A 72,089-nucleotide genomic window follows, 5' to 3' on the forward strand; every position below is an offset into this window, starting at 1 on the left:
CTAGGGACTCTCAGCTGACACAGCAAGGGAGTAAATATGTGTTTACTAACAGGTGTATATAAATTTACTACAAACATTTCTGTGTGTAACAGTGTGTATACAGTTGACCCTTGAACAAGATGGATTTTACTGCACAGGTCCACTTAAATAGATTTTTTTTTTCAATGAATGCAGTAAGCTCTTTGTATCCCACAGTTTTGCACCTGCAGATTCAATCAACCCAGTTCAAAAACAGTATTTTGGATTCCCAAGCATGATATTCCAATTGCAGATTCTCAACCTTGGATCAAAAATACTGCTTTTGATTTGGCATTGGTTGAATCTATGATGCTAATAGCCGACTGTAGTTAAGATTTGGGGAAGTCAAAAGTTATACATGGATTTGTCGACTGCACAGCAAATCGGTCCCCTAACCACTGTGTTGTTCAAGGATCTACTGTATATCTTATGCTAAACATGAGTGTGTTATGATTAGATTAGTATCCAACATATGGATACTAATCCAGTAACATATGGATTTTGTAGTCTATACTTTGCTTAGTTGTAAACTGCCACTCTAACATTGTAAAACCTGCAACATTGTAACATTTCCACCATCCACCCTCCATTGTCCATCCATCCATTCACTTTGTTGTTCAGTTCCGGTATTCATGTACGGCAGTATTTGTGCTAAGCATGGCGCTGCAGGAAACACATTATCACTAGAGTATAGTACACATGTACAGTTTCTTTAGCTTTAGTCTTACAGGCCACTCAATTCCACAGCTACTTAGTTCAGCACCTTACCCCCATCCCTTCAGCTAAGTTATTTCACAAATTTATAATTCAGTTAGATTTTCTTGTCACAGCCTCCATCACTTCTTGAATATAATGGCATCTTAAATGACTTTTAAAAGTTTACATACATTAAGGTTCACTCTGATTTCTATGGTTCTGTGGGTTTTTGACAAGAGCACAATATCATGTAGCCACCATTAACATAAGAGGAGTTTCACCACCTTAAAAATTCTCCTGTTCTTCACATAATCAAACAATTACTCCTATCACCTCACTGTGGCAATCACTGATCTTTCTACTGTGTCTTATATATTTGTCTTTTTCCAGAATGTCATAAAATTCTAATGGTATAGGATATAGCCTTCTCAGACTAGCTTCTTTCACTTTGCAATACGCACTTAAGATTTATTCATGTCTTTAGAGAACATCTATTTTTCCTGTGTGAGTTTTTGGTAGATTGTCAAGGAATTTGTCCATTTTATCTAAGTTATCCAGTTTGTGGTCCTAGACTTGTTTATCGTGCTCCTTCATTTTCATTTTAATGTCCATGGGATCCAAAGTGGATACTGAAGGTCAAAATGGCTAGACTGTCGTGGGTGTCTTCTCTTGTATAAGCCATCCTCTATGGACTCCCCTGTGCCTCTTGACTGGGAGGGAGAGAGGAGCTTAAACTAAGAGTATTTCTCTTTTGGCTCCCTTCCTGCAGATGACTTCAGTGCGACTGTCCTGTGTCCAAAAGTCAATGATTCTGACAAGGCAGCTGCATTTGTTCTCCATTGCTGTGGAACAAAAGACCACACATTTAGTGACTTAAAATTAAACACACATATTTGTTATCTCTCAGGATCCATAGGTCAGCAGGTGGGTCCAGCACAGTTGGGTCCTCTGCAATGGAACTCACAAGCCTGAAACAAGGTGTTGGCTGCATTATGTTTTATTCAAAGCTCAACTGGGAAAGATTCACTTAAAAGTTCATGTGGTTTTTGGCAGAATTCATTTTCTTGGGGTTGTAGAACTCGTAGCATCTTTCTTCTTTGAGGCTATCAGTAGTTAAACTCTCTGACCTCAAAGAAAGTGCAGTCTCTCATTTTGGACCTTCATCTGATTAAGTCAGAGCCATACAAGATAACCTCCTTTTTATTAACTCAAAAGCAATAAAATTAGAACCTCAATTACATCTGCAAAAGACTTTCATCATTACCATGCACCATCACTTAATCAGTGGTTGACATCTCACTGCATTTGCCACATGCTACTGGTTAAAAGGAAATCACAGGCCCCACCTGCACTCACCGGTTGGGGAGAATGTGAAGGTGTGGGCATGAAGCATTGGGGGGGACCACTGTGGGTCACTGTAGGTTCTGTCTTGCCACAGCAGCCACCTTGGCAAACTCCCTTTGATGTTCAGGTAATCGTCCCCTCTCTCAATTAATTCTGTTTTGAATGAGCCATCCTGCCTGGGGGACATCAACTTCCCATAGATACTAAAGTAAACTTTAGTAATAATTGGCTATCTTTAAAGTTATAAAAATAAATGCTAAAACTCATAAATGAAACTCTGCACTGTTGTTTTCCAGTAAACACTCTGCTTCTTGGAGAAGAAATAAACCATTCTTCAACCCATGCTTATCTCTTTGATTAAGTAGATAAGAAAATGACTTATGTATAGTGCCAGGTAGGTGCTAGGCTAAGCGGGGGATCACTTCATAAATTATGTAAATGTCTAACCACTATGCTGTACACCTGAAACTTATAAAACAATATTGACTGTCAACTGTAATTGAAAATAAATAAAAAGAAACCTAGTCATTAAATTAGGGTCATTATTTTTTTTATCTTTGATTGACTATTTCAACTTATTGTAGGCCCTACACCCATTATTTAGAGCATGATTCAAACCAATTAATTATTAATAGGGGCTTTTATGCTCATGCTTCTTGCCTGTCATGACCATGGTTACATGATTTGTAATTATGGGATGTAACACACTAAAACAAGAGGTAGATGGATAAAGAGGTTGGCAATATAGATATTATGGCAGATGCTTTTTTCCTAGTAGCTCTCATTTTGTTTGTGAATTAAAGCTGTGTAGCTTCACAGGGAGCAGAGGGGAGGTGGGAGGCCCTCTGCTGTTTATTTGCTGTTATTGTCCGGTTGCAGTGAGTGTTCCAGTGGAAGGCAGCAAAGAACAAACACACACCCACAATGGGGTTGAAGTGGAATGGAGCAGGTGAAGTCACTGTTTACCATCAGTTCTGAGTCCCTCATCAACTTCTTGTGACTTTTGAAGAAGTAATGTAAATAAAGCACTTCATAACGTAGTAGGGCAAGTAAACCTTCCCTGGGTGGGGGCTTTCATCGTTATTATTTTCCTCCATGCTCCTTCTCTCCTTCTCCCTGTAACGAGGGCATGAACGGGCTCTCCTCCCAGAGGACGCTCATTTCCCAGGTGTGAGCTGGGGAAGTGCCTCCCGTCCCCCTTCATCTTTACTCCTTCCCTGTTTCTCACACCCTTGGCATCAGCACTTAGACATACTCCAGTGTCATGGCTTGGGAGTCCCTTGTTCAGTTACTGCTTCATTCGTCCATTCAAACGTATGTTATGACTCACGTGATGCCCACCAGACCTGGAGAGGAGGCGTCAGCAAGGCTCTGCCTTCGTGGGAGTTCACGCTTCGGAGGGACCTCGTTTTCTTTCTGACTGGGAAAAACTATTTTTATTGGGAATAATAACTTCTAGCAGTTTTTCTTCTGTTGTAATTTAGTTTTAAATTTTTCTTTCTTTTTGTTATTTGACTTAAAATGTGAATTAGGTCATATCTACCAATCCTTTTCTTTACTCTGCACATTCTACTAACTCCATTATTCCTCTTTTAATTATGCTCTTAGAAGACTTCATCCTCAACACCCTCAACTAACAGTTTTCTTAAGAAAAAAAAAAATCTCTTGGGACAGGGCTCATCCCCTGTCCATCGCTAACTCTGGCCTGCTTTACAGTTCTCTGCCTTCTCAGACAAGCACCTTAAAATGGAGGAGTGGTCTCATTTTGTCTCTTTTTTTAAAATTATTATTAGTCTCAGGTGCACAAGACAAAGTAATACTTAGACGTTTATCTTTTACATCCCTCACACTGTGTGAACCCCCCTCCCCCCATCCACTATCCCTCTGACATCGCACAGAGCCATTACATTTCCACTGTCTCTATTCCTAATGCTGTACTCCGCTTCTTGTAAGTATATATATATATATATATATATATATATATATATATATATATATATATATATAATTATAGTTGACATTCATTATTGTTCAGCTTCAGGTGTACAGTGCAGTGATCAGGCATCTACACCATCCCTGAGATGGTCTCCCAAATGGGACACGTGTCCATCGGATACCCTACAAAATCTTTACAACATTATTGATTACATTCCCCAAATTAACTTTCAAAACCCCGTGGCCATCTTGTGGTTACTGATTGTTTTCTAATCCCCTCACCTTCCCCTTTACCCCCACCCCCCCGCCCATCTAGCAACCCTCAGTTTTTCCTCTTTGTCTCCAAAACTGTTTCTGATTAGTTCATTCATTTATTCTTTTCTTTAGAGTCCACATATAAGTGAGATCATATGGTATTTGTCTTCCTCTGTCTGACTTATTTCACTTAACATAATGTTCTCTAGGTCCATCCATGTTGTTGCAAATGGTAAGATTTCTTTCTTCTTTATGGCTGCAAAATACTCCATTGTATAAATGTACCACAGTTTCTTAATCCAGTCATCTACTGATGGGAATTTCAGTTGTTTCCATGTCTTGGTTATTGTGTATCGTGCTGCAAGCTGCAATAAACATAGGAGTACATAAAGATTTTTGAATTGGAATTTTGGATTTCTCCAGATAGATACCTAGGAGTGGAATTGCTGGATCATAAGGTAGTTCCATTTTCAGATTTTTGAGATAACTCCATCCTGTTTTCCATAGTGGCTGCACCAATCTGCAATCCCACCAACAGTGCACAAGCGTTCCCTTTTCTCCACATCCGCGCCAGCACTTGTTGTTTGTTGATTTATTGATGATAGCCATTTTGACTGGGGTGAGGTGGTATCTCACTGTGGTTTTTATTTTCATTTCTCTGATGGTTAGTGCGGTTGAGCATTTCTTCATATGTCTGTTTGCCATCTGTATGTCCTTTTTAGATCATCTTGTCTCTTATTAACTCTTTGGCACTGAGAAATCTGTCTCCTTCTCCTAACACTGTCCTGAGCATGCTTTGACAGAGGTTTTCAATGCTCTTGGGATTGTCACGTCCGATCTACTGAATATTTTGCAGCTCCCTTTCTTGACTCTCTGGCATGGATACTTCTTCCTTTTGGAAATTGTCACATAGTCTCTCTCTGTACCTCCTCCCCCCACCATTAGCTCTTTTGTGTCAGCTGACCAGTATTTGTTTCCTTCCTCGGCTTCATTCCCTGAAATAATTCTATCATCCTGATGGTTTTAACCACTTTTTAAAAGCAATTCCCAAATAAACATCTGTCATAGATTTTATATGAATTTCAGATTGTTTTGTAGAAAAGACTATCTCCAAAGGGAGCTCCAACTTGACATGTTGAAATCAAAAGTTAGAGTTTGCAACCTGAATATAGACACCTGGCCTCAAATACGAGGTCGACAATTAAGTTCACGAACTCATCCTAGCAAGAGTGCTACCTACCTCATTGCTGAATATCACTACGTCACCTGCAAAGCACTCCCCTTGGGAAGCTATGCACTGATGCCAGCACCGAGTCCACCCTTCAAAGCAATTTTGGAACTCATTTTCTGGAATGGCCATCAGAGCTATCGTTCAATGTCATCAAAATGTCTTCCTTTCAATATTTCCTTTATCTTCAGGTAAAGAAAGAAGTCATTGGGGGCCAGATCAGGTGAGTAGGGAGGGTGTTACAAGTTATTTGTTTACTGGCTAAAAGCTCCCTCACAGACAGTGCTGTGTGAGCTGGTGCATTGTCGTGATGCAGGAGCCATGAATTGTTAGTGAAAAGTTCAAGTCGTTTTTGTCTTTTTCATGCAGCCTTCGCAGTACTTCCAAATAGTAAACTTGGTTAACTGTTTGTCCAGTTGGTACAAATTCATAATGAACAATCCCTCTCATATCAAGAAAAGATTAGCAACATTGTTGCAACAAGTTCACCAACTTAATTGTCAGACCTCGTATACGTCATGTGCCTCCTTCATCACATCTGTAGTAACCTCACTTATTTATATTGTATATCTGTATGTGTTTAATTGCCCCAAATTGAAAGGACCTTAACAGTTATATTTATTGCTGTAACTCTAGTGTCTGAAAGAGTGGCTGGCACATGGTAGGTGCTCACCATAGTGATGAGTGTATCACTATGAATGAGGCAGTTGTGGTTCCCTTGGCAACACCTACCACAGAAGTGAAGTTTGGTGATTGGTCTAATAGGTGAGAATCAATTGAGTAGGACTGTCCAGGTGGCAGGATGGTGTGGTATAAAACATACTTGACACAACTTCCTGGTTCATGCCTCATGAGTACATATATTTACCCGTGTGTGTGTGTGTGTGTGTGTGTGTGTGTGTGTGTGTGTGTGTAGAGTATATGAAAAACCATAGGTCATGGATTAATAGATAGGTATGTACAAACATTTTAGGTAGAGAAAATTTAAATAATTCTATGTAAATTATTCCATATGAGATAAATTAGGATTTGATATAACATTAGAGTCGGTGAAAACCTTCAGAGGGAGAAGCCCACACTCATGCATGGGGAGGAAAGTGAGACAAAGATCAGAGGTGACACATTTTATCTCCATATCTGACTCTCTAACTTTGTGAGCAATAGAGTGCCTGCTGTAATGGTTTTTCCTTTTGGAAATCTTCCACAATAAAGAGATTTGGTCTCTTAGGATACTTAGAAGGTCTGTAGTCTGAATTTTCTGTAAAGACTATTTATTTATTTGTTGGCAGTTGTATATTTTGTGCCAGATGTGATAATCTCACTGGTGATATCACCCTCAAGGGGGCAAAAAAGAAAGTGGTTCCAGGAGGTTAGAAAAATTTTAACTATTGCAATAGTTTACACCCTCCAAAGGGTATGGTACATAAACAGATAGACAATATATTATATCTGCGGTATTAAAATTTCATGGGAGGAGGAGGGATCAGGAAAAAAAGGGTTCAAAAAGGCTTTTTTTAGGGGCAATAATGATTAAAAAATAAGTTGACAAACACCACACTTGAGAATTCAGCAACTAAGGAAAGTACAAACTGTTGTACGTGACAAAGATTTATTAATTTCCACAATTTTCCATATACTGAGGAATATGTAGAGGATTCAGTGGAAAGTATTGAGGGTGGGTGGTGTTAAAAACAAGACAAAGGCCCCAAATGGAGTCGCTTATGCAAAGCCCCATGTCACCAAGATGAGATTTAATTACAGTTTTGGTTCTCCCAGAAATGGAATCTTAAACCAATAAAAAATTTTATGATCAGGATTTGTTAGGTAATCTGACTCACAGACCTGCCATCCCCTATAAGGAAAGCAAACTTGCAATAACCAATCCAATTTTTGCTTAGGGCAACTTCCTCATGTCTGCTCCCTCTGAATATAAAATCTCTTACTTCATACAGCTCTGCAGAGCTGCTTTCTGTCTGCTAGACTGGAGGCTGCCTGATTCATGAATCCTTGAATAAAGCCAATAAGATCTTTAGAATTTATTTAGTTGAATTTTGCTTTTTAACAGAAGAGGGGACATTGTTAGGTTAAAAAACAAACAAAACAAAACAAAAACTAATACCCTTGCTAGGAGGAGAAATACTCTAATTCTTTTCCATCCTGATATCTGCAGGATTTACTAGGACCTGGCCTTGTAGGAGAGGAAAAAGCTTTCCTGGGCTCTGTTAGAGTCCCTGGCTGGGTCTGAAAATTAAATGGTCAAAGACAGATTAGCAGGAGAAAATCACATACATTTATTTAATATAAGTTTTACATGACAGAAGAGCCTTCCTAAGGAAATGAAGACCCAAAAAAACAGTAAGATCTGAGTATTTTTTACTAGGGTTGATGAAGAGCAGACAAACATGGAGGGATGACTGGCAGGGAGCAGGGCAGTATAGTAAGTGGGAAGACTTAGCATGGCCGTTTGTTAGGATTCCTTTGGGCGTCTCCTCATCTTTGCAGACAGGGATGCTCCTTTGCTCCACGTACAAGAAGAACACCTCTCACATGGACGTTTATGACCTGTTTTAGGGGAGAAGGACAAGGGGAAGGTCAGCATGATCTTCCTGCGTCTGCCATTCTCTCAAACTCCTTCAGCTTAAAATGCCCAACACGTCAAAGTGCCATATTCTGGAGAAGCATATCCTGAACCTCATTAGTCTGAGCAAGGTGTCATACAAATAATATAGCAGAGTGTCTGTGCCACTGATCTCACTCTCCCAGGCACTGGAGATTAAAATCTCTGAGCCCCGACTTTCTCATTTGTAATATAGATGTGGGGTCACCCACCTCTCTGTCCTAATTGAGGATTTAATGAGCAAACACAGGTAAAACCCTAGGAGGTAGTCACATACTGAAGACCCTAAAAGTGCTAACTATTAATACTAATATAGAAAAAAGTTGTATTTCAATAGAAAACTATGCACTGTGTATGGCACACTCTCTGGCAATCGGATTCTTTCTTTGGGTTTGAGCTATTTGGCACTTTCTCGTAAGTCAGAGGCAACTAATGGAAGTACACGTGATGCCATGTCTAGTAGCGTCGTGTGCACTTCCATTAGTTTCCCTTCCCCGCAAAGGAAAACCATTTGTGCTTTGTTTGTAACTCAGCTGACCATCCCTTTACTCAGTAAATTTATACTGGCTTGACTATCCCAGGGAGCTAGTTACAGCATCTGCCTGATTTCTTCAGATCCTATGATTAAAAGAAATTATTTAATATGAGTTCATTTTTATATTGTAGAAGCCAAGTTTTACTGGAAGTTATATTTTCACAGTATACATGTAGAAGTGGTGTTACCGTGTTTCCCCGAAAATAAGACCTAACAGGAAAATAAGCACTAGTATGATTTTTCAGGATGTTTGCAATATAAAATAAGCCCTAATGTGACTTTTGGAGCAAAAATTAATAAAAGACAGGATCTTATTTTGGGGGAAATATGGTAGGGCTTATTTTATATTACGAGCATCCTGAAAAATCATCTTAGGGCTTATTTTCCGGTTAGGTCTTATTTTCGGGGAAACATGGTAGTAGAAAAGGGAGACATGGCTAAAGTTAAAAAAAAAAAAAGAATTGACTAAACAGAAGTCTGTCAAGAGGAATTTGAAAAATAAGGGAAAAGAGAGATGAGGCAAGGAATACAATGTAGTGTCTGTTTGAGGGAGAGGGACAAGCAGAGATTTCAGAGAAACGGGAGCATCTGAGGAAGGAAGAGGGGGAGTCAGCAGGCAATGACTGGGACAGAAAACCACTCACCAGAAGGATGAGGGCAGAGTGAAGCAGGAGATGTGTAAAATGGAGTCACTTTAAGCTAACAGTAGTAACACAATGAAGGTTGAGGCATGAGGAAAGACTCCATTCTCACTCTAACCAGCATAGGAACTTAACCATTTTTGAACTGTTCAGTCCTGAGTCATTGCCTGGATATACATCTGTACTTCCAGGTAAATCTCTAATTAAGCCCCTAGGGATTCCATACCCAGACCACCTGATTACTCTCCAAAGAACTTGGCTATACACCACCTGAGATTCATCATCCATCCACCGTCTTGACCAGACCTCTCAGCAGCTGACTGCCTGACATCTGACTGATGACCCTCCTGGACCAATTGAAGGGCTGAGAATGTAGAATTGGTGATTCTTAAGAATGCACTTTTTACTGTCAGAACTTTTCTTTCTTCTTCAAATCACTCCTGGGTTTTTTCCTGGCTGTATTCCCAGTGTGCAAACTCTAAGATCCTTGAATAAATATTATTTCTAGCCAAAGCCTCCAGACTCTTTTTGAATTCATTCAACAAGGAAAAGACAATTGTATTCCATTCTGTTCCACCTCAAATTTTGACATTTATTTTTAATCTTAATGTTTTAACGTGATATAGGAAAAAAAAACAATTGTGAAACAAAACATGCTGGACAATTAAGGAGATGACTTTTTCCTGGCTATTGCCATAGAGAGAAGATTTCTTAATGAGTGTCAAATGACAAAAAAATGAAACAAATCGGTAACACATTTTATGTCCTTTAGGAAACAACCTGAGGATCGGGGTGTGCAGAGCTTCTGGACGGTGGAGCGCTCTTCCCCAGAGATATCTGGGCAAGAATGACTTTCAGAGTGTTAGAAGCAGCAATGTGGAAACAGCACGGCAAGTGGGCTTGCATATCTGAACTTATTTAAAAAGAACAAGGAACAAGAAAACACTACAGAGGCCAGAGCTGTCTTGGCATTTAGGGTTGGCTGACTGGATGTACTGCATTGCTGGTTGTGGTGGAGAAACTGTTCCTGAAGTGACCAATGTCTGTCCCGCGAGCTGGACATAGGTCAGAACAGAGGATGCTTTCCAAAAAGCCCCCTTAGTGACTCTGATTGTAATTCATGTTCATTCTGTCATCAGTCAGCACCTCTTCCCTGCCTCCTGTCTGGTGCTGGTTCCTGGAGCTGTTGTACTGACCTGGTTGAGCGTGCAATTTCCCGTACCTGGTGGCATCCAGGTGCTGGTAACAGGGACTGTCCCCCCTTTACCCCATATGATTCTTCGCAGCCTGCTAGATGCATGGGGATCCATTTTGTCTTGTAGGTAACCAAGACATGGTTCATAATAAACTCTGTTAATTGCCAGACTAGAGAGGCCAGCCTCTCTCTTTGGTCTCCCCCTGCACTCCTATGGAGCTGTTTTCAGTCCTGGAGTCTTTCCCTGGGTCGGCGTGTGTGGACACTGGTCAAGCAGGTCACTCAGGGGAACACGACAGTCCAGTTTGCAGACATCACACCCCAGGCAGGAATTTATTTCAGCGTGAGGAATGTCTTCTAGGAAAGGAAGGGACTTGGGGATTTACTAAGCAGCTAAACAAGGGGGTCCTGTGTCTGAGAAAGAGGAGACTGGGGCTTATCTGAGTCATTTGGAGAGGAGCTATTCTTGGCAGTTAGCCCTTTCCCAGAGTACAAAGGAGGAGAGGTGGATTTCTTACCTGTAGCTGTTTTCTGGGAGCACAGGCTCAGGTAAAGTCAACTTTGCTGTCTTAGGCCCAGTGAGGTGAGTCTCCAACACAAAGCCAAAGCAACTATCTATAATGTTGACCAAGGGCATAAGATAATCAGGGGTGCTCAAGACAAGAGGCCCCAAACGGAGTCACTTATGCTAAGCTGAAACTCATGTCACCAAACTGAGACAACTTGATTTCAGTTTCAGCTCTCTCAGAAATAGAATCTTAGACCAGCCTGTCAGGAATCTCCTGCCTAGCTCTAGTGAGGTAACTGCATGAGAAACCCCTGCCATCCTCTGAAGGAAAGCAACCTTGCAATACCCACCCACTTTGCCTAGAGTGACTCTGACTTCCTGTTTCTGCTCCCTCTGCCTAGAAAAGGCTTTTATTTTGAACAGCGTTAAACAAAAAGCTTAACTTTCTTTTTTAAAAGAAAGGCTTTGTTGAGTCATATGCTGGCCAGAAATGGACCAGGTCCCAGGTCATGATGGCTAAAACCATCAGGAACAGGGTTAGATGGAGAAGACCACTTGTCTGGCATCCTGGATTTGATGGGCAGTTTTACAAGTTATATCTTGGGGAAGAAAGATGGAAGTTGTTTTGAAATGACATTCACTACTTCTGATCACTTATAGGCAACAGTTCTGAAAGTTCACATGCAGGACATGGTGGCCTCTGCCGGTCACTAGAGAAGGTCACTCAAAGCTCCAACATACACTTATGGATGCGAGCTGTCTTTTATCTGCTGACCTCCAGATGTTAACAGAATAACTTCTCTATGCCTTTCATTCTCTGCTCACCGTAATTTAATTTAGAGCATCTCAGAATTTTTTTCCTGTCATTTTGTTCTCTCCATTGCATTTTTCCAGAGGCAGGAACACAGGTAACTTCAGAGCTCCCGGGACTGCTACTTGGGTCCATTCAAGACATCCAGTGCATTCTCTCCAAAGAGAATGGATCTCCCCACTTCATCAGCTGGGTACCAAGGCCTACCGAGGCCACAGACATTGTGGAGTTTATAACTCAAGGGAGGAAACTCTAACTGCCACACCGGTGACTCTCATTCTCTATCTGCCATCAGCCCATCAACATCACTGCCTCTTTAACACAGCAGCTTTGAATATTCAGACCTGGGTCCCCGTGAAGCACAGAACTCCTCCTTCCCCCTTCCGTGAGTCCTGGTTTGTCCACAGTTAAATGACGCCAGTGGGGCTGGTCCCCTTTGAGATGAAGTGAGGTGAGGGAGTGAGGAGGTGATACAGGGAGGGTGGAAATACAGGCCCATCTTGGGGGAGAGGCTGTGAAGCTGAGGGGACTGAGGCAGAAGTGATGGCACCCCCTCAGCCAGGATCTTCTCATCCCCTCAGCCTAGGAATCCTGTCGCAGCTTTCTCCAGGTGTGTGTGCCCTCAGATGCTTCCGAGGGTGGTGGCTGTCTTACCTGCCTCCTTAAGGTGTGGTCTGAGGACCAGCTAGGGGAATGGGGGCCCCCCAGGATGCATGCAGAAATGCAGATTCTAAGACCTACAGGATCAGAGTCTGCATTTTAACAAGAGTCCAGGTAATGAATTTGCATGTTAAGTGGGAGAAGCTCTGGCCTGGGTTTAGGGCATACCACCTCAAAATATGGCACTTTGGTGAATAGAATAGTTCAGGGTGAAGGTATTTGTGAAGTGGAGGGGGCAGGCATAGATGCTCATGTGAGAGAGGCCCTCTCTGTTCCTGGGGGAAAGGAATATCCTTATTTCTAAGGTAGAGACAGAGAGGAATCTGAACACACAGGCCTTGTAAAGCTTTCCCGTTTGTTACATTTAGTTCAGATCCCCTTTGTTCTATTATATTTCTCTACCACTGTCCACTCTTCATTGGATGTGGCATGAAACCCATTTCTTCAGGACTTCATTTCCTCCATAAAACTCCATAAAGTCACGTGAAACTTTTATTAAATACATGTGTAGGCTTTTCTCCTAATCATCTTTCTCAGTTTACTTTTCAGACCCAGACAGGGACCCTACAACGGTCCAGGAAAACTATTTTCTGCCCTACAGTCTGGTCTGTATTTTGCAAAGAATGAAAGCAAATGATGCTTTTTAGTCCTAAAGGGTCTTTGACACTAGTTTTTAAATGTTTAAGGATTTTTGCTCTTTGAAAATTCATGTAGCAATATAAACAACAGGATATGGGAGTGAGACATAACTTGGAGTAAAGCTCTGGGTAGATTTGGAACAAAAATTTACCTCAGAAAATGATTTAACTTCAGAGTTTCAAGAATGACATGGGTAGAAGAGAGATAATGAAAACCATGTTGACCTCCAACAAGTGTAGAGAATATTAGATGAGTTAAGAGCATTTAACTCAGAGCAGGAGCTTAATAAACATCAGGTCCTCGTCACTAATAAAATGGAAAACATACCTGAGGAATAACGACGCTCTAAGACTTCAGTGACCGATGTATCATTGTTGTACGTTAACTTCTTGGTTAATCCAGAATCTTACAACAGACTTTGGGGAAAACGTCGAAGGCTGGGCACCAAAGGTAGAAAAGAAGCACATAGTCCTATGAAGGGCTTTTGATAGGAATGTGGGAAATGAAAAACACCCCGCTTGCCCAATTCCCCTGTTTGAAGGCTGTCAGCTAAGAAAAATGGTCAAATTGTGATCATTCTGACTATAATAGGCAGAAAGTTGTTAAAGAATTAAAAACAAAAAAGAACACAAACAAAACTCCGGCTTACAAAGGGAGTATCTTTTGTACTTGGCACTCTAGCATAAGCTGTGGAGACTCATGTTTGTAACTGCTCCCCTCACGCTGGTCTTTGGGCCTGCTTTCCCGGCCATGCACAGGGGCTGTTTGGATGATATGTGTTGTGCAGTTCACTTACCAGAACATGTCATGTGGGACTGAAACAGTCTTAGGGAAGTGCAGGAAAAGACACACAGTGGGAGGCACGGGCGAAGACCGGATCTGACTGAAGAGTCCCCGATTCCCCCGCGGCCCCTGATGGACAGGAAGCCAGGCTGGACATGCTCCTCGCTGCCATCGCCCTCACTCCCACCCCCCCCCCCCCACCCCCACCCCCCCCCACCCCCCCCCCCGTCACTGAGCAGCAAGCAGCCTCCTCAGTGCCCCCTTCACGTCCTTGTTTCTGAGTGTGTAGATCAGGGGGTTCAGGAGCGGGGTGACAATGTTGTAGAAGAGGGTGAGGAACTTGCCCTGGTCCTGGGCAGAGCTGTTCCCGGGCTGCATGTACATGTAGATGATGTTCCCGTAGAACAGGGCGACCACGGTGAGGTGGGAGCTGCAGGTGCTGGCGGCCTTGTGCCGCCCTGCGGCTGACTGGATTTGTAACACCGCCCTCACGATGTAGCCGTAGGAGACGAGGATAAAGCCCAGGGGTAACAGCACGATGCCCACGGCCAGGACAAAGACAGTGCCCTCAACGGCAGCTGTGTCCACACAGGCCATCCGAATCAGGGCGGGCATCTCACACAGGAAGTGGTCCACACGGCGGCGCCCACAGCGGGGTAAGTGCAGGGTGACTGGGGACATGGCCATGGAGTTGGCCACTCCGCAACCCCAGGCGACCGACAGCAAGCCCACGCAGAGGCGCGGATTCATGATCACCGTGTAGTGCAGGGGCTTGCACACCGCCACAAACCGGTCATAGGCCATGACGGCCAGGAGCAGGCACTCTACGCCACCCAGAGCCAGGAACAGGAAGAGCTGGATGGCGCACCCTGTGTAGCTGATGGTCTTGTCACGTCCACTCAGGTTATAGAGCAGCTGGGGGATGGAGCTGGTGGTGAAACACAGGTCCAGGACAGAGAGGTGGGTGAGGAAGAAGTACATGGGGGAGTGGAGGTGGGTGTCCAGCCAGCACACCAGGATGATGGTGGTGTTGCCCACAAGGGTCAGGAGATAGGCAATCAGGATGACCACAAAGAGGCTCCTCTCCAGATGGGGGCGGCCAGAAAACCCCCAAAGGATGAAGTTTTCCTGGGCGCTCTCATTGGCTCCATCCATCCGGACTGCACCTGAGAAGGAATATTGATACTAATAATGGTAGTAGCCCACATAAGGCGGCACCTACTATGAGCCAGGCGTTCTTCTACGATTTTTACATTTAGTTACTCATTTAACCCCAACAACAGTGACATGGAGTTGACAGTCTTATTGTCCTGGACTTACAGAAAGGGAAACTGAGGCAGGCATATCTTAAGCAAATGATCATATTGTAGAAAAGGCAGAGCTGACTTTGAACTGAAGACATAGGCTCAGAGTCCTCATCCCTCACTGCCTCTTATTCCAATGGCAAAAACATAAACCCTGCTGTGGCCCAGTCACTGATTGTCCCCAGACATGAGTTCCTGAGCTCCTGCAAAAACCTCAAAGACCCCAAGTGCAATCTCAGAATAATCAATTAATAGTATTTAGGAACTATCCACTAGACACAGAAAACTTTATTTACTCTCTAACCCAAAGACACATCTCATTCCTTTTTATCATTATTCTTGAGGTAATTTTAAAGTACCTGAATAAATAAAATAAATAATATATCAGACAATTGAATATTACTAAAGCAACATACACATGAAATTACTCTCTCTCTCTCTCTCTCTCTCTCTCTCAATTGAGTCTGGTTTTAAAGAAACAGTATTTTTTTCTTCCAAAGTACTATAGCTGCTTGAGAAAAAGAAAATCACAAAATTTGAGCAGATTATTCAACTTTAATGCAATAATTTATATAGATGTGCAGAAACCTCTGTCAAATTGCAGTCCCAATAGTTCATCAGATTCAAACAAAGCAGACCTGAGGACACAGAACCACTCTTACAGACAGATAGAGGAGTCAGCTTCACACCCTCGGGCTGCTGCCCCAGTCTCCCTGCTGCCTTATTACAATCCCTTAGCCAGCAAGATACCATTTCCAAGATCTTGGAAAGCTCTCTACCTTTTCATTGTTTACTCGTCTCAATGGAAGTCATCAAACTACCTTACTTATTTTATAGCTATGTTTTGATATTTTAATATGAAAGAAAATTGGTAAATATGAAAGGTGTATGTATGTTACATGAAGCTATGTGTCACACACAAAGGGAGTGGGAAATTAAGCCCATGCAACAAGGCAGAGAAATTCTGACCCAAAAAACAAGTCTAATGAGGAGAAACCATCCTTAGCATGTATCCAAACATACTTCGAAAATAATAATTAACAATTGGTGAGGCATTCGGGGTTGGGGAGTGTGGCTCACTCATTCACTCCTTTCACCAAAACAAATTACAAATGAAATATTTAAACACTCAATAAGTAAACTGTTATAAGAAAGCGTGGGAGTTGTTCTCTTTGTTTTTTTCCTGATCATGTTGGATTTACATAGATCTCACTAGGCAAGTTGCAATTCTCAAAACCTATAAAACAAAATACAAATAAGTTTGCATATTTTAATAAATCTCTGATATAAGAAACACTGCTAATAAAGTATAAAGAATAATTAAAATACTAGAGAAATTCAACATGACAATTGAAAGGCTACCTTGTCTAATAATTTTTTTCAAGAAATTGGCAAGAAAACCTGGAACAAAATAAAAATAGGTAGTGACTTGAAGTAGTAGTTCACAAGAAAAGTAATGTAAAAAATGGCTTATAAACATTAGAATTCCTCTCACTGATAATTAAAGATATAAAATTAAAATATAGGTGTAAATATATGTGCTTTTTAGACAGGTAAATATTTTGAAATGTGGTATATACAGAACTGGGAAAAGTGCAAGGGAATAAGCCCATTCTCTTGAACTTGTGATAGGTATTGAAATTGGAATAGAATGTTTGGAGGGATCTTAGAAAAAGATCGTTGATTAAAGTGCCCAATACTCAGAAACGATGCATATGTTTAAAGTTGTAGAAATGAGTTAATAAATAACAACTTTATGAGCTAGAAACAAACAGCTACTAAATGGAAATAAGCATATGTATGTGACTTCACCTGGATATTTTTTCCAAAACTCATGTTAATCTCACACAAATGGAAAGCAAAATCTAGCACACCATGAGATTATACATAGCGTGATGCCACTTTCTGGTCACAAACTCTATATATATTTACATTAAAATAGATACAATATCTAAATGTATTCAGTGAATTATTAAAGTGATTTACTTCTAGAGTGTGGGATGGAGTTTAAGGGAGACCTTCATTTATACATGACTCCTTCTTCATTAAATCATAATTTATAATCATGAATTATTATGAAATTAAAAATAATATGTATACATGTATGTTTATAGTACAAAAAATTCAGAAAATTTTTCTATGTTTGGTGTTTTTTCTAAATCTGTTAATATATCATTTTAACTTTATCGCTCCTTTACAGACATCATTGCCCCATCCCGCTTAATAAATCATTTAAAACAAAAGAAACTGAAAAAGGAAAATAAGTCAAAAGAAATGCAGGATGTTTAGGAAGGAAAAAAGACTGAACCAAATTTTGTCACCACAATAAAGCCAGTGTTTTAAAACAAACTGCTGCACAATTTTGTGATCCAAAAATTGTGAATTCTGTGAAATAAGAGAAAAATAGACCACAGAGGTGAAAAAGAGTGGGACGCAGTGACAGGAGTGAGCTTTCTTGTCAGGGCAGCACGTGAGTCCCCATCTCCTGAGTGTTTTCTGCACTTGGATGTGGGGACCAAGGGACTCGCAGGGACATCTGAGGCAACTGGAAAAGAACGTTCATTCGAATCCCTTGCATCTGGCCAGCTCTGAACCAACAGCCACCTCCTCTCTCCTCTGGGAAACAGACAGGCTGGTATTGGCCTGGGGCTTTGAGAGGGAGGGAGGGTCCCCAGCCCTGCTGGTAGCACACAGCCTGCTAGGGTAGACACAGGTCCCTCACACAGAGGACACCAGGCCTTCACTTCCTGAACGGTTCTGGGAAGGGGCAGGTATGGTCTCCCCTTACATTCTAACTTTAGAAGGCACATGTTCATTGTTCTTTCTTGTGCTACAGGTCCTCTCAGCCAGCCTCGCCACCTCCCACCCATAGCTTACACTTTACAGGTAACTTCTACAACCACTGTGAGCATCTCTACATTTAACCTGATTGTGCACCTGTGCTCGCTTGCACATAGTGAATTTTGTCACCCATGTCCCGGTGAAAGGAGCGATGGAAAACACCCATCTTTTATACATGGACACAGAGCTGAAGCTCCAGGAGTGAATAATCAATTGCTTCACGTGGCAGTTCAAGTCCTCCCTACAGTGGAAACATTCACTGTTCATGGGTCAAAGCTAGAGAAACGTGAAGGCCGGATGAGTGATACACTGGAGAGCCGTGAGCTCTCCCACCTCCGCGGGGCCACTCGCGGAAATGTACGGGCAGCGAGTCCAGTGACTGAGGCCTGCTGCTTGTGCACAGCTTTGCGTGGGACTGCAGGCATCAGTGGCTCAGCTGCACGAAGGGATGATTGCTTTGCAAACGTTTGCTTACTTGGGAGTGTTGGCGGCCGAGGATCAGAGGTAAAAGACATTCTCCCTCTGGGTGCTGGCCAAGCAGTGTGAACACTAGCCCCAAATGCAGTGTCCCACCTCAGAAATGCCCACACTCAAACCCCAAGGTCATAGAAATGTATTTTTCAGCTCCTGGAGGGCAAGCAGTCATACGATTAGAGACTTCAGTCTATTTCCAAAGCATTTTTAATCTTGAAGATTAAAGAATTTTAAATTCACCAAAATGTGGCTACCATGACAGATGGCAGAAAATGGGACCTGTGTTTTCAGAGCAGGGGAAGGGCTACACCTTCTCTGCCAAGAGTGACACTTGCGTCCCTCATTGGTCCCCATGAGGCTGATAATCCCTTTTTCCATACTATGCTTTTCAAAATGAAACTCACATCTCAGATCTCATTTCTCATGTCCTCCTTACAAACCTCAGTCTTTCTTCACAATCTCCAGTCCCAACATAAGAAAACAGAACAAAACAACCAAAACTTATTTTGTGTTTCTTGATACTTTGTCTCTTCAGCAATTTTATATGTCATCCTTTAAAAATCATTTTGCATTGGTAAATTTATGATTTTGTTATAATTAAATAACATGAGTTGTTAGGTATGTGTTTTTGTATAGATTTGTCTCAGTGTATCTGTCATAATCCATAAACTTTCCAAGAGTAAGGAGTATGTTCCCCGTTTTCTATTCCTTTGAGGTATTCCATATAGCTCTTTAATTTAACAAACCAATAGAAAAGTGCAAACTTACGAATTGAGCTTCTAAATCCAGAAATCCACTCACCATTTTTACTTGTGTGCTACCAGGTACCATTAAAAATTAGAAGTCAGGAGGCACAGACCTGGCTGGAGGACCTCCATGCACGCAGTGTCTCCTCCCCTCCTGGGCTCACGCAGGTGCTCCAGCCAGGAACAATTGCACGTGCAGAGAAAATGAAGGTGTCTCTCCCGACCGTGGCCCATTCCTCTATAAATGAATGAGCCAGGGTCTTGTTCAGAGGGCTGCATGGCACCGACTCCAAGTGAGGCTGCTCTCCCGAGGAAAGACCGGATGGTGGTCTGGGTGCATCCACAGCCCGGCACTCCCGGGAAACTGAAGCCACAGGAGTCATTAGTGCATGCACTGAGGTGTGCTATGGGCATGCGTCACATCAAGCTCTCCAATCCTCATAGGGCCCAGACAGAAAATGAGGACCATGAGAATTTGTCCCTTGGTATAGGAAGGACTTATCACCCACTTCAGGTAAGCAAAGTTGGGGACTCACTCCATTATTTTCCATAAACATAAATGTTACCAGGCCATTTGCTCCCTTCCCTTGTACCTAAGAATTATTAAGTATCTAAAAAACGATCGAGGCATAATTGGTCCCATCCTACCTGCTTTTGTTCTCCTTAGATCTACTGAAAATAAAGGGAAAGTATTTTGACATTTTGTTTACTTAAGAATTTTATGTATGAAAATGAAATAACCCATTGTCGTAGATAGTGGAAAAATTTAATAGATGCATTGATTAATAGAAAGTTTATTATTAATTTAAGGAGCTAACAGGGTGAACTATTTTGTTTCATTTATTTACTCAGTTTTATTTTGGGATTTGAAAGGAAGACGTCAGCATATGTCAATTCATACTTTAGTTTCAAAAACTAACTAGGGGGAATTGAGCAAATATCATGAACCCCTGATGTATTAGATTGTATAAACATGCCCGTGTTTTAATGCTCTTGTAGAGGCAACTATAATATAACAAGGCTGAAAATTTAAATAATAATAAAGTAAATAAATGAATAGAAATTGAGTTCTTGCAGTCAGCCAGGCAATATCAGAGAATAATCAGACTTGTTTGAGTCAATGAACTTAGGAATTTGTCAAAATAATTATTTGGGTACTTTTGAGTAGATGTCACAGCATCAGGGAAGAAAGAGAATGTTCCATATATGTGGATGTGTAGGGCCTGCATACCTGCAGAATGTGTATTCCTTCCACACACAGGCCACCTCCAGCCTTCCCTCTCCCTTGGAGAATGGAAGAGCAGCTCCTCAGAAACTTGCATGGAGGGTCGGTGCTTGGAGAGCACATGGGCTTAATAAATCCCAGTGTTCCCAATTTCTCTGCCCTTTGGGACACAGAGTTGGAATCACCACTCACAGTGTGCCTAGTTCCTTCTGCCAGCTAATGAAGCCATTTTACATCCTGCTCCCTCCCTTCCAGCTCCACATATCACACTCCTCCCAGTTCCCTCAATTCAGGGCTCTCCCAACATGCTAGAATAATGAACTTATTTAGTTAATTCATTTGACAAACCAGTCACCTGATTGTGGGCTGAAATGGTCAATTTAGTTACTTAAATAAGTCATTGAGTCTTCTGTTATAGACACGAAATTAGCATCTAATGTTAGGGATGACTTTTTAACCATTCTCCATGAATTCAGTTATTCTTTATAATAATATGGATTAGAAAAAAGTGCAACGTATAATCACAGGGAAGTGACGGAGAGGAAAGTAGACCCAAGTCACCATGTAGGGAGAGGCGGTGGCTTGACTACAATTCATAGGAAGAGGAACACATAAAACATGAATCCAATTTTTTAAAAAAAGGTTTTAGCCTTTACAATTTTATAGAACATTCCCCATGTTTCTAGTGAGTCTAAGGGAGGTGGTGTATGCCGTGTATGAGGCAATGCATGATTCAAGGTGTCACTGTGTTGTCACAGGGAATCAAAGCGACAGAAGGCTCGGTGGGACCACACCTGGACATGGCAAGTCATCGTGTCACTAGAATCCATCAGTTCTGCAAACTCAGCCTTCTATTCAAATTTTCTCTGTACCTCAAAATCAATTTTACTCATTTAGTACTTGACATTACATTTTATTGGTCAGTGATTACCTAGTTATACATATACTATTATTATTTATGTTTGTATAATAATAATACCTCTGTAGCATATTCCATTTCACAAAATACTTCAGACCCATCATTTAATTCTGCACTCCCAGAAAGATGATCACTTACATATCCCACAAATATGCACCGAGTGATACTACAGACAAAGCAGTGTTGGAGGTGCTTGGGTGAAGGTGAATATATTATCAACAAAGACTGCTCCCTGCAGAGTGCTTACATTCTACCAAGTAAAGGCAAAAGCAACAAAACAAGATGAACTAATAAATAAGACAGCAATGTAACACATTAGGAGTGGATGAATAATATATTTGAAAATAGAGCCTCCATTGGGTGGGTGAGGGCTGCACAGCCCTCACTGAGAAGCAGGACAAAAGGGAATGAGTAAAGGAGACATCTGGGGAAAGGGAAGCACAGGTAGAAGGCATAGTTGGGAGAAAGGTCTGGTGGTGGGAGGTAGTCAGCCCGGAGCCGAGGGTACGTGCCGCAGGACTGGGCATTGGAAGTAAGGGGAGGGAGACAGACTCAGAGGAGGGACTAGTGCAGGTCCCCCAGGGCCTGCAGCTTCACTGCAAAGATTCTGGCTTTACCTGTGAGTTCAATGCGAGGTCATTGTGATGGCACTATTATACTATGTTGGGCGCTGAAAGGCTTAGCCCAGCTGCATTGAGAATGGACGTGGGGGTATGAAGCACAGCCAGGGTTAAAGTTAGCAAACTACTGTAGTAACCCGGAGGGAAAGGATGGGAGCTCAGCTGTGCGGTTGGGCCGGTGGCACTCTGGTGATGTTGTGAGGGGACAGCCAACAGGCTGTGTTGAGGGACTGAGTGTGGGCCAGGGAAATCAAGAGTGGAGTCAACCAGATTTTTGGCCTGAGCAATTGAGAGAACAGAATTGCCATCCACTGAGATGAAGTAACATGTGTATGTGTAAAGTTTTAGGTATGTTAAGTTTAAAATGTGTGTTTTGATGGCAAGTAGACAGTTGAATACAGAAGTCTGGCATCCAGGAGAAAAGATGGAGAAGAAACTAAAAGGAAGAAATCAATATGGATTTAGAGGATTTTACTGGTAATGAACCAGGGTTCCAGGCAGAACAGTAGAGACCTTCTAGGAACTGGGAAGGGAAAGAGAAGGGTCATAACAGGAGATACACGAAACTTGGTGAATCTCTGAATACAAGGGATGGAGAAAGACTTAAGTTGGTTTACAACTAAAATGACTCATGAGAAAACACCAGGAGATGGCAGGATTCCAGAGAGACAGCAGAGACCAAGATGCTGGTTTCAGAGGTTGGGGTGGCATTTCCGGGACTCCATGTTGACCCCTTGAATTGGGCAGAAGGGCTCTGCTGGTGGTGCCCTCTCTGCCCATTAGGCCTCCCTGTTCTGATGAATGTGTGGAGCCCCTGGGAAATAGGATCTCAGACCAGTGATTCTGTGCCTCTCCATCCCCATAAGGAATGGGCTCTACTGCTCTGAGTACATGTTCTCTGTCACGACGCCCGTCACTGAGCACTGGCCTTGCCGTGACTCAGAACGCAAGTGTCAACCCCTGGGGATGGAGCGGGTGGGCTAGACCCAGAGCACGTGCCTTTCCCCCCAGATCAGGCCTGGGAGAGGCCTAGGACAAGCACCGTCTGAAAATATCAACAAGACAGATGGTATTATTACCTCTATTTGCAAATGAGAGATGGAGGGGGGAATGTTTGCTTAGGATCAAGCATAAGTGTATCAAACATGAACGAAGAAATTTTAGCTTAATACAGGATTCATCAGTAAGGTATGTAGACCCATGTGGTAATAGAGTTTGATGAGACTGTTCCATTTCTACAGTTATTATATTCCATATTGCTCCTGCAAGTGCAAAAGTCTAGAAAATAATGTTTAAAAACCTAGAAAGAAAAGTGTGTCAAAAATGTTACTGGAAAGTAAGTGAAAGATTTTAGTTAAAAAAAAAAAAAAATCTCCCTGGAAGAGAAAAACACCATAAAATTCCAGGTGGAGTTAAAGAAGAGAATTAAAATTTTGGCAGATTATTATTAGCACGATGTTAACTAAATTTGCCATTAATAATAATTGTTTAGCATTTAAACATTTAGCATTTAAGTATTTTAGCACATGGTTAACAATTATTTGTTAGATAGAGATACGCAGAAAGAGGGTGGCAAAGTTAGCCTTCAAAGACAAGAATTTTGTTGGGAAAGTATAGAATATACTTTAAAAATTAGTGAAACATTATTATTGTTTCTTCATCATCATCATTTTTATATTGAATTTAAGTAGCAAAGTTGAGTTTGAATCAATCATATCAATTATGACCTTAAATATTTACCATAACATTGTGTTGTCAATATCATTATTCTGCATATAGAACTGTATTAAGTAGCTGAGACTGGGGGCGGGTAGGTGTTATGTTTGAGCTCTTATAACTAGTAAAGGATGAGGTGAAAGAACTAGCTGTGTTAGAATTCTGAGAAATTTCTACTCTAAAACATATTTCCAAAGAGAAAGGAAAAAGTTGCAGTCCCAGAAGGGATTGGTGTGGGTTTCAGCGTTACTAGGTTCAGAGGGATGAATTTCATAATCCTCAAAAATAATTCCAAGAATAGAGGATGTAAATAGTAATTGAATACAGTCACAGCCATTGTGAATGTATATAAGAATGAGTCTGAATCTAGAAAGAAATGGAAGGTGAAACAACAAAAAGTGTAATGCAAACAAAAGGTAAGGAGCAAGAAAGAGAAAGAGAGGGAGGCAAATAGAAGACATCGGGGAAAAGAGACGAGAGAGAGAGGAAAGAGGGAATGAGAGAGGAGAAGAAAAGTGAAGAGTAGAAACATAATTATGGATCTGATGCTAGAATGACACTGGACAGTTCTCAATCAATTTATTAATTGCCATTTCTAATTGTTAATATGTGGAAGACTTGGGATGAAAGGATATTAAAAGGAATAAGAAATTATAATGACTGTGTAGGTATCTTTAATACAAGATCCATTCATTTGAAGACACTCATCAAGAAAGTGTGTGGAGCCATCTGGATAAGGAGTGATGACATGTTCCATTTCTAGTATCATTATACTGCACAATGCACCTCCACGTGCAAATGCTTCATATTTTGGCTTTTGACCCCATGGGAAATTTCCATAGCAACAGTGACTAAAGTGCTGACCTCCATGGGGACATATGTGGAGGCTTCGCATTGGTATATCCGCCACTCCACTCCAGTAAATGCTGCTACACTTGGAGCATTTCTCGGGAACAGAATCTTAGGAATGGTCATCTCTAAGGTTGCACGCAGGGTCAGGATGATCTCTGGGTGCCCAGTCTCCTGACTCTGCTTCTGTCATAGGTGGCAAGACAAGAGGAGTCGTGTCACAGATGAAAAAGTAAGGCCGGAGAAGACCAGTGAACAGTTGGCTGAATGTGTAGATGTAAGATCCATTTGTAATGTCGTAAAAGGAGATTTCACCTGCTTCGTAGTCCAAGAAAATCCCAACGCGACGAGGCCGTTCCAGGTGGAGCAGAGGTACTGACGGGGAGGCAAGGACCATGTACTCGTTCCCCTTCAGCAGCCACAAGGCCCAGACTCCGTTCTCGGGAGACGGTGTGGTCTCCCCCTTCCTTGGCACTGTGTCTTGACAAACTCCTAGCCCCCACTCTGCTCTTTCCCCGACTATGACCTCCCAATAATGCCTCCCTGATGAGAAGTTCTGCAAACCCAGGATACAGGGCCATGTGTCAAATCGCTCAGGGTTGCTGGGGACATCTCTCCACAGTTCTCCGTCCTGCACACTGCGCAGGTCAGTGGTCAAGAGGAGGCTGGGATGCGCTGTTGCAGGGTCCAGCTTCACGTCAACTGGGGAAAGAATTTCGTGGCACATGTGAAAGGACAGAAGAGGCGGATGAGCACTTAGGAAGCATGACACTAAGGACAGTCACACCACTCCTCACTCTCTCTCTAACAACTCTCGGAGAGAACAGAGTAAGTATTTCACCTTGTAAGCCACTGAGAATAGTCTTCAGTACTTTAGAGCATTCCACTGCTACCTCTGCACAACCCAGGTGCCCCGCACTGCCCCACTGAAAACATGCACACTGAGGCCGTGACAAAGCAAGTGCATAACCAGTTAGTGTCCTCTGTCTGCATCCAAAGTACCAAGTACCTTTTGCACTTAAGATAAAATTTAAAAACCCCACGGGATGTATTTTTTGGTAAACACAAACAATTCATTAAAACAATTCATTAAAAGTAAATCCACCATTTTCAAAGCTACGTTACTGCGGTAGGCAGAATTCTGAGACAGACCCATGACCTTCAGACCCTGGGGGTACTCTCAGGATTGTGTTATACTACATCACAAGAGGGAGCTTATTTGTGTGGGTCCAATATAATCTCATCAACCTTTTTAAAAGCAGAGCAGGTTCTGTGGCTATTCCACTAGTGGCAGAAGAGAAAGTCAGAGAGATTTAGATTTGATTTGTTATTGCTGACTTTAAAGATGCAGCTAGCACACCAAGAGGAGAAAGGCAAGTGACCTCTGATAGTCAGCACAGAAATAGGGACCTCAGTCCTGAGTGGAAACGCATTATGCTAACAGCCTAAATAAGCTTGGAAAGTGATTCTTCCCCAGACCTTTCATTGAAGCCTAGCCTGGCCAACTACTTGATTTTGATCTTGCGAACCCCTAAGCAGAGAGCCAGCTGATTCCACCTGGAAGTCTGATATGCAGAACCTTCAGCTAATGGACGGGTGTGGTTTTAAACGGCTAATTCTGTGGCAATTTGTTACACAGCAACAGAAAACTAATGCTGATACTGTGAAGTCCCGGTGAGACTGACATGAAATTTTACTTGTCCACATAATTAATAAGTACCTCTACATAATAAGTACCTCTACTTCTCCTCAGAGAAGAAAGATGTAAGATAGTCAGTGTCTTCTCTTTATAAACAATCAAAACTAGTAAATATCATTAATATAGTTTCAGTTTTAATATCATAGTAACAAATGTCACCACTATGATTGTCATTCTTATTTGTCTCTAATTCACTTCTAGTGATGTTTTATATATGAGTGGGTCACACATGCGGTCCACCGTTCATACTAACCCATATAGCCACCCTCAAGGTGGCCATTATCACTCCCACATTATAGATGAGGAGACTTAGAGTTAATGTGATTTCCCCAAACTCTAGAATTTGTAAGCAACAGGGATTGAAAGGTGGGTCTCCATGGGAGTGTTGGCCTATCTAATGTGTTATGGCTTCACACATCAGTCCTGCTCCAGCATACTTCTTTGTTCCATTTATAAGAAATCTGTGAAGTGGCTTTTAATAGTCCATCTCCAACAATTGTCTTTACATCTGTTTTCTTAAACTCAATCGCCATAATAGAATAATACCCTAATGAAACTACTCGTGTCCAACTTCCCAGGGACCTCCACAATGACGAGTGGACAGATATCTTAAGTGGCTTTCCTGTAGCACTCAACACTGTTGTGAAACCCTTTTGCTTGGAAAACCTCCCTTCCCTTTCCAAAGACATGAGTCAGCATGATTTCCACCCCCTGCATTCGCTACCCCATCCCTTGTTGGTCTCCTTTGCTGCTTTATTCTCTTCTCCTCGATCACCACCATTGGACAAGTCAATGGTCTCAGGGCTGGGATCTCTTCTACCTTTCTCAGCTCACTCGCAATGTGTCCTTCCTTCGGCTGGCTGGCTCAGTGCTTTAATAAATTTCAATCAGATGCTTACTGATCCCCGATACCTATCTATAGCCTAAACCTTTCTCCTGAAACTCTGTATCTATAAATCCATCTGAAGACCTGACATCAACATTCAGATATTTAATACTCTTCACATTGTCCAAATATCAGCTTCCGTCCTTCTGCCTATCTGCAGCCATCAATATGAATGGCATCCTCATTACGTCAATTGCTCTATCTTCAAAATGCACAAAAATTCTGTCCATCCTCAGCACCTCCACTATGAGCACCACGGTCCAACCCATAACTGTCTCCCATTGAATTATTGCTTTTTCCCCTGCAAACCTCACCCTCTGTAACTGATCCCCGATACAGCACACAGAGTAATCCCCCATGATATTAACCCAGTCATGCTATTTCTCCATTTATAACTGCTCACTGACTTCCTATCTCACTCAGAGGTAAAGCATCCTGCTCAGTGGCCTGCCCACAGGCTCCTGCACTCCTGACTCTACCAGCGCAGCAGGGCCTGCCTCCTCAGAGCTCCTGGAAGACACCTCCCGTACGTCCTATCTGAAAGCCTCTCAGCCACATCAGGTATTTGCTGAGTTTACACCCTATTGGCTGAGGTTTTTCCTTGATCACACAATCTAAAAGCGGATGCCCTACCGCCAGAACTTCTGGTCACCCTTACCTTACTATTTTTTCTTTTTCTTATTTTAAAGTGTATATATATATATATATATATATACACACACACACACACACACACACACACACACACATATATGTGTGTATATATATATATATATGTTTATGTGTGCATGTATATATATATTTGTGTGTGTGCATACACATATATATATATATAAATTAAATTTATTGGTGTGACAATGGTTAGTAAAATTATATAGGTTTCAAGTATACATTTCTATAACACATTATATATCCCACTGTATGTTCACCACCCAGAGTCAGTTCTTCCATCACCATACATTTGATCCCCTTTACCCTCTCCTACCACCCTGTCTCCCCCTTTACCCTCTGGTAACCACTAAATTGTGTCTGTGTCTATGAGTTTTTGTTTGTCTTGTTTCTTTATTGCTTTCAATTTTATATCCCACATATGAGTAAAGTCATATGGTTTTCAACTTTTTCTGTCTGACTCATTTCACTTAGCATGATAATCTCAATATCCATCCATGTTGTTGCAAATAGCACTATTTCATCTTTTCTTATGGTCTAGTAGTATTCTATTGTGTATATATACCACATCTTTATCCAATCATTTATCCAAGGATATTTTGGTTGTTTCCATGTCTTGGCCACCAAAAATAATGCTGCAGTGAACATTGGGGTACATAAATCTTTATGGATAAATGTTTTCAGATTTTTTTAGTAGATACTCAGAAGACGGATTGCTGGGTCATATGGTAATTCCATTCTTAATTTTTTGAAGAAGCTCCATACTCTTTTCCATAGTGGTTGTACCAATTTACATTCCCACCAACAATGTATGAAGGCTCCTTTTTCCCCACAGCCTCTCCAACTTTTGTTATTATTTGTCTTGTTGATTATAGCCATTCTAACAGGCATGAGGCAATATCTCATTATGGTTTTGATTTGCATTTCCCTAATAGCTACTGAAGTTGAGAATTTTTTCATATATCTATTGGTAATTTGTATGTCTTCTTGGGAGAAGTTTCTGTTGAGGTCCTCTGCCCCTTTTTTTAATTGGATTGTTTTTTTGTTGTTGTTGTTTTTGTTGAATCCTACGAGTTCTTTATATATTTTGGATATTAGCCCCTTGTTGGAGGCATTGTTTGCAAACATCTTCTCCCATTCGGTTGGTTGCCTCTTTGTTTATTGATGCTTTCTTTTGCTGTGCAGAAGCTTTTTAGTTTGATATAGTCCCATTCACTTACTTCAGCTTTTACTACCTTGCCTTGGAAGTCAAATTCATAAAATCCTCTTTGAACCCAAGTTCCACAAGTTTAGTACAACATTATGCTTTCTTCTATGCAGTTTATTGTTTCACATCTTAAGTTTAGGTCTTTGATCCATTTTGAGTTAATTTTGGTACATGGTGACAGCAGTCTACTTTCATTCTTTTGCACGTGGCTTTCCACTTTTCCCAAAACCATTTATTGAAGAGGCTTTCTTTTCTCCATTGTATGTTTTTGGCTCCTTTGTCGAAAATTAACTGTCCGTATATATGTGGGTTTATTTCTGGGTTTTCAATTTTATTACATTTGTCTGTGTGTCTGTTTTTTTGCCAATACCATGCTGTGTTGATTATTGTCACTTTGTAGTACAAGCTTAAGTCAGGGAGTGTGATACCTCCAGCCTTGTTCTTTTTTTTAGGATTGCTTTGGCTATCTGGGGTCTTTTGTGGTTCCAAACAAATCTGATGATTTTTCGTTCTATTCCTTTAAAAAATGCCATTGGGATTTTGATGGGGATTGCATTAAATCTGTATATTGCTTTGGGTAATATGGCCATTTTAACTATGTTGATTCTTCTAATCCATGAGCACGGAATGTCTTTCCATTTCTTTGTGTCTTCTTCAATTTCTTTTAAAAATGTCTTACAGTTTTCAGTGTATAGGTCCTTCACATCCTTTGTTAAGTTTATTCCTAGGTATCTTATTCTTTTTGTTGCAATGTCAAAATTAATTGTTGTTTTCATTTCTTCTTCTGAAATTTCTTTGTTAGTATATAGGAATGCAATGGATTTTTGTACATTGATTTTGTAGCCAGCAACTTTACTGTATCATTTATTGTTTCTAAATAGCTTTTTAGTGGAGTCTTCAGGGTTTTCTACATAAAAAAATCACGTGATCAGCATAACGTGACAATTTAACTTCTTCATTCCCAGTTTGGATGCCTTTTATTTCTTTGTCTTGCCTAATTGCTCTGGCTAGGACTTCCAATACTATGTTGAATAACAGTGGTAAGATGGGGCAAACCTGTCTTGTTCCTGAACGCAGAGTGAAAGGCTTCAGTTTTTCACCATTAATTATGATAACAGCTGAGAGTTTATCATATATGGCCTATATTATGTTAAGGTATTTTCCTTCTATACCCATTTCATTAAGTTTTAATCAAATGAATATTGTATCTTGTCAAATACTTTCTCTGCATCTACTGATACAATATGATTTTTTTACTTTTTAGTTTGTTTATATGATGTATCACATTGATCAATTTGCATACGTTGAACCATCCTTGTGCCTCTGGGATGAACGCCACTTGGTCGTGATGAATAATCTTTTTAATGTATTATGGTATTCGATGTGCTAGAACTTTGTTTAGGATTTTTGCATCTGTATTCATTAGAGATAACGGTCTGTAGTTTTCTTTTTTTGTGTTATCCTTACCAGGTTTTGGTATGAGGGTAATGGTCTCATAAAATGAATGAAGAAGTATTGCCTCTTTTTCAATTTTTTGGAAGAGTTTGAGGAGGACAGGTGTTAAATCCTCATTGAAGGTTTGGTAGAATTCACTAGTGAAGCCATCTGGTCCTGGACTTTTGCTTTGGGGAAGGTTTTGAATGATTGATTTAATTTCCTTACTGTTGATCAGTCTATTTGGATTTTCCAGTTCTTCATGATTCAGTCTAGGAAGGCTATATATATTCCAAGAAATTGTCCATTTCTTCTAGGTTATTGAATTTGGTGGCATATAATTCTTCATAATATTCTTGGATGATCCTTTGTATTTCTCTGGCATCCATGGTAACTTCCCCTCTTTCATTTCTGATTTTGTTTATTTGGTCTTTCCTCTTTTTACCTTAGTGAGTCTAGCCAAGGGTTTGTCAATTTTATTAATCTTTTCAAAGACCCAGTTCATTGTTGCATTAATTTTTTCTATTGTCTTCTTGTTCTCTATCTCATTTAGTTCTGCTCTAATTTTTATTATTTCTTTCTTTCTGCTGATTTTGGGTTTCATTTGTTCTTCTTTTTCTAGTTCTTTAACGTGTAATGTTAGGTTGTTTATTTGGGATTTTTCTTGTTTCTTGAGATAGGCCTGTAATAATATAAATTTCCTTCTTATTACTGCTTCTGTTGCATCCCAATAATTTTACTAGGATGTGTTTTCATTCTCATTTGTTTCTATGTAGATTTTGATCTTTCCTTTTATTTTGTTCTTTAATAACATGTTGTTTTATCTCCACGTATTTGTGTTTTTTCCTACTTTCTTTTTCACAGTTGATCTCCAGCCTTGTGATCAGAGAATATGTTTGGTATGTTTTCAGTCTTCTTAAATCTGCTAAGGTTAGTTTTATGTCTCAACATATGGTCTATCCTTGAGAATGTTCCATGTGCACTAGAAAAGAATGTATATTCTGGTATTCTAGGATGAAGTGCTCTATAAATGTCAATTATGTCCATTTGGTTTAATGTGTCATTTAGGGATGATATTTCCTTACTTATTTTCTGTTTGGAAGATCTATCCATAGCTGCCAGTGATGTATTTAGTTCCCCTACTGTAATTGCATTTTGGTCAATTTCTCCCTTTAGTTCTGTCAGTAGTTGCTTTGTATATATTGGTGCTCCCTGATTGGGGGCATATATATTGATAAGTGTTACGTCTTCATGTTGTATTGTCCCCTTTACCATTATGAAAAGTGCACCTTTGTCACTTATTACCCTTTTTTTTTTCACCCTGAAGTCTGTTTCATCTGCTATAAGTATGGCTACACCCAGTTTTCTCTGGGTACCATTTGTTTGGAGTATCGTTTCCCACTCTTTCACTTTGAGTCTATATTTGTCCTTGTAGCTGAGATGTGTCTCTTTGAGGCAGCATGTGGTTGGGTTTTGTTTTTTGATCCAAACTCCTACTCTGTGCCTTTTTATTGGTGAGTTCAGTCCATTTACATTTAGGGTGATTATTGATATATGAGGATTTCCTATAACCATTCCATCTTTTGTTTTCTGGTAGCTTAGTGTCTCCATTGTTTCTTTGTCTTTTGGTTCCTGTCTGTTATTTTAGTGTTGTGGTATTTTATGATTTTTCCCTCTGTTTCTTTTTTTATGTTATATTTCTCAGCTCTGGATTTTTTTTTTTTTTGAGTGGTTACAGTTAAGTGTATGTAAAACAAAGTTTCATATATATACCTTTCTCTTTTCTTCAATAATTTGTATCACCTTCTAACATTTTCTGTATATTGCATAATTTAAGTAAATACGTGTAACATGAAGGTGGGGATTCGGAGGATTTTTGTTGTTGTTCAATGTTATATTCCAACACTTAGAAAAGTGGCTGGTGTTAAAAAGAAAACACAAAAATTTACTGAATTGATTAACTGAGTAATCAATTCAGTAACTGGAATTGGGGATTTGAGGACATGGATTCTGAGAGTGTAATAACTTGCAATGATTTATCCAGTTAGTATATATCCATCTGGCTATCAGAACATGGATTAAATCATTAAACAAGAGTGGTAAAGATGGGTTTTCTCATTATGGAACAAAGGTGTTTCCTGTTAAGTACGGAAAGCACTATACAGTCATAGTGTATTTTCATTACTTGGGATATGTTGGATTAAAAAAATAAATAAAAAAAAATTAAATTTGTGCTGTTTTAAAGAATCAGACCAAACAAACTCATTTATGACACCACAGTTATTCCAACATAAAAATAATTGACTGAATATTTTTGGCTTTATGAACTATCTAATTTAAGTAACTCATCAAACTGACAGATAATAAAATAAACCAAACTTCTAATTATTTGATACTCTGCAATGCTTTCATATTGATGCTTTTTTTCTCTGTTTTAAAATATATTTCATTTAGTCTTTCAAACAATACTATTTTTAGCATTTTATAGACAAGGAAATGCAGACTTTTTGGAACTAATTGTTACTCATGTCACAGCTAATAAACCCACTGTTCTAACCAGATGCAGTTTGTATGGGTGTCTCTGACTTTCCTCAGGAGTGCTCCATATACCTCAGTCCCCTTCCTTCTGGGCATGGTGCCCTCTCCCATTCCCCTTATTGTTTGCTGTTGCCATGGGACCCTCTTCCATCAATAATGTCTCCAAGAAGCCTGTGTAGCACATCAGCGTGGGTGTTGTCAGGGATGGCGCACAGTTGGCTATAACCCTGCCTTGTCCTATGGTTACAAGCAATGGGAAAGAGGGCTCTGTCTGCAGGGTACCGTAGAGATGTGACACAAAAGCCTCCACAATCCAGTAGTAAACAAACACCATGATCTCAAAATAAATCCTTGCTGAATTTACTCACTACACTTTGGGTTCTGCTTGTTACTGTACCTGACTGGTGCAGGGACAGCCAGAGCCCAGGCTCCATTGTTCCCTGAGCTCTAAGATGCAACCTACCTTGGAACTTCCTCAACATTTCTCTCATCCCAGGGATGCGACACATTGTCTTCAGCTCCATGGGGATGGTTTCCAGTTCCAGCCGCGTGACACTCTTACTTCTGTGAAGAGCATGGAACCGACACGTCTCAGTTATCTACCAACCACCTCGGGCTCTTCCCACCCATCCTCTGATTCAGAGAGTAAACATACCGGCTCAAGACTCCTCTCACACCCTGGAAGGGAAAGAGAAATACAAGTAAGTGTGAGACCTGGAGACTGTTTTTGACACATTGGGGACAAAACGTGAACATCTCTTTAGGAATTACTGGATATCATTAACTATTAAGATAAAATATAGGAGACATGAATCTCCCCTCATAGAAGCCAAAAATAGGCTGTTGTTGAATTTTCTCATGCCTTTAACATAATAGAATCAGTTTGCCTCTATTAGAATAGAATTAGAGTACACAAAGTTTCAGTTAATACCTATGATATCTACTAGTTTAACAATTTTCCAAATTGATAATTGACATTTGGATGTTTTAAGAGTTACATTCTGCAACAAATGTAGATGGAATTAGAGTAAGAATAGACCTTAAATAGCTGCAGAATGTATTTGGGAAATAGTGAAAGATACAGACATAAAATGCTACTCTCAATATCTCTGTATTGAAAACCCCAAATTCCTCATTCTTTGAACCAACACACCATATCTATGGACTCATATGTGAGTGGGTTACCTAAGTGGATAAAAATGGAAGTCATTAATAGCTAGCGACATTTTTTCTCGAAGTAGATTATTAAACAAATAAACTGTGTTACATTTCTCCTATCCCTCTAAAAATAATCACCTATCAGATTAATTTTTATAAAGCAGGCAGATAATTAATTTTACTGTTTATGGGAATGGCAGGCTTTGGTCTAAGCCACTGGGTATAAAATGTAGCTTATTGGTACCGGGGAAGAAAAGGAAAAAATATTTGAGTATATGCTCCCTAAGATTTGTATTATAAATCTTTTTAGCATTGATTTGGTGCTAGTGAATGCTTATTTTAAGTAAGCTATGTTTTGAGATATGATATGACAATGAATGTTATTGAAAATGCTGAAATTCTTGTGTTTACTTTGTCTGAAATTTAACAAGAAATTTCTTTCTGCCCCTTGGTTTGCTCACAAGGAAATAAGTATAACAATAACAACAACAATATTTTTTACTTACATATAGATATTTTGAAGACAAAATGGGATAAATTAAATGCATATGCTTTGTAATTTCCTAAATTTAATGGCCCCCACTGTGTGGTCAGTGCTTAGCGACTGCACTTGTATGAAGATATGAACTACTCAGTTCAGTAACCCCAGAATAAGTCATTGGGAATGAGCTAGAACCCAGTGTGCCCAGAAACTTTCTCTGAGTGAGTTCTATCGCTGTGCCATGTAGCCATCAGTGACAGTTTTCCTGATTCACGGGGATTAATGTCTTCATCGAGGGCTCAAAAGGAACATTTCCTTGTCCCCACTGTTCTACACCAGACTGAGGGCCTGGAACGTCCTTCCTGCTGTGCCTGGAATAAGCATACCATACGAATAGAGAATTAGCATTTGCCTTAAATTTTAACATGAAAATTCCTAGCTGGACAATTTATAATAAAATTTATGTCTTTGCTTGGCTATTGCCTGAGATGGTTCCCGAAGACTTTGCCTTCGCCGTCCCTGCATACAGCAATAGCATCAGCGACAGACTGACTGTGAGGTTTTAAGAAGTTTTTTTCAGCCATCATAGTGTAGGTTGTTCTTTTTCTGTTTATTCTTATGTAAATAATCAGATTAATTTTAATTTTTTTAAATATTTACGTTTTTCTCTTTAATAGGCACTGTTCTGTATGCTTCTCTAGCATCCCTCTGATCAAGAAGCTTTCCTAGCGAGTTCAGGTGTGCTTTTCCTCAAGAGAACACACGCCCAAGTGGTTTGTCTGTGGGCGCTGCCGTCTGTCCCAGTGGCCTCACCTCCAGCAGACCCAGGGCCGGGCGCTGGCACCTGTCCTCCAGCTCGTCGGCGAGCTCCCGCAGGGCTCTGCTGTGCTGGGCCAGCCGGCTCTTACTGTCCCGCAGTATCTGCAGGGTGGCCCGCTCCTCCTGCTCCAGCCGCCGCAGCTGCAGCTGCTCCTCCTGGGCCAGGAAGCCTCGGTGCTTCTCAAACTCCATCCGGAAGCGCTGCCTTTGCGTTTCCACTTTCTCCTGGAGTAACGCAGTGACCGCTAAAGTCAGGATGGGGGCACAGCGCCACCTGGCGGCCGCCTTCACAATCACAGCAAGGCTGGACGGCCCTGCATGGCGTGAGCCCAGCTCCCCCACTGTGAACTGATTGGTTGCATTTATTTCACTTACTTTTTTTTTTTTTTAGTGTCAACGTTAATGTATTTAATAGCACCTTTAAAATAAGCATTACTACATTTAAAATGGTTACAAAATGGTAATACATATTTTAAAAATACAAACTTTAAATAAGTTTAACATAAATTCGGCTGCATTTTAAAAGAACACAGAAACCAGAGGCGACTCACGTGAGAGGTGGCTTGGCCGAGTTTTCCAGCTGAGGGTTGGATTTGGACTTGGGGTCAATGCCCTTTTACATTTCAGTTTCAGTATTATATATATAACATGTGGGAACAGGGCAGTAAGGGCATTAGAATTTAACAGCTACTAAATCCTTGAGCAGAGCCACCAACAGAACGCTTTCACAAGAGAAATTGCAATTTACTAGTAGAGGAGTCACTAGAATGAGCACTTGTAGAAACAACTGAATTATGAAGAGAGATTAGAGCGACCTGGATTTGTAAATGTGAATGAGAGCAGGCTTAGAGGTTAGAGAAGGTGAACACTCCTAGCACTGAGATCTGGCTCCCTAAGGCCAATGCTCCCTGCAGAGCCAGGAAGGAGCTGAGCAGTTCTCAGGCCACTGACTGCCAGTGATCTTCAGGGAATTAATTCTGATTTCTATCCACATCTCATTTCTACGATTTTTAAATAGACCTAAGGAACACACTGTGACACAGCATTATTATATCTAAATTTTATTTTTTTGAGACTTGTATATGGAAAACTATGTCTATCCTGAGTGTAAGAGGCAAATTATCCTCCCACAGTCTCTCCACATTTGAACTCCCTAGCCTATTTTTAAACATAACATTTTGGTTTGATTAAAGAGCATAAGCTATTGCCTTTAAAAAAATTAACAATAGTTTTCAAATCCCACAGGACTCAACTCCCTCCAATTTCCCATCTGTCTTTCTTTCTACCACTTTCTAAGCCACTAAATTCATATGATCCTCACCTCTTAAACATGAACCAACTCTGAATTCCATAATCTGATCTGAAAGTACAACTCATGTAATTTCTCCCCTATGTCTGAGGCTACTGAGGAATGGGGCTGACAACCTCCCCACTGAAAAGGACAGCAGTCATATGTGGGGGTGTGACAGATTGTGTGGAGAGAAGGGGTTTTGTTGCAATTCATCTTTCTCTCACATCATCCTTTTCAGTGCTACCATTATATCTACAGATACAGGAAGCAGAGGGCTTTTATAGAATTTAGAGTTCATTTATTAAACTAAATGCTTGTTGCATTTGGCTCCCATGGATACATTCTCAGTATTAAAGATCATGCAAATTTACTTGGATTAGAACAGGAATCTTAGCATCATTTCTACTTTAGAATAACCAGTGGAGGTTTTCAAAAATGCAGGACCCAGATCTTAATATGGAGTTTCTGAATTTGTAAATCTGTGGTCAGGTCAGGATTGAAATTAACTGACTTGGATTATTAGTCTAAAAAGAACAAAGCTTATCAATAAATGTTTAGCTTTGCATATAAACACGTAGCTATGGAAAATAAGATATCACAAAGAAAAATGTAGCAAAAATGGTCCTTACGGAAATATCTGTCTGAAGTAGGATACAGTATAAGACCACATTTCAAGAAAAAAGAAGTAAAGAATTAGAAAAACATCAAAAATGATCAGAGAAGGAGGATTATTTGGAGAAAGATAAAGAATGGTAAAATTCTATAAAATAAATTCTCTATATGGTATAATATCTTATATAAATATATTATATTTCACAGATAGTTTCTATATATAGTTTCTCAATCTAGATAGATCCTATTTGATATTTGACCAGATTATTCTTTGCTGTGAATGGGGGGGCGGCATTGTACGGTGTTTAGCAGCATTCATGGCCTCTACCCATTAGATGCCAGTAGCACCCTTACACATCCCCAGTTGTGACAAGAAAAAATACCTATAACTATTGCAAAATCTCTGCTGGATGAAAAAATCACCCCAGACTGAGAACCATTCTGTGTGTGTGTGTGTGTGTGTGTGTGTGTGTGTGCGCGCGCGCGCAAATCGGTTGGAGAAACAAAGCGCCGATGAAGTACAAAAGAGAGAACATGTATGTGGCTGAAAGGAGGCTGAAAGTTCACATCATCCTCTCTTGGTAAGATGAATGCCTTCTCGCTAAATTTCATCTGCATCAATGCTATGAAATGTTTATTATTCATTCATCCAGCAAATACATTTTTAAACTCATAGTGGCGGTCTGAGACTGCTCTAGATACCAGGGAAGGTCAAGATCAGCAAAGTTGTTTATGGTTCGGGTTTCTGTAGTGTTAGAAATATGAAGGACACAGATGTCTAATATAACTGGAAGGGGTGGGGTTACCTAGGACGGCCCTGAGATGTTTTTCTTGAGCACCTATGTAGACGGAACAAATGTGCTGGCACAGGGAAAATAGCTGAAGAATGATTTAATGACCCAAGTTTGGAACCTTCCAAAGCCCCAATATTCTCGTACCTTCCAAATGACAGTTTTCTTCACCACACTAGCCTCCTGTGTGAAAGCCTCCTGCATCTCTTTCCTCACCAGTTCCAGGGCCATCTGGAGCTTTGCCTGTTTGGGAAGATATGCTGAGACCATTACAGACATGCTCACTCAGTACCAACACCGACCAGGTATATCAGGAGCTTCTAAGATCACCTAAAACGGGCCCTGTTGAGCTACCAAACATGGCCAACCTCATTAGTAACTAAGTCAAACATAAATACACTTTTAAATGTTAATCCAGACATAATCAAAGATTTATCTCAAAGTATGCTCATTATGGTATTATATAAAATAGTAACTAACTATCATGTTAAAAGTAGAGGATGAGAAAATTTTATTTTATATTAAAGAATGAAATTAAAATAAAGTGCTATAGAACATTTAATAACAAGAAATGCTCACAATTATAAAGTCAATTAAAATAAGTATATTTTATGCAATGTGACACCAATTTTGAAAAAAATGTGCTTGTGATGAATATATAAAAACTAGGCAGAGGTCAATGAAAATGTTCAGGAGATGAAATCTCATCTACTAGTGCTTGTTTGAAAAGTGATGCTATTTCTTACATCTATCTATTTCAACTCCTTAAAATTATGTATTACTTTATAGTCAGAAGTGTTGATTATTATTAGGCCAGAAGAAACCATGTAAGTTAGTATTTATTCAATGAAAAAGAAATACAGAATGTTGTAAATCTTACAAGAAGTAAAAAAATAATTTAATGGAAACTAAATCTCTTTTGAAATCTAGGACTCCTGCTAGAGCTAAACACATATCTTATTTGCAGAGAACACACACAAAGATACACATACACATATTTTTAAACCCTACCCACAGTCATTTATAAGTCTTAGGGAAAAAATAATTCTTCCTAGTCATTCACAAGTCCTACATACCAATTATTTTCAAAAAAAGACTTTTATAACATAATGCTCATAAAAAGAGCAGTAGGATTCATGGAGGATTTAACATGATCATGGAAGTGGCATTTGTTTTAGTGTTTGCAAGGAACAGAACACACTAACATGTAGAGAGACAGAAGCTCCCTCAGGTGGGAGAAATTGTGAGTAAAAGCAAGGATCTGACTATGGCGTGGCATGCTTGGGGACAAGTGATTAGGCTAGTTTTGCTGGATCTCATGGCTGGTTAAGGCAACAGCTTTAGAAACAGGATATAGGGCCCTAGGAAGTCTAGACTGACAGGCTAAGAAGTTTGGCAGATATTTATTCGGTATTTAATTGAAAGACTACTAAAATGTATACAGAACTTCTCTAGAAATAGTACACTAGTCATGCTCTGTGCGGTGCCTTCTGGATAAAAAGAAGGCAGAAACATTTTGCAAAAGTCTAGGCAGAAATAGCTAGCGCCTGAATTTTGTAGATGACAGCCAAAACCAAAAAGAAAAACTAAGACTGATATTTCCAGGTAGGTCTTAAAACAATAAAACTAAGTTTAGAAAATAATGAACATTTTAAGAAACTTAATATTTACAATTTATTTCATTGTGATAGATAAACATGTCAGCAGGTTAAACAGGACTTTGGCCTTCGTTGTGCTAGTAGATGTTCCAGATGTTGGAAACTTCAATGTGTTCAGAATATGCCCAAGACTATTGTTTTACAGGCTTCACAGATGTGCCTTTTGGGGGCCTAATACACCAAGCATCTCTTCATGGAAGATGCTCAAACCTAAGTCCCAGGATGTGAACTGAATAAAGATCTGGCCCGTGCACTTAGCACCTGGATGCTTACTTCATAGCAGTGTGCCCACTGAGACGGCTGTTCTTAACTAATGCTCAAACCCCAAGGTTGTTTTGGTAACAGAATTACTCAACGTAGAGATATATACTATGCAGAGAAGCAAGGTATTGTGCCAGTGACAGCTGTTAGGAAGCATTTACTAAAGATGCACTCCTGGAACCAAGAATCAAGTACGACGCAGCCCTCTACCCAGACAATCAGGCTCGGGAAAACCAGACCATCCGGAGAGCACAGGACCAGGAAGGCTGCGTGGGTGAAAGGGACCAGTAAAGGCATGTGCCTCAGAGCTCCTTCACAGGGGTTCAGAGGAGGCTACCGCGAAGCCAAGGCGTGGAGCCCAGACCGGAGTGCGCGCTGTGCGGGCGGGAGCGGGGGACGCGTGGGCAGTCTAGACCAGCTGCTGGCATTGGCCTTGCGTCCTGGCAGGTGACCCAGCACCTCCGCTCAGCCCACTCGCGTCAGCGGGCACTTCCAGGCCCTCCCGCCCACCCGCGGAGCGCGGCTCACCTGGTGGTGCCGGGCGGCCTCCTGCAGCGGCGCCGTGCGGTGGCCCCTGTGCTCCGGCTCGGTGTCGCACATCCAGCACAGCGCCACCTGGTCGTCCTCACAGAAACGGCTCAGTTCCTGGCCGTGGCGCGCGCACTGCGCCCCCGCCGGCCCCGCGCCCAGCCCCAGCTGCCGCACGCCGTCCACCAGGCTGGCCAGCTGCCGGTTGGGCCGGAAGCCCTCCCGAGCGAAGGGCCCACGGCACTGCGGACACGCGTAGAGGCCGCCCTGCGCGCTGTCGGACTTGTCGCAGAATTCGGAGATGCAGCGCAGGCAGAAGCTGTGGCCGCAGTCCACGCTGACCGGCTCCTGTAGGAAGTCCAGGCACACGGGGCACCGTGCCTCGTCGCGCAGCAGCTGGCCGGGCGCCCCCGCGGCCATATCAGCGCTGCGCCTTCTCCAAGCAGTCTGCACTCGGGAGGGGCCCTGCCTGAGGACCAGCGGGCAGAGCCAGCTCTTATCAGCAAGCTGGGGTTCAGGCCAAGGGAGCCACTCCCGGTGAACAGTGACAAAGCAGAAGCCCTTGGCCACCAGGGTCAATGAGCGCTCCAGCTCTCCAGCCCCTAGTATCTGGAGCCCCTCACTGAGCGCCCTAATGCAGCCTCTGCTCCTGTTTTCACCGCCGGTTAATGTGGAGAAGTGCTCAGCTTCTCCCTTTCGCTGCGTCTGCACTGCCCCATGGTCTCCTCATCCTTGTCTGCAGAAAGCGTTCTTAAATTCGTTTCCAAACCTCCATTTTTCTGCCTCCTGTTAGTTAGTTCATGATAAAGAAATGACTAGATGAGTTGAAGGAGACTTGCCCAAATGAATGTGTGTGTGTGTGTGTGTGTGTGTGTGTCAGATCTGGCCATTGGGGAGCTAAGGCCTGATGGGAGAGTGACTGCAAGCTGCAGGCGAGAGGGGGCTATGTGAGCAGAAATGTGAGAGGGCACAGAGCTGGTGGCTAGCTGCAGTGGAGAGGTGGGATGCGCCCAGCCCCCAGACGCAGGCAGGCTGGTGAGTACCCACATGAGGATGAGTGGCAGCAGATAAAGTCCCAGTGACAGGCGGGGCCAGATGACTCAGGTCCTTACAGCTCCACTCCTGAGGTTTGTGGGTCCTTATTCTGAGGAGGAGGGCTTGGAGCTTTGGCAGAGGACAGAGTCTATAGGGTTTGAGTCCTTCTGCCTAAAGGTTAAGTGGATAATGAAAACATATTTGAGAACATAGACAGGTATGAGCAAAACATAAGATTAGAAGAGAAAGCAAAAGCACAGAGTGCTCCGTGACAGAAAAGTGTGCCCTGGCTGAAGACCATGCCACTTGCCAGCTGAGGCACTTCAGAGGAGCTGTGTTAACTCTCTGTGCCCCACTTCCTGTGACCTGTGAGGACAGTGCTAGGCCATTCAGGACTAAGTAGGCCAACAGACATCACACATTTGCTACAGAGGCCGGCATGTATTAAGTAGGTGTATATTTAATTAAAGACAAAGAGAAGATGCAGCAAAATGAATGGCAGAAGGGTAGTGGGACAAAATGTAAGGGGCATGAGGACCGGCGGATGCTTTTCCTGTTTTGTTCATTTGTGTATCCCCAGGACCTTGAAGAGTCACTGGCACATACAGGCACCCAGTGAATACTGGTGGAACAAATATGTGAGCAAACAAATGAACAGAAGCAGTATAGTTTATCCTAGAAGCTAATGGAGGAGAGAATTTCAAAGGTGACCATATAATGTCAAATGTGAGATCCATATTTTTCTACATCTTACTCGTATGTATATGATCATGCTTTTTATTGCTATGGCTCTGGGAGATGCTAGAACATGTTTCTATTTTATTCAGAGACATAAAGCAGTGTATTTGCTCAGGTGTATGGGTGGAGTAGTAGCACGGCTCACTGAATGCAGATTCCCTAGTGTCTAGGAGGCTAAGAGGGAGGGAGGCTTCTGCTGTGGGGGTCACAGTGGTTTCCAGGAGGGTGAGGTGATTGGGTGAGCTGACGTCAGATGGCAGGTCTTCCCTGGCTGGTTCTGGGACCACTGAGCTCTGTTCTGTCCCTGGCATTGGAAGGCGGGGCTGGAGGTCAAAGGCATTGTTCTTAGAAATCCCGTTTCCCTTACAGCCCCTCCCACCCCCCCTCCCCCCACGCAGGAGGCAGTGGACTGCATTATAACTAGATGCTATTTATTTACAGACGCTATGTGAAGGGCCTCCCCAGGCACTTTCTTGTTTAGTAGGGTTGGTCTGACTTAAACGTATGCTTTCTCATGACCTTTCTTCAGGGGTGAATAAAACACCTCTGTGTTTGTGCTGATACAACCACATTTGGGGGCTCAGCCCCCAACCCTCACCATGACTTTGAACTCTGAGTCACGTGCAGGTTGATTAATTCCAAACCTTTTAGTTACCCCCAACGGGCCATGCCATCCATCCTCTTCTCCATCAGTGGCCTGCTTCTTGACGGTGTGGGGTCCTTCATCCTCTGACCTTCTCCCTGCTCACCCTTCCTACCATCTTTGTCGTCGTGGTTTCGGGCTCCTGAAGGCGTCTCCCCGAGACAGTCGTGTTCTTCGATAGCCTGAGTCCTTTCCATCGAGGCTCGCAGGGCGCCCTGGCCACAGCCTTTGCCTCAGTTTTAGGGATTCCTGCTCTCCTAGCCCCAAGCTCAGCTCACCCCAAACTGAAAGAAAAGAAAAGAAAACAGCCAGCCCAAACCTCAAAAGCAACAGCCATTGACAGCGTTTTCCTTTCTGCTTGTGGTTTTCAAAAAGATGTCTGCTGGTTTTCATTTCAGCAGTTGCGCTTGCCGTTTTACTGTTTCTTTTTCAATGATTCCCTGAGCCAAGGTCATCTAAGTCCTCCATGCACACAGCCTCAGCTTTCCCTGAGGGCCCACACCCAGGCACTTCTGCGCCTTGGTGGGAGGAATGCAGAGGCAGACAGTGAAGCACAGAAGGCTTCCCCTCACAAGGGAGCGCCCAGGGTCTCTGAGACTCTGCAGGCCGTGGGAGAAGCACTTCCCACGCACAGGGGCACATCAGCACGTCAGCACACGTGTGTTAACAAAGGCAGACTTTGTAGTGATGTTATGTTAAAGAGTGTTTACATTACAACTTTCTGTTAAGTAATTTAACAAATTCAACGACAAGAATGTATCTTGTTCATATTTTTATTGCAAAATTCTTTTACTCTGGGCCTGCACAGAATAAAGGGCACTATAGGTTCTGGAATAAATTAACAAACACAGTGTCCCATGGGACATTTGCAGGCACTCTCTGAAGGAGGTGTTGTACGTGCCATCCGTGTATTAGTCATGAGAAACTAGAGGTGCGAGCAAGTGCAGGGTCCCAGTCTTAACTCCAGTTTAAGTGTGTGTTCGATGCTGCTGGTGTGCAGACCAGCACAGGACTTGACCTCCTCCAGCAGTACTGGAGATGGTTTTGGGAGCCGGGCACCAAGTGTCAGGCTCAAATGCTGAGCTATTGAAACCTGACATCACCCATATGAACATTTACTCATTTCCCTTGGTGCCCATTTGAGTCTGACTCCACTAATAGAGCACCAGCAATCCCCGGAACTGCTTTGAAAACAGTGCACTATGGTGAAAGACACACAGATTTGAAGCTGAAACAGACCCGTATTCAAACGCCGGTGCTCTGATATGCCCCTATGTGCCCCTGGTGGGTGAAACAGGCCCTTTTACAAGGCTTATATAGGGTGTTATGCATGGCGAGTCTGGCATCTAATATGTACTCAACAAATGCTTGTCTTGTCCCTCACTACCCAGGTGCGTAATGCAGCTGAAAGAAAGGAAGGAAAGTGAAAATCTTTGGGGATGTATCTGTTCAATGTGTGCAGGACTAGTTGTTCTGATGTCCCCATATCTTCATTGTGTGTGCCGTATGGGGATGTTCAGAAGGGAAGGTTTTCTTCCTAATTAGGTGCCAGGAGGTTTATGAAGACAATAATAAATGATCTTCTAATTTCAAGATGCAGCTGTCAAGAAAAGAGTAATTATTTATTCCTAGATTGGTGATTTATCTTCTGTGGCTAGTTTCAATTATTTCACTAGCTTTATTCAGTTACTTGATTGTAGGTAGTGGTTTTAAATTATAAACAACCATCTTGCCCAGGTTTGTACTTGGACATAAAGGAATTCTAAGAAATGCAATATCATCCATCACTCGATTGCAAAGGTAACACAAAGCATACCTTATACTCATTACAACCCCAGCACATCATATAAATACACAGAGAATGCACTAAGCAATGAGATATAATGTTTGGATAATTGTCATTCTTACTGTATAGGAAAATTAAAATAAAGATAAAATTATGAAAATAATTACAGAAATCATTTCGATTGCTAGACTTAGAATTCTGTCTCTGTCACACATCAAGTTCCCAGCAGCAGTGAACAATTAGAATGGTGTTTGAAACAGGTGGTGACTCTTCTTTGAAAATAAAGTCTATAATTAATGCATCCTGGAAAAATCCCTGCTCTCTGTCCCTCTGCAGAGGCAATATCTATACTGGCAAAGGTGAATTTAAATTTTGTCAAAAAACTATGTCCCAAAGTTAATTCAAAATAACTTTTGTGTATGAGATCATAAAATCAAATTTTTGAAACAACTTGGATGTCTACCCTATCCATCAAATAATTTCCCCTATATAATACCTAACCAAGTGATAATTCCCTGTGCTTGAACATCAAATAGAAGTTTTAGAATGTCTTATTTTTTATTGAAGCAAAATATATTTTACTAAAGGCTCCATTTATTAATGACATTTCTACTTTTATGATTAAATAGAGTAATTTTAATTCCTCTCGTAAAACTATGTAATTCCTCCTTTAAAATCATCCATGTTTATCTCCTCCAAATCAGATGAATGTCTCCCCTTCTTTCCCATTCCTTTCCTCTTGGAATGATTCTAAAAGACCACAGCATTCTCCACCGAGCACACCCCACCTTATCTCGGAGCTTCTCAAGCACAGTGCTCAAAAGCGAAAGCAGTGTGCTGCTCCAGGAAGCCTGCAGATAAGTGCTCTGTCCCCATGCTCACCCAGTGACTTCTATCGACTTAAATACACTTCCTTCTCCATCATTATTTGTAAACAAGTATATCTGGTATGGCAGGGTTCTACCACTCCCTGTGCCCAGAGAAGCAGGAGATTATATATATATATATATGATGGAAAAGGGGCCACATGTTAAACCTGACAAGCTCAGGAGACTGAAAATAACCACATAGGATGGCGTGAACATAAAAATTCCTAACTATGGTGGGCCATGGTGGGAAGTCACATCCTTGGCTTGTAGCTTCCTTGACAAAGATCAATCTTTACCTTAAGTGAGCCTGTCTGTCCTCTTTTTGCATCTAAGATAACATACCCTTGGAATGTCAGAGTAATTCATCTCTTTCTCCAGACCCCCAAGGGGGCATAACCTACCACATAGAGCAGGAAACTACAAAATCCCTCATTGTTATCTTGTTCCCTAAATACTATTTCTATGTGCTGTAAAATATTAGTAACTATCCTGTACCCACCAATGTAAAAGAAGTGTGTGTCTCTCCATTTTGCTTTTTATCGAATCCCAGAGATTTCCCTGCTTTGCTTTCTCCCACCCCCTTAATCTACAACCACTGGATTTCATGTAACTCTCCTCCTTTGATTCTAATGTACAAAATGAGTTGCAAAATGGCCATTTTCTGGAGCATTTTCTCTATCTGTTGAGACCTTGCTTCCCAGCAATTGTCGTCAGTTTGGCTCAAATAAACTCTTACAACCTTTCTCTTAGGCTGGATGGTTTTTCGTGGAATATATATAATATATATATACATATATATATAATATATTATATGTAATATATATTATATATATATAATTATATGTGTATATATATATTGTGTGTGTGTATATATATATATATATATATACACACACAAATATGGCCTCTCTATCTACACTTTCTGGGTGGAACTCAAGGTGCCATAGTGACCTTGAGCAAATCACTTACTTTCTAGCCCTCAGATTCCATATTTGTAGATTGATGAAGAGCTAGTGTGAAGGTGAGATCAAGTCACTGTGATTCTAACTAAATACATACTCAAGACTTGTTGGTTATATTATTGCAATAAAATTATCATTATTTTGCATTTACAATGAATTTAGGTTATTATAATGAAATATCTCTTCTCTTAAATTGAAATGACTTAGCAACAGTAGGTTGGTTTAAAATTATCCTTAAATATATTATTTTTCAAACAACATATGTATAGTGATAAATAATTACATAATTTAAATTTTCTCTGTGCTGCAATAAATGAAGTTATCATATGCTTATGAAGAAAACTTAAAAACCAGCTGTACTGGGAAACACAAAAAGGAATTTTAAAATACCATTTCTAGATGAAAATTTGAATATTTAAGAATATCTGTAGCGGCTGCCAGATGACTCAGTTGGTTAGAGGGTATGCTCTTAACAACAAAGTCTCCGGTTCGACTCCCACATGGATTGGTGGGCTGTGGCCCCCACAACTAGATTGAAAACGGCGACTGGACTTGGAGCTGAGTTGCGCCCTCCACAACTAAGATTGAAGGACAACAGCTTGACTTGGATCTGATGTGTCTTGGGAAAAACACAGTGTTCCCCAACAAGGTCTTGGAAATACACACTGTTCCCCTTCCGCAATAAAAAAATATTTTAAAAAAAGGAATATCTATAAACTTGTTTTTGTGTGATACATATAAATTGATTCTTATTTTTCATGCAAAATTACAATTCTTAATTAATATGTAATAAACTTAACTGAAATACATTTATAATGTTCTAAACGAGGAGTTAATAACAGGATTTCTGCTGCACTAGAAAATAAAATACACAACAAATGCCCATAATTGAACACTCCTTAGGCTATATTGCATATCAGAAGCCATGGTGCCCATGAGAAACAAAAGGGTATTGGAAAAAATTCCCAAGCTATGGTACACATTTGGAGGTTTCTAAGAGTTTACATCATTAACACCATTTGAAACTTAGATAAGTCATCCATGCCTTGTAATTTACATATTTCATGACACGTGTTTTTCATCATCATTAACCACTTCACTCTTAGAGGGGCTGTTTATCCACCTTTCCTCTAACATCTTCTTGCCACATAGACACCTCCCCCTATCACCACCCACCATGGCTTGCTCTTGCTGGCCACCTGACTCATGAAGCTGACACCTTCTGGTCATGTCTCTGTGTTGTTCATGCTGCCTGTGCTGGCTGGCGGGCTCTCCCCAGCTATAGACAGTTATGGTTTTGGTAGGCCTGACAACCTCCCATCTTCTACATGCAGCTGTGGCTGATGTGTACAGAGGTTCTGTCTTCATCACTGCAGCTGTCAGAAAGTGGAGAAATGATCTGTTTTGTAGGCCCCATCATGCCTATTGTTTTCTTTCTGCAAACATGCAGGAGTTACAAAATATTGGTATCAGAACAGGTGTGAAGAGCCTCCCCGAAACAATGGACTATTATACAGTCCGTAAATGGCATTCAATTTTTTTTTCAATTTCACAAGAAAAGATCTATGATGGAAACTACCTGTAAAAATAGCTGCATAGAAAGCCATGAGGGCTATATAAAATTAGCTGCAAAAAAAGATAACTAATAGGCTGTACAGTAGTAACCCAATTGCACTACCTCATATGTGGGACACAAGAAAAGTTTGGAAGGTAAGCTGTCAACGGCCTCACTCTGGGAGACAGCACTATGGATTCCATCCCAAGTATCTTGGCCATTCTTTGCAACAGCCTCTTATTTTCCATGGCTTCTGATAACACAGTGTGCGTTATATCCTAAGAGTGCTCAGTTATGGCCACTTGCTGTGCATTTCATCTCACGGTGGTTTCTCACTTCAAACATTCCATACTTATTTTTTATTATCATTGATTGTACATTAAGAATGATGTTGAGTTAAAAAATAAACATCCATTTATGTGTATCACTAAAACAAATTTACTAATATTTTTGTCTATTTCTTTCCATCTCCAGGTTTTCTGAAAAATATACACATGAATCCTTATTTTGAAATATATATATATATATATATATAGCCAAAAAATGTATACACATTTTAAGAAAGGAAAAAAACTGTATTAAAATTACACTGATGGTAACCACTTTGAGCATTTCTTGTAATTGCAGAAGTGAAACGTAACTTGTATTCATCTTCTGTTATCGGTATATATTCATCTTTTGTTATCAGTATATATTAAGCATTACAATTTTAATACAGTTTTTTCCTTTCTTAAAATGTGTATACTTCTCTCTCTCTCTCTCTCTCTCTCTCTCTCTCTCTCTCTCTCCATATATATATATATATATATATATATATATATATATATATATGATCACACATCAATGAATCAGAGTATAATGACCATCTATACACTTGGTTCCATATGCTTCTATTTTTAAAAAAATCCTGCTGTCATGTTTCCCTGAAAATAAGACATAACTGGACAATCAGCTCTAATACGTCTTTTGGAGCAAAAATTAGTATAAAACCCGGTCTTATTTTACCATAATATAAGACTAGGTCTTATATAATATAATATAATATAATATAATATAATATAATATAACATAACATAATACCAGGTTTCATATTAATTTTTGCTCTAAAAAATGCATTAGAGCTGATTGTCTGGCTAGGTCTTATTTTCGGGGAAACACGGTATATTGTGGATGAGTTGAGAATCTTTGCTTTCCAACTCATCTCTAAAACTCAAGCTAAGACAGACTTGCAGACCACTTCAGCTATTTTCTTTGTTAAATTGACGGATTCACACTTAAAATGAGCTTAGGTACAAATTGATTTCATTTCATGAATGTATTTGCAGTCATAAATTATGGTGTTTTTTTTCAGACACACCTGTAATTAAAGTATGATGGCAGATAGCCATCAACATGAAGCAGCTGTAATACATTGAGTCCTCAGGATGTGTCACTTGCCTGCTTGCCAGATTTTAGAGAAACATTCTTTTGTTTGATTCAATTTTTGGTTCCACATTATTGAGATTGATCCTAAGTTAAATAAAAAAAAAAATGAGAGGATGTAACAATTGTGTCTATCCCCAGTGTCTTGTGGCAGGTAAGACTCAGTGGACAGAGTAGAATCTCAGAAGGTTGGTTCCATTACTTATTAACTTCATTGGCAAATTACAGAAGATTATTTGTGGAATGCGACTCTGGAAGAGCCAGGTCCCCCAGAAACCAAGAGTTATTGAAAGGAGAAGTCAGCTTCACCCAGCATCAAACCCCAGTAGAAGATGGCACAGTCCTGCTCCCATGAAGAAAGCACAGCCCACACTTGGATTATAGGAAGACAAGGCACATCCTGGAGCAGAGAAGACTTAGGGTTCCCAATGCTGGGGACACGCAAAGGTAGGGAGGTCCCTACAGATGGCCCGAGGATTTTCAGAAGGAAATCAAAATAGTGTGTCTTTTGGTGTCAAATGACATAAATTATGTTGTGTTGTTTGTTGTGGTTCTAGATGTTGAATTCTAAAGTTACACAAAAGTCAATAAATTATTCTTCATTATTAAGACAACTTTAGTCTTTTGTACTACATTATCTATATGAAACAAAGTAAATGATCTTGCCTAAATTGTTCTAAAACTAACAACGAAAAAGAAACCAAGAAAAACTGAGCTTACAATAGTTGCTGGTACTGAAGCAACTCACCATTTTGGAAGGCGGATCTTTTTTTTTCCCTAAACTCAATGTAATTAAGGTAATCCTAGCACTTTGAAATAATCAGTAATTAATTAACCAGTATTCTAATAGGTGGTGAGTTCCTCATTACTGAAAGTATTTGAGCAAAGAACAGTGATTAACAAAGTTCGCTTTCCTTGTTCACGTGAATGTACATTGTGAGCAGGACTTCAGATGACTAGCAGATTGAGCCAAACGTCTGTGAGCTTAGTCTATTGTAAAACAATGCTATTTTGTTTCCATTTTGGTCTTTCAAACCAGGACCTCATTGTTCTCCATGTTTAAATTATTTTTTTTATCTGTTCACTGTTCATTTCTTTATTGAATTCCCTAGTAATATACTTACAAAAAATTAGAAAAAGAAGACAAAAAAAAGATCATCTTCCAAAACGTCATTGCTATTTTACTAAGAGAATCTATAAGGCTTGCTGTCTCAGGAACATTCATCATATCTCCCTCTTTCTGAACAAATCAAAATCAGTCAATCTGAGTCCCTCACCCAATGTACATTCAAGTGTACAGGGAAACTGAACTTTGTTAATCACTATTTGCTCAAATACTGTCAGTAATGAGGAACTCACTACCTATTAAAAAATACCGATTACTAAATATTATTTCCAGGTGCTAGAATTCCCTTAATTGCATTGAACTTAAAAAACTCAATCTATTATCATTAAATAATAATATTCTAGCACCTCTTATTTGTCAATTCAATGGCTTCAAGTCAGAACTGTTGGAATATCATGCCTTTAAACCAGGACACACACAGCATACATAAGCTCCTGAAATGGCTATTGGTCATGGAGAAGGTGATATCTGAACAGGCTGCAAGGAGATGAGAAATGAGCCAAGTGGAAATATTCAGGGACAATACCAGGAAACTGTTTTGAGTAGAAAATGAGGTGAGTCCCAGGCAGCCTGAAGAATACTCAGGAAGCCAGAGTGCTGGGAGCAGAATGGGCTGGCGGACAGTCGGTTGAAGAGGCAGTGGGATGAGAGCAGCAGGGATGAGGGTTTTGCCCTTTTCATTCCTTTCTTAAACTTTAAGAAAGCACAAACCATATCATACAATATATGCATGACACATCCGGTATTATGTTTCCTGATAGCAAGTTCATAGGCTTTGTTAAGACATCTGTACTTGAGGTGAATATATTTCATGGTCAAGTGAAGGTAACATTCCCAGTGATTCTGCCCAAGTACAAAAGGAGGAAAGAGAACACAGCAAAAACAACGCACTGCAATGGAGATGAAAAACAAAGCAAATCAGCAGAACAGTCCATTCCTGGTGTGTGAATAAGCTGACTGTTCAGCCACATTGTTTTGCTCACTTGTCAGGAGCGGTCATAGTGAGGACAGTCACGTCCCCAGTGTGAGCTGATGCTGTTGAGGGCTTTGAGCAGAGGAGTGGCACGCTCTGCCTTCTGTTTTAATAGTTTCACTCTGGCTGCTTTACAAAGTGTTTACTGAAGAAGGCAGTGGATGAGAGGCGGTGGCACTTCTTCCAGAGGGTATGTGATGGTGGTGGCAAATAGCGACCAAATTCTGGAGCTATTTCCAGGTGGAGCCAGTTGATTTTTCTGGGAGAAAAGAGTCAAATTCAGGGTTTCTGGCCTGAGCAAGAGTGAGTATGGAGTGGCCATTCACGAGCTGAGGAGGCTCATAGAAGGCTGTGGGGGAGGCAGGAGTGCAGGTTAATTGCTGTTCAGTTTCAGATGCTCACTAGACATGTGACTGTTGCCTTTACAATGGAGTGTTTGCTTACATGAGGCTTATATTCAAGCCTGATGCATACATTCGGGTGTTAAGAGCCCCATGATGGCACTGTAAGGCAAGAGACTGAATAAAACCATGAAGGAAGTGACAGCACACTGAGCGCTCAACCCAGAGGTCACCATTAGTATATCAGAGGAAGTGGAGATGCTAGAAAAAGCAATAAATAACATGTGAAAAGACAGGGCTATAATTGAACTCAGAGAGCTCATAGCCATGAGTTACGGGACAAGTGTAGATCCAGGATGGAGGGATCAACTGTGCAAAGGTGACGACAGATCAAGACAATTAGGAATAAGGATGGATGATTGGAGGCTGATGATATCGTTGAGTGATTTGGGGGGGTGGGCAGGGGAAAACCCGACTGCAGCGGAACGCAGTGGGAATAGGGGCAGCTAAGAGAGTCAGAAATCTTTAGATAGGAAGAAGCAAAAGTAAGCAGACACATGCAGACAGTATTTGGAGAACTGAGTAGCAGTGAAAGCTTTTCTTCTCTGTTTGTCTTTGTAGAAGGGAGAGAAAACAGCCTACTGGCATGCTGAGTTCAATCTAGCAGAGGGGCTATTGGTTCAGGAGAGTAAGAGGGTGTGATACCTGCAGTGCCTTCCACTGAGTGGGAGGCTGCAGCCCTCAAAGCAGGCAAGGTGGGATTAACCTGGACACAGACCATTTATTCAGAGGGACACAGGCACAGGAGCAACATGTCGTAGGTGGCGAATTTAGTGGCCTGAGCATCTGGATATTCCCATTGGAGGATTTACTGGGTTTTTTTGTTTGTTTGTTTCTTTGTTTGTTTGTTTTCAGTATAATAGGTCTTCTGCCAAGGGTACAGACAGACAAGGAAGTGTTTAAAAGAGAAGAGCATTTATGAAATAATTGCTGAAGAGAATGGAATAGTGAATAGATGGAGGAGAGGTAGAATGCTTGCTCCACAGGGCTAAGGACACACTGAGGTTCATCGGCTGAGAATTTTAAAGTGCCAACATTATGTGTTGCCTTTCACCTCCTTTATTGCATGGAAACTCATGTATGGTAGGTGGATATTGGCTTTAACAGAACTGGGTTTGACAATGAATTAAATGAAGCAAAGGAAAGGTGACCTGTTGCATGTATGCAGGACGGAGTGAATGCAGTGGCTGAGCATCGTATCCAACTGCGCATGGAAGGACGTGGATGGAGGCATAGGTTAGCTCAGCACAGGGGTTCACACACACACACACACACACACACACACACACACACACACGGGCATCCATAAGCATTGTTTGAGGGAAGAATGAATAAACTCCCCAACATGTCAGAGGAGAAACTGTGTCTGACTTCTTTTTCAGAAAAAACCCCCCTATGAGTAAAGAAAGACATTTTCTTCCATATGTGTCTGGTGTTTTTTTTTTTTTTTTCCAATTTGTTGTTATTGTTAGTTACTAAGTTTGGTTTCAGTCAAAGACCTTTTTTTGCCTATGTCTTTGCTCCTGAGACTTCCTGATTTCAGAGAACACGATGAATGGAATTTGCTGAGGTTCTGTCCAAGATCTAATATCCACATTCAGCTTCTGACGCTAAGACGTATTCTTACAACAGCAAGATGAAATTGTGCATTTGTTCCTACAAAATGCTGTACATAAAAATCTAAAGTATTTAAAAAATTAGTGTATAAAGTTCCAAACATCTATAGTTATAAAGAATTTTGTGCCCTGTGTACAGTGCTTTTCCAAAATGTTTCCTCCCTCCACAGGCAATGGAGTACAAAATGTGTCCACTGTTGCTGAGTTTGAACTACTAGGATTCCAGAACCTTCTTGAGTGGCAGAATCTGCTCTTTGCCATTTTCCTGTTTATCTACTCCCTCACACTCACAGGGAATGTTGTCATTATTGCAGTGGTGATCCAGGACCAGCGGCTGCACTCACCTATGTACACGTTCCTCAAACACCTCTCCTTCCTGGAGATCTGGTATACCTCCACCATTGTGTCCCTTCTCCTAGCCAACCTGCTGTCTTGGGGCCAAGCCATTTCCTTCCCCGCCTGCATGGCACAGCTCTACTTCTTTGTGTTCTTCGGGGCTACCGAGTGCTTTCTTCTGGCGACAATGGCCTATGACCGCTATCTGGCTATCTGTAGCCCACTCCACTACTCTTTCCTGATGAAGCCGGAGATCTGCACCAAGTTGGTGGCAGTCTCCTGGGTGGCAGGGGTTGGCACAGGATTTCTGCCCTCTCTGATGATTTCCAGGTTGGATTTCTGTGGGCCCAACCAGATCAATCATTTCTTCTGCGACCTCCCTCCCCTCATGCAGCTCTCATGTTCCAGTGTTTATATGACTGAGATGGTCGTCTTTATCCTGTCAATCATTGTGCTGTGCGTTTGCTTTTTTCTTACACTCGTGTCCTATGTTTTCATTGTGTCCTCCATATTGAGAATTCCTTTTGTCTCTGGCCGGATGAAGACCTTTTCCACGTGCAGCTCCCATTTGGCTGTTGTCACTATCTACTATGGGACCATGATTTCCATGTATGCTCGCCCCCATGCCCACCTGTCACCTGAAATCAACAAGATAATTTCTGTCTTCTACACTGTGGTCACACCGCTGCTGAACCCGGTTATCTACAGCCTGAGGAACAAAGATTTCAAAGAGGCCATTTTAAAAGGCATGAGAAGAAAGTGTGGCATCTATGGAGTAAGAGTGAAGGGAAGTTTTTTAATTAGGTAAGGAAAATCACAGAACACACAGTGAATTAAGTTCAGGGACAGGTGACTGGTAGATTCAGAGCTTCCAAACATGAATGCCACATTGACATGACATTGAATTCTACAAGCCAAAATGAAACAGCTTCTTCATGGTCCCTTGCCAACAATTCTCAGAAGATAAATAGTTTCTATCAAACAATTTTGGGGGCAATTTTATTCTTAGAAACGTTCACCTTCTAATGCGAATCTGATTGTATACTTCCAGGGCATGATGATCACACACGTTACTTTCAGATTCTACAATAGGATTGAACTTCTCTTGAGTTCATAAAGCCTATATATGGAAAGTTACACATTTTAAAAGTACTGTTAGGAGACTGACCTTGTAGACTCCATCCTGGTGCTACTTGTGCTTGTTAAATATCTGTGGAATGCATGAATGAAAAGAAAAGAAAATACATATGAAATGTGTGTTGAACTAAATTATCTCCTACTGACAAGAAAGAACAAAGAAGGATTTTTGAAGTGCCAAAGATTTGTCTATAGTAACTTAGACTTTTTAATGCTTTTTGTGTAATGAAATTCTAGGGAAGGAAGGAAGGAAGGAAGGAAGGAAGGAAGGAAGGAAGGAAGGAAGGAAGGAAGGAAGGAAAGAAGGAAGGAAGGAAAGAAGGAAGGAAGGAAGAAAAGAAGGACAAGGGAGGGAGTATAAGTGAGGGAGAAAGAGAAAGACATTTAGAAAAGAATGAAAGATGAGAGAGAGAGAGAGAGAGAGAGAGAGAGAGAGAGAGAGAGAGAGAGAGAGAAAGGAAGGAAGGAAAAAAAGGAAGGGAAAGGGAGATAAGAGAAGGGAAGGAAAGAGACAAGAAAGGAGGAAGAGAGGGAGGAAAGGGTGAGAAGAGAAGCGAGAGAAATATCCAAAGTGTTGTGTGCTTTTGTGAGTCCTGGGAGTCAAGGGTTATACATTAAAAGGCTTAAATCATTTTCATATTTTCTTATAATACAATTTAATACAATATTTAGTATAACTCTTCTAATCCTGCTCACTATTCCATTCATTAATTCCACAAATATTTCAATCCCCTGGTGCATGTCAGCCCCCTTGTTGAAGTCTGGGTTGCCCGGGGGCACAGTGACATGGAAACGTCCAAGGGGGACATTGCTGTAGTGGAGCCTCTAGTCTTGAAGTGGGGAGATGTAGTGAATCATCACAGGAATGATTGCACTGTTTTTATTTGTGATGACTGTTATAAAACAGTCAAGTGTAAGCTGGTGCCTGAACGTAGAACAATAAGGTCTGAATCAACATAGAGGGTTAGGAAAGGTTTCTATATTTATGTAGTGCTTAACCCACACTTCAAGGATGGGGACAATAAAAATGGAAATAGTGTCCAGGTGGAAAGCATGGCATGAATGGCAGGAGAAGAAGCTGGGGGGAAACCTGGGAATGGAGGGAGATGAGGCTAGAGAGAAACACATGAGCTAGTCCATGTAGGTCATTAAAAGCCCTGCCTTCTTTTTGTTGTTGTTGTTTGTTTTTTCACTAAGAGAAATAATTGATTATCAAAGGGTATCAATTGAGAAATGACTTGACATATCCTTCATTTTCAAATCTCACTGCTTTTAGAGAAAAGACTGAAAAAAGTAAGGGTTGCTGGAGTCCAAACAGTAACCTCATGGGAGAGGACAGTGGCTTATTGTAGGTTTGATGATGTAACTCACCCATCATTGCAAAGGCCTCATAGATGGGTAGGTCAGAGCGAAAACCCTGGACTCACTCACTCATTCTCGTGCAGGGGGCAGTTGCTAGTCTCCTCAGACTTGCAATATGTCATGCACCTGACCCTTCGGCTCCTGTAATTTCCTCTCACCGCATGCCCTTGGCTCGCCTTCCTCCATCCCTCGCACTTCCTCTTCCTCCCGGGACTTGACCTGCAAGGGCTGTTGTTAGTCCTTATCAGATCGCTCTGGTTCAAGTGCCACTGGGTAGAAGGAAAGTGACACATTGGAATCTGAGATGGAACAAGAAATGGGTAATGTAGAGAGGAAAGCGTCATTGGTCTGAACTTTCGGGTGGAACATCAAAAAGCAATCAAATATCTTGCCTTGCAAATGTTCATCTCTGATCAGAATATTGATTGTGTCTTAAGTTAGCCAGACTTAAGCGATTTACCAAAAGCTTCTTTCTAATTTCAAACTTGTTAGGTTCCTATCTCCACATATGAGGAGAAGAATATTATTGACCCACACATGGGGGCTTCACAGAATGATGCCAAATGGATGTTTGGATGTGCAGATCTGGAATTCAGTGGAGTAACCTGGTTGAGAGTTAAAAATTTGGAAATTTTCAACATACAGATAATATTTTAAAATATGGGACTGAATAAGATTATAAGGTTTCTGAGGAAGAATGTGTAAACGAGAGAGAGAGAGAGAGAGAGAGAGAGAGAGAGAGAGAGAGAGAGAGATGCCAGATCATAGAGGAATTTCAAAACATAAATTTTAAGTAAAGAAAACCCTGAAAAGGGACTAAGAAGGAAAACCCACAGAGGTGGTAATGTACAGACCCTTCTAAAGGAAGAGAGTGTTCTGGAAGGAAGAGGCAGTGAGCATGGATAGTAAAGATTATCATCAAGATTCTAACGCAGAGGTTATTGTTTTTCCTGGAAAAGGTACATCTTTGGAATGGGAAGGGTGCTCACCAGACTGGTGAAAGTGGGGGAGGGAATGGCTTGTAAGGAAATTGTAGTAATTGTGTTTATGCAAACAATTATCCTGAGAAATACAATTGTGAAGGGTGAGATATAAATGCCTCTATTGAAGGGGTCACTGTGTTATTGTAAGATATAAGATTTTAGCATCTGAGTAAATTTAAATACTTGAAGTCAAGGTGGATTAGTGACCAAAAATTTGAGGAATGAATATAAAGAGTATTAACTGACAGCCTGATGTTGAAAAGGAAGGAATCTGGGGACAAATGTGAAGATATCATTTTATTTACTGTGAGAGGATCGTTGCAGTCTGATGAGGTTCAAATAAATAGATTAGGACATGTACAAATTCTCCTCTGAGGACTTACGTGACTTATGTTTCTGAGACAAGGTCAACAGCTTTTAGTTACCATGGAGAATGTAAGTTGAATTTTGAAGAAAGTGGCAAAGGCATTCCAGACTCATTTTGTAAAATGAGATTGATGGCTGACTGAAGACAGACATGTAGATTTGGGAGGAAAAGTGAGCACCTAATTGAAGTAGGAAATCATTGATTTATTGTGATATTGAGTTGCCTGGCTGTGCACTCACCTGTTTGGGTTCAGTCTCGTGCTGAAAGACAGCTTTCATTTTGGCTTGAGGTTTAGTTCTGTGGATAGAGTTGAAGATAAAGGCAAAGAAACAATGGACTTCAGAGTCTCAGATTGTCAAGAAAGGAACTCAATACACAGGAGGGGCATGGAGCAAACAATGACTAGTAGTCCAGAGTTTTAAAAAATTCCACTGATAGGATGATTTGTGCTTTGTGGATGGGTGGGAAATGATATGTACAAGTTTAGTGGCTTGAAATAGTAATTTAAGTGAGATAAAACAGGTCATGAAAAGAAAGATGGATTGGCCAGTGGCTGAGGGCAGGAATTCCAGGAAGGACAATCGTGATTCTGTTTTTTTTTTTTTAATGAATGAGAAGGAGTGGTCAGTGTCTTAGCGAACCATCTCAATGAGGGGAGAATGGGCAGTGTACTTCCCTAACATGAGCTATAAGATATGTTTTTAAAAAGGGGGTGGGAAAACAATATTCAGGGCCCAGCATTAAAGAGCAAGGAGTTTGTCATGTCCACAGACTGACCATGAAAATATAAGGGGAGGGTGATGTGAAGCCATTCCACTTGAGAGAGTTCCCATTCACACAGAAATGGTCACTGAACCAGGAAGATGAGCTCCAAAGGCAGGACTTACCGTGATTGGCCAGTGCGTCAGCTTCCCAAGGCCTTCCCTGAGGTCGGGCCATCCTGTTCTGTACAGCAGTCACTGCAGTCTCCAGTGGGAGGTGCCAGGTGAGTATCTCAGAGGCCCTGCCTTCTACTGAGGTGGATGCAATATGTTTTAAATTAAACAGAATTTGATTCTCGATTCCTCTTAGGGTCTCTAGACCGCTGTGATGGTGTTAAAAGGGCTGGTATTACACGTGCTGATGATTATCCATTTTGAGTCTCAAGTGTATCATATTTTAAAATAATTATTTCAGAAATGTGAAATGTTTTTGTCACAGCATGGAGCAGGAAAATTGTATGAATTTTCCGGTGAGGTACACCCCTACTCCTGGAATTCCTGAATGAATTCCTGCAATTGCATGTTTTACCAGCAGAACCAAATGATACACCATTTTTCTGGTTGTTGAAAAAATTGAATCATGTGGTGATCTGCCTATTAAGTGTACAATATGAAAAATAACGATTCACCGTGATGTAAACATCAAATACTTAGTTAAATATACTACCTTACTGACAAGTTCATCATGGTAAAGAAAAGGGAAATTGACATTCAGTTGTCGTGCTAATAGAGGAAACAATCCATTTTCATAAAAAATGATGGAAAATAGGATTTATTAACATCTCTTCTTAACCACCAAGTAACATGGATCTTATTAAAAAGATAAGGAAACTAAATGCAATGTGAACCCAAATTCTCTCTTGGACATCTAATCTTTTATCCAATTCATATTTTTAACTAATTGGATATGAGGATCAAAATCTATTTTCTGTCCCATTTATAAGCTTTATCTTCCCACTTTTTATGTTTGTAGTCTATGCCTTGAAGAATATGTCCAAATTTGTGTATATTTTTAACTCGAATATAGTTCATTAAAAACACTTTCTGATAATTGAAAACAATCTCCCATAAAATGCCTGTCCACACACACATACCAACTGCACACAAAACAAAACAGTATGAAACCAACCGTCTCCTATGTTATCAGCACCCGATGTGCCTACCATTCCATAACATAAGTTACTGTTTGTTTCTTCCTCTGGCAGCACAAAGTGACCTTAATCCCCATAGCTCCAGCCAGACCAAGCTTTTTGTGATCAAGCTCCTACGCAGGATTTCCTGGAGCTCAATTACTATTCCCAAATCCATCGTGTGAGAAAAACGGTTTTAACCTAAGGCCCTACTCCCAGAAGGCAACAAATGACTAGATATTGTTACCGGAGAGTGGGCCCTTCTTGGTGAGAAGTCTAGGCTTGGCTTCCACATCCAGGGGTCGAACCCCAGGCCTTGGGGAGGAGCACTGGGAAGCTTAGCCGCTACATTACTGGAGGATGGGCCCACCTTGACGCAGTGTCCAGGTTCCTGGTATCTGAATGAGATACTGAAGTAAAGTAGTGAAAGAGCAGTTTATTAGAAGAAAAAGTACACTTCAAAGAAATAGAAGTGACCGGAGCAGAAAGCAGTGGCTCAAGGGCCATTATTAAAAGTGACAGTATACTTCAAAGAGTTTGGAGCAGGCCCCAAGGAAAGGCAAGACAAAAAGGGGACAAAGGCCCAAAGGCTCAAAGGTGGCGTTATTAGGAGAAAAAGTACACTCCACAGGGTTTGAAGCGGGCCCTTGAGCAAAAGCTCAAAAGGCTCAAAAAGGCGCGGTACACAGGAGCCTGTGGGATTTGTCTGGGATGGGCTGTTCCTCTCCAGGTGTGGGATCACTTGATTGACACCTGTGATTGACAAGGGGCTGTTACCTTATCTCTTCAGACTGTGCATGTTCTCTGCAGTTTGAAATTTTTAACTATAAGCTGATTGGTCCCTCCCCTGTACCTGGGCAGGTAATCTTGGTGGGATTTTTAGTTTGGCTTTGTTACAGATGGCCTCCCCCTCTATACCTAGGCTTTGCTCTGATGGTCCTGCAGGTTGAATAAAGTTATTTCCTTTGGCTTTGTTATGCTTTCTTTTTTAATCCCATCTACTATGGCCATTTTCTTGACTGCCTATAATTTTTCTATCTCAATATGGATGAAGAACAGGCAGGCATGCCGAGGAGGTTCGAGGGACTGCCAGCCCCGTGGCAGCCTGGGGCGCTTCTTTTGATGGACCAATTGTTTTGCAACCTCTGCCACATTTGTTAATGGAAAATTTCCCTTTCCTCCATTTTGAAGTACAGTTGAAGAAAACCTTTCTGTGCCCACAAATCTGACAGTGGTAGTGTAAGTGGAGGCCACACAAGTCCGGGCTCGCGCTGCCTGTGTGGCTCAGCCAATATACTGACACAGGAGTTGGGCTGCAGAACAAGCGTTTATTATCAGACCACCGGTGGTCTGAGAAGGCAGTGGGTTGACACCTCAGAAAAACTGCCTTACATTCTCAGACTGGCTGGGGGTATTTAAGGGAAAATCAGGGCACTCTCCCAGAGACTGCATGATGGTCTGGAGGTCTGTTCTCCTTTCATGATGCCTCCTCTGTCATCGTATCTCTTGTGGCGTCAGTGGTCCGAGAACAGGGGTAGGGGGTGGGGGGAGAGCCTGGGAAAATGCTAAGCGATAGAGTTTGTAGCAAACATCTACAAGGTGTTCTTCTAAGATCAGGAGTCGGAACCGGGACAGAGCATCCCAGAGGCATTCTGAGTACAGGAGGCCCAGCTGGACTCTGCTTCAGGAGGAGAGATGCAGATAGAGCTCTGTCACTCTGTGGGACTAACTCCAAGTGTATATGCTGGGATCTGGAGGCAGATATTTTGTATTTCACTCAGAGTCACCCATCCCCCCTGTCATGCAGAGGACTCTGCTCGCTGCGCCATTTGTCATGCAGGGAGGCATGTGGGGTCTCAGCTCCCGCTCCCCACATAAGAACACAGGACATGGTGAGGCCAAAAAGGAACACCCACGGAGCCATAGGTAGGGGCGTCACACCACTATAGTCTCGCTGGCGGCTGGGTTGGAGACACAGGAAACAGGAGCCACACAATCTGTAATCCACACTCCACCACACTACGCGTTTGCCAGCCCCCATCTTCTTGCTAGACCCCATTTGCTGCTAGCGTAGCCACAGCAGTTATATTAGTGGCCAATGGCTCACTGGTTACAGCTGACGGCCAACTAGCCACAGCTGATGGCCATCCAATCACAGTTGATGGCCATTTACTACCCGAGCCAGCACCTTTCCTCCTGAGGCCCAGAGCCTGGAAACTGCACTCCTGGCTCTGTCCCCAAACCCTCTTTCATCTCACTAAGCAGCTTTTACTCATTCAACAAACACAACACACTCAGATCTATCTTTTTCCTGAATGTATTTGTGTGTGATCTCTCTCACCATGTATACGTTTTATAGACAGAAATCTGCTGTTTGCCCAACCTTGGATGTTCTAATTTTTGTAGAAAAATAGTATGAAAATTAAAAGGAATTAATTCAGTTGGATACTGTAGCATTTTTACTTTTTATCACAGTGAGAGGCATTTGTGATGAGCTCTGGCTCCCCGGAGGAACCAGGAACCCTGGCGATGATGAGGACAGGCCTTACACAACATGGCGAGGTTTGCTGAAAAGCAGGTGGAGACAGTCTTGGGAAAGAGTCAGATGGAGAGAGTTTTCTGGGTAACACAGTTGTCATATATATAATAGTAACAAAGTTTACCATCATTGATGGAACACTGAGGTAAACAATATTTGATGAGGAAAAGGAAATTTAGAGTGACACAAAGCCCTTTAAAAATGCTTTGCAGGGCCGGCCCAGTGGCTCAGGCAGTTAGAGCTCCGTACTCCTAACTCCGAGGGCTGCCGGTTCGATTCCCACATGGGCCAGTGGGCTCTCAATCACAAGGTTGCCAGTTCGTTTCCTCGAGTCCCGCAAGGGATGGTGGACTCTGGCCCCTGCAACTAAGATTGAACATGGCATCTTGAGCTGAGCTGCCGCTGAGCTCCCAGATGGCTCAGTTGGTTGGAGCGCATCCTCTCAACCACAAGGTTGCCGGTTTGATTGGACCTGGAGCTGAGCTGCACCCTCTACAACTAAGATTGAAAGGACAACAACTTGACTTGGAAGAAAGTCCTGGAAGTACATGCTGTTCCCCCATAAAGTCCTGTTTAAAAAAAAAAAAATATATATATATATATATATATATATGCTTTGTAAATAACACACCAGTATTATATATGATGATAAACAATTTCTTTTAAAAATGTCCTTTGATTTATAGTTAGAAGGAACATCTCACCTCCAATCAAGCCAGTTTTAATTTTGTTTCTTTACTACCCATGACGAAAATTGGAAAGACTAGGGAATTGCCCTGCTGTTAAAGCAGGCAGAAAGAACAGGGCTATGGGGAGAGAGAGAGGAGAAAGTGAAGGAGGAAGTTTGGGGAAACGAAGGAGGAGAGGAGATCATTATTAAGAAAAGGTGCAATTACAGCGAATTGTAATGGATTATAACACTATTAGCATTGCAGGCAGGGAAACTCTCTGGCACCACTCCTAAAACTTGAATATTTCTCACACTCATTCAAATAAAATCCTAAATTTCTTTGTTTTTCTGGGCAGTTGCCCTCCTGGCCTGCCAATCCCATTGTTTTAGGAGTGTACTTTTTCTTTACTTTAATGAATCCACTGCTTGCTTGGCTTTGTTCATGTGACTCATTCGGTATGTCCTGCCTGGAATTCCCTTCTGTTAAGATATAAGAAAGCCCCCCCCCCCCCCCACACACACTCCTTTTTTTCTCTGGCATCACCGCAAAGAGTTGTGTACCCCCTAGCACATGTAAAGGCTTCATTCAGCATATGCTTTCTGGACATCTTGTCTTTTCTGTGGTACATCTTACCTCCCACGGAATTATTCCACAGGCTTATTGCAGCTGTATCTATATCTTTTTTAAAAAAGATTTTATTGGGGAAGGGGAACAGGACTTTATTGGGGAACAGTGTGTACTTCCAGGACCTTTCCAAATCAAGTTGTTGTCCTTTCAGTCTTAGTTGTGGAGGGCGCAACTCAGGTCCAGGTCCAGTTGCTGTTGTTAGTTGCAGGGGGCACAGCCCACCATCCCTTGTGGGAGTCAAACCGGAACCTTGTGGTTGAGAGCCCGAGCTCCAACCAACTGAGCCGTCTGGCCACCAGGGTGCTCAGCGGCAGCTCATTGACTTCATTCTAGTTGTGGAGGGTGCAGTTTGTTGGCCCATGTGGGAATCAAACTGGCAGCCCCTTCGCCCAGAGCTCCTGCTCCAAACAACTGAGCCATCCATCCTCTCCTATGTCTATGCCTTTTTAATCTATCCCTTCTCCATTCTCCTCACTCAGGGTACTAAATCTTTCCTCGTTTCTCCTGGATCATTGCTATGGTTCTCTAACTCAGAGAGAATAATTCCAGCTTTGTGTAAAAAAAAAAACATTCAAATAAAAATGGGTAAAACATGGAAACTATTTAGTATCTTCATAAGGAGAAGTTTCCATGAGTCTTGACAATGAGCCAGTAGAGTTGGCATTTCTGGGATCCTTTTGCTTCTCTCCACCCCGAGATGACATGCTTTTTATCATTTGACTATTGTATTGTATGCTCATGAACAGGGAGACTGCAAAAGGGGTGGGGGGGGAATGACATGGGCCAAGAGAGTAGCCCTCACCAACCACTAAAAAACTTTAAGCTTTCTTTCCTATAGACATTTTAAATTCCCTGTTTCTTAAGTTTTCTTTACCCCACCTTTTTATCTCCTACCCCCTGCTTTAAATAATTACCCTAAAATGTGTGAGTTATACTTGTTGATTGTAATCACTGAAGCGTAATGTTCTTTCCAACCCATTCTGGGCCCATCTCCTGGACAACTGATCTCATCTGAGTGACCAGCTGAATGGCCACAGGCTCCATAAGAGCTGACGGATTTTCCATCACGTAGCCACCCCACATCAATAGCTTTGAGCTCTGCTCTTTAAGAAATTTATTAAGTAAGATCTATTTTTCCTCATTCCAGGGCCTTGGGGATACAGATCGTACACTAGCAAGATAACCGGTCCTAACCAAATAAGCCAACGTGGTTTTCCAGGAGGGTCTTGAGACCCATTCCTCTTATCTAAGTCGAGAGTTCTGTGAGTCCCCCAATAGGTGGGGACAGCTCCACGCCCTTGCCCAGCAGGAAACAGATACAGAAGAAAAGACCTCCTGTCCCTCAACTCCCATAGAGATTTGATGGGGATTATGTCTCTCAAAGGGAAAACAAGGCAGGCCATTAGACGTTCATTGGGTCTCTGCATTCTTGCACGTGGAACACAACCCACAGAATTCGACCACCCAGAAGACCTCCCCTCTCCGCCCAAAACTTCCCCTTTTCATTGTAATTATCTACCCCATGAGAAACAAATGGGTACAAAATACCCAACTAGATTAAACTGGTGACTCACACCTGCGTAGCAAAGTTCACAATGACCTTCATTTCACCTGGACCTCATTGTACTATCATTATAATATCATGCATATACCCAGAAGTTCATTAATATCACTATAACAGACTGAATTCTGGGAAGGAACATTAACAGTTTTAAAAGATGAGGTAATAGCCCCTTGTCAATCACAGGTGTCAATCAAGTGGTCCTACTCTCAGAAAGGAACAGCCCATTCTAGAGGAAAAAAAGGGGATAAAAAACCCAAGGTGTTCGCAGCCGCCGCGGCGCTGCCGTTGCTCTCTAACGCCTCTAGCTCGCCGAGCTCCAGCCGAAGGAGAAGGGGGGTAAGTAAGGAGGTCTCTATACCATGGCTCGTACAAAGCAGACTGCCCGCAAATCTACCGGTGGTAAAGCACCCAGGAAGCAACTGGCTACAAAAGCCGCTCGCAAGAGTGAGCCCTCTACTGGATGGGTGAAGAAACCTCATCGTTACAGGCCTGGTACCGTGGCACTCCGTGAAATTAGACGTTATCAGAAGTCCACTGAACTTCTGATTCGCAAACTTCCCTTACAGCGTCTGGTGCGAGAAATTGCTCAGGACTTCAAAACAGATCTGCGCTTTCAGAGTGCAGCTATTGGTGCTTTGCAGGAGGCAAGTAAGGCCTGTCTGGTTGGCCTTTTTGAAGATACCAACCTGTGTGCTATCCATGCCAAACGAGTAACAATTATGCCAAAAGACATCCAGCTAGCACGCCGCATACGTGGAGAACGTGCTTAAGAATCCACTATGATGGGAAACATTTCATTCTTTAAAAAAAAAAAAAATTCTCTTCTTCCTGTTATTGGTAGTTCTGAATGTTAGTTATTTTTTTTCCCATGGGGTCAAAAGGTACCTAAGTATATGATTGCAAGTGGAAAAATAGGGGACAGAAATCAGGTATTGGCAGTTTTTCCATTTTCATTTGTGTGTGAATTTTTAATATAAATGCGGGGACAAAGCATTAATGCAAGTCAAAAGTTTCAGTGAACAAAACAAGTTTCAGCAGTTCAACTTTATAACAATTATAAATAAACCTGTTAAATTTTTCTGGACAATGCCAGCATTTGGATTTTTTTAAAACAAGTAAATTTCTTATTGATGGCAACTAAATGGTGTTTGTAGCATTTTTATCATACAGTAGATTCCATCCATTCACTATACTTTTCTAACTGAGTTGTCCTACATGCAAGTACATGTTTTTAATGTTGTCTGTCTTCTGTGCTGTTCCTGTAAGTTTGCTATTAAAATACATTAAACTTAAAAAAAAAAAAAAAACCCAAGTCCTCACCAGTCAGTGTCTCTTGAGGCTTGCCTTTGCTCGGGGTCCACTCCAAAATCTTTGGAGTATATTTTTCCCCCTAATAATGCCACCTTTGGGCCTTTGGGCCTTTTGAGACTTGCTTTTGCTCAGGAGCCCACGCCAAACCTTGGGAGTGCACTTTTTCTTCTAATAAACTGCTCTTTCACTACTTTACCTTGGTATCTCGTTCAGTTCTTTGTTTGAGACACCAAGAACCTGGACACCACACCGAAGAGGGCCCTTCTTCCGGCAGCCGGAGCAGCTAAGATTCCCAGTTTTGCGCAAAGGCTCGGGTTGGACCCCCAGTCTGGGAATCTAGCCTGGACTCCGCCCGCGTTCAATCCTGGCTGTAAGAGCCAAGGCTGGACTTTGCTCCTAAAGGGCCCACTCTCCGGTAACATTCCCAACCTGATCTATAGATTCAATGCAATCCCGATAAAAATCCCAGCAAGTTATCCTGTGGATATCAACACTGTTTCTAAGGATTATATAGAGAAACAAAAGACATAGAATGGTCAACATAATAGTCAGGGAGAAAGAAGTTGGCGGACTGACTTCAAGATTTACTATAAAGCTACAGTAATCAAGACAGTGTGGTGTTGGTGAAATCATAGACAAACAGATCAGTGGAACAGAACAGAGAGCCCAGAAACAGACCCACATAAACACAATCAACTGAACTTTGAAAAGTGGGTAAAGGCAATGCAATGGAGCCAAAAAACAGACTCAGTAACAGTGACCAACGGGATGTCGAAGAGAAGGGAGGAGGTGGGGGCTGGATAAAAGAGGGGAAAGGGAACATAATCGATAAAATTATAGTAAGTTCACACAGTGACAGATGATTACTCGAATTAGTGGGATGATCACATTGTAGGATATAAAAATGTTCAATCACTATATTGTACACTTGAAACTAATATAACCAATATAACATAGTACACCAACAATACTTAAATAAATAATTTTAAAAAACATAGCCTTTTCAACAAATGGTACTGGAACTATTGAACACCCACATGTAAAAAAGAAAAATGAATTTAGACACAGACCTTACCCCCTTCAAAAATTAACTCAAAATGAATCCTAGACTTATATTGAAAATGCAAAATGTTAAAACTCCTAGATAATAACAATAGGGGAAAATCTAGGGCAGCTTCCATATGGCAATGACTTTTTAGATATAACAAACTAAGAAACAATCCTGAAAAAAATAATTGATGAACTGGAGTTCACTGAAATTAGAAAGTTCTGCTCTGCAAGTGACACTCTAGAGTGAAACAGAATAGAAGCCACCGTCTTGGAGAAAGTACTGGCAAAAGACTAACGTGGTAAAGGACTATTATCCAAAATATAATGAATAAATCTTAAAACCCAACAATAAGAGAGTGAACAACTTGATTAAAGATGGACAAAAGTCCCAAACAGAAACCTCACTGGAGAAGATGTGCAGATGGCAAATAAATACGTGAAAAGAAGCTCTGTGAGAGAATTAGAGAATTGTTTGCAAATTAAAACAATAAGATACCATTACATACCTATTAGAATGATGTATTAGAGAATTATACAATTGAAACCTATGTAATTTTACTAATTATTGTCACCCTAATAAATTTTAATTAAAAGAAAAAAAGAATGATCAAAATCCAAAACACTGACAACACCAAATGCTGGTAAGGATGTGAGGAAACAAGAATTCTCATTCATTGCTGGTGGGAATCCAAAATGGTACAGCCACTCTGGAAGACAGTTTGGTAATTTCTTATGAAACTAAAGATAATTTAACTATATGTTCCAGCAATCATTTTCTTTGGCACTTACTCAAAGAAATTGAAAAATTGTGCTCGTATAAAATCCTTCACATGGATATTTATAGCCACTTTATTCATAATTGCCAAAAATTGGAAGCAACCAAGATGTCCTTCAGTAGATGATGAATACACTATGACAGTGGAATATTAGTCTGGAATATTCCATCCAGACAATGGAATATTAGTCTGTGCTAAAAAGAAATGAGCTCTCAAGCAAAAAAAAAGATATGCAGGAACCTTAAATGCATATGACTAAGTGAAAGAAGGCAACCTGATAAGGCTGCACACTGTAGGATTCCAACTGAATGACATTCTGGATCAGGCACAATCACGGGGACAATAAAAAGTTCTATGGTGTCCAGGGGTTGGGAGGAGGGAACGATGAATAAGTAGAAGACAGAGGATTTGGGGTAGTGAAATCATTCTCTATGATACCATAATGTAGATTCATGTCTATACATTTGTCAAAAACTACAGAATGTACAACATCAAGAGTGAACCCCAATGTAAACAATGGACTCTGGGTGAAAACAATCTATCCATATAGGTTACAACTAATACATGTATGTATACAATGAATACATAAAAAACTATCAGACCTAATAAATGAATTCAACATTGTGTACAGTACAAGATTAGCATCTAAAACATTGGTTGTGTTACTGTATACCAGCACTGAAAAATGTGAAAAGGAAATTGTGTGGTTAATTTTATGTGTTAACTTGGCTAGGCCATGGCGCCCAGAAATATGGTCAAATGTTATTCAGAATGTTTCTGTGAGGGTGTTTTGGATGAAATTAATGTTCATATCAGTGGACTTTGAGAAAAGCAGATTTTCTTCCATAATGTGGATGGACCTCATTTAACCATTTGAAGGCTTGAGTCTAAAGCTTGATCTCTCCTGAATGAGATGGAATTCAGCCAGCGGAAGGCCGTCAGAGATCAACTACAGCATTGACTCTTCTTGAGTCTCCCGGTGGCTGGCCCACCCTGCATATTTGGGACTGACTTGCAAGCCTCCATAATCATGAGTCATTCCTTAACATAAACAAACAAACAAACATATATATGTATATATAGACTTATATAATATATACTTGTGTGTATGCAGTATCTATCATCTGTCTATCTATCTATCTATCTATCTATCTATCTATCTATCTATCTATCTATCTATCTAAATAACAGTAGAGATTTAAAATGTGCTAATTGGGTGCATATATGCCTTTAGAGGATGCACAAGGTAGAGGAATGTTGAAGTTTTTAGATCATATATTATTTACACTCTGTAGCATTTAATTAGAGAAACAAATCCAATAAGGGAATAACATTCAAGAGGAAGGATGTCCTAGTGTAAGGTTGAGTAGAAGAGTGTTAGCAATGCCACTTTCAAATGAAATCAAAGGAAATTCAAAGTGGGATCAGAAAAAAAAAAAAAAAGGAAGAAACATAATACAGTGTTTCCCCAAAAATAACACTGGGTCTTATATTAATTTTTGCTCCAAAAGACGCATTAGGGTGTATTTTCAGGGGATGTCTTATTTTTTCATGTACAACAACCTACATTTACTCAAATACAGTCATGTCATCTTCTTCTGGAACATCGTCATAATGTAGTAAATGCTTCTGTCTGGCTGATGATCTTAACTGGGGCTTATTTTGGGGGTAGGTCTTATTTTCGGGGAAACACGGTAAATACATTTTTCTGAGTAAACATCATTACTTCCTGGGATTAAGAACATTACTTAGAGACCAAAATTTATGTGGCTTCGAAGTATTCAGCAATGTGTTAAATTTTTACATGATTAGAACTCACATGAAACAGTTCACTACTAAGCCCACATCTTTAACACGAACACACACACACAAACACAAAACGAAAAAACGCATGCACACACACCCTGCAGGCTTGCCCTCTTTGTAAGCTACAGAGAAAGAACTGAGTGGGTGTATACTTAATTTATTTAATCAGTCATTTCATCTCAAATGGTCAAACTAATGTGTTTAGACATCCAGCATCATGTTCCAACCTCTAAAAGTTGTCTCCATTTGTGTGTGAGATTGTGTCTGAGGCAAAAAGAAGAAACTCCTTTCCCTACCATGATCTCATGAAGGCCTCTGGGAGGCCCATGCTGTTGTCACTTGAACAAGAAGATTCTCATAATTAATCTTGAGGGAAACTGAATCCCCTCACAAGTCTTTCCATAATTACACTTCATTGTCCATTTATATGTTTGCCTATGGTTTCAGTAACAGCCCTGCTGTTTGCAAAATTAACTAAATTACCTATATTGAGATAGCATCAATAGCCAGTGCAAAATTTGGTCTAACCAAAAATAAGAATAAATCAGATATTTGCTGGATGAGGTGGAAAAATTGTAGTCAAAGCCAGGTTGTTTTCCAAAAGTTTTAAGAGAGATTATAATTCAATAAATTAAACTGATATATTTTGTGTTTATTACATGAAGCCAGGAGAGTAACAGACAATGAAATATGTAGTCAAAGAGAAAATTTATGTTCTCAGGAAGTTTTCATTTAGAGATGCCTACCATTCAACATGAAAGTAAAACGCAGGGGCTGGGGAGTGGGACTGGCTGCAAAGTCTTTCTGGGGAAAAAAAAAAGGCTTTTAGTCAAGGTTAGTATTGATGCACGTCTACTATTTCACACCTAATTAATCATACTGAGACTGCACACAAGTAGGAGATGCCAGTCCCCTCTGCTGAGTAGGGGGACTTGGGCGCCATGTACCTGATCAACCCTGACCCATGATATATGGTCCCCACAGTCAGATGGGAAGCACATGCAGAGAAGGCTTTTTCCCTGCCCTCAACTTGGTTTTCACACAACCACTGGGATGTGAAGGTGGGAGAGAATAACAAGGAGGAAAGGGAATGACACCGTCCCAGGCCCTCCTACGACCATCAGAGTACCTGCAGGGATGGAGAGCATGAAGAAGGTGGAGGAGAATGGGCAACACACAGAAAGTGTCGTCCACCAAGCAGGGATCCCAAAGGGGAGACCCGTGAAATAGAGGAACCAGCTGAGGATCAGGCCTGCAGAGCCAGTACCCCACACAAGCCTGCTCACCATGAGCAGGTACCTCAAGGGTAACAAATGGACACACAGCAATCCACAGCCACCCCTGCACAGAGAACACACAGTGGCCTCCAGGAATAAGGTGATGGAGATCTGGGCAAGCAGAAGTTGTAAGATATGACTTTCCTGCTTGCAAGAAAGTTCCGAGCATCTTGGACCACCGGCGTACTGAAAATTACGTTGAGAAAGGACAGATGACAGGAAGGAGAAACAAAAATTTTCTTAATTGAAAATTATGAGATTAAATTGATTCCCTATCAACATCAATTGTTGAAAATAAATGCTTCTTAACTTGGAATAACAATTATTTGTAAAATTTCATTGAACAAATATTTGATTCAAAAGAATAAGAACATCTCCAAATAAGTCTACATACTGCAATTACCCATTTTTTTTAATAAATTTAAGCTTTTTTGGTTTTAACATGAGAATTTCACCCAATCTACTATTGTGTCACATGCACTGCACAACACACATCTATATGTGACTAGTGAAACATTATTATACATTTTCTAAAACAGTGCTAGAGATTACATAAAATAAAGTGACTTGCTCAACATCACAAGTAGAAAATATGATAATTGAAAATAATTCCATTTTCCTTCCACTACAACAAAAATCAGAAGTGATACTGTAGTTTACGTTAAGTAAGACAAA

At 41.0% G+C, this 72,089-nt stretch overlaps 4 protein-coding genes across 4 annotated transcripts; 2 read left to right on the plus strand and 2 right to left on the minus strand.

Moving 5' to 3' along the window:
• Positions 1-14,093: 14,093 nt before the first annotated feature.
• LOC117017005 (olfactory receptor 2W3) lies at positions 14,094-15,020 on the minus strand. The gene has a single exon (XM_033096903.1). It carries the CDS (start codon positions 15,018-15,020, stop codon positions 14,094-14,096), a length of 927 nt encoding a protein of 308 aa, XP_032952794.1.
• A 6,754-nt stretch (positions 15,021-21,774) lies between these two features.
• TRIM58 (tripartite motif containing 58) lies at positions 21,775-41,313 on the minus strand. The gene is made up of 6 exons (XM_033096939.1): positions 40,592-41,313; positions 38,292-38,387; positions 35,445-35,675; positions 33,648-33,670; positions 33,456-33,556; positions 21,775-25,261 (listed from the first exon to the last, which is right to left on the minus strand). Exons 1-6 carry the CDS (start codon positions 41,009-41,011, stop codon positions 24,672-24,674), a joined length of 1,461 nt encoding a protein of 486 aa, XP_032952830.1. The 5' UTR covers positions 41,012-41,313; the 3' UTR covers positions 21,775-24,671.
• A 12,555-nt stretch (positions 41,314-53,868) lies between these two features.
• On the plus strand, positions 53,869-54,861 carry LOC117017007 (olfactory receptor 11L1-like). Its single transcript, XM_033096905.1, has one exon. It carries the CDS (start codon positions 53,869-53,871, stop codon positions 54,859-54,861), a length of 993 nt encoding a protein of 330 aa, XP_032952796.1.
• Positions 54,862-65,496: 10,635 nt separating this feature from the next.
• Positions 65,497-66,272, plus strand: LOC117016507 (histone H3.3A-like). Its single transcript, XM_033095834.1, has one exon. It carries the CDS (start codon positions 65,554-65,556, stop codon positions 65,962-65,964), a length of 411 nt encoding a protein of 136 aa, XP_032951725.1. The 5' UTR covers positions 65,497-65,553; the 3' UTR covers positions 65,965-66,272.
• The last annotated feature ends 5,817 nt before the right edge of the window (positions 66,273-72,089 follow it).

The sequence above is a fragment of the Rhinolophus ferrumequinum genome, chromosome 24 (assembly GCF_004115265.2).
Source record: "Rhinolophus ferrumequinum isolate MPI-CBG mRhiFer1 chromosome 24, mRhiFer1_v1.p, whole genome shotgun sequence".
Classification (NCBI taxonomy): domain Eukaryota; kingdom Metazoa; phylum Chordata; class Mammalia; order Chiroptera; family Rhinolophidae; genus Rhinolophus; species Rhinolophus ferrumequinum.

Coding starts and splice junctions, on each gene's coding strand:
- LOC117017007 (XM_033096905.1), top strand. CDS start 53,869: ATGTTTCCTCCCTCCACAGGCAATGGAGTACAAAATGTGTCCACTGTT.
- LOC117016507 (XM_033095834.1), top strand. CDS start 65,554: ATGGCTCGTACAAAGCAGACTGCCCGCAAATCTACCGGTGGTAAAGCA.
- TRIM58 (XM_033096939.1), bottom strand. CDS start 41,011: ATGGCCGCGGGGGCGCCCGGCCAGCTGCTGCGCGACGAGGCACGGTGC. Junction 35,676..38,291: donor AGAAAACTGTCATTTGGAAG/GTACGAGAATAT, acceptor GCGTTACTCCAG/GAGAAAGTGGAAACGCAAAG. Junction 25,262..33,455: donor AATGTTGAGGAAGTTCCAAG/GTAGGTTGCATC, acceptor TTCTTTCCCCAG/TTGACGTGAAGCTGGACCCT.
- LOC117017005 (XM_033096903.1), bottom strand. CDS start 15,020: ATGGATGGAGCCAATGAGAGCGCCCAGGAAAACTTCATCCTTTGGGGG.